The sequence below is a fragment of the Callithrix jacchus genome, chromosome 3 (assembly GCF_049354715.1).
Source record: "Callithrix jacchus isolate 240 chromosome 3, calJac240_pri, whole genome shotgun sequence".
Taxonomy (NCBI): domain Eukaryota; kingdom Metazoa; phylum Chordata; class Mammalia; order Primates; family Cebidae; genus Callithrix; species Callithrix jacchus.
In genome coordinates this window covers 141886169-141958257 of record NC_133504.1, presented here as the reverse complement: position 1 = coordinate 141958257, position 72089 = coordinate 141886169, and the positions used below count along the sequence as shown (strand labels likewise).

The 72089-nt window shown below is 40.9% G+C and overlaps 1 long non-coding RNA gene across 1 annotated transcript; it reads right to left on the bottom strand.

Annotated features, from left to right (window-relative positions):
* Positions 1-41343: 41343 nt before the first annotated feature.
* Positions 41344-50730, bottom strand: LOC144581881 (uncharacterized). The gene is made up of 3 exons (XR_013533298.1): positions 50397-50730; positions 47319-47374; positions 41344-41701 (listed from the first exon to the last, which is right to left on the bottom strand). It is a non-coding gene; the product is annotated as an uncharacterized LOC144581881 (long non-coding RNA).
* Between the last annotated feature and the right edge of the window lie 21359 nt (positions 50731-72089).

The window sequence follows — 72089 nt, the reverse complement described above, 5'->3', positions numbered from 1 at the left end:
GAAAACTGAAAATTACATATATGTGGCTTGCATTATGTTTCTATTGGATAGTGCTGCTAAGGAGCACAAGTCAATTTTTTTTAGAGAAAATGACACACTCCTGAGGATAGACCACCCTGTTACCGTATCACTTACAAAGTGACCCAGAATAACCCTACTGGTCCCAATCAAACCTTAGTTTCCAGTTTCCATTTTGACTGATAAAATTTAGAAGTGAAAGCTTGAAAATAGATTGGACAGACAGTAGGAATGCACTGTTTGCTAAGTTCATGAGTGCTGCTCCTTAACTCATATAGCCTGCTTGGTTCCAGCTGTTACTTAGAAGTAGAAAAGCTTTATTCATTCCCATATAGACCAGATTTCCCTATCTTCCATCCTCCCAGTACACTCTTCTCATTCTCCACTTCACCCTTTGCAACCCAACATCAGACTATCTTCTTGATGCTTTGAAAACTATTAAATTAGAAAAAAAAATAATAGTACCCATTATAGATAAAGATTTGGAGAAACTGGGACACTTGCATACTGTTGACAGTACCAAAAATTATAACTTCTTTGGAAAGCAATATCACATCATCTTTTAAGGCCCATAAAAATATCTTACACTTTGATTTTGTAAAGGGTAAGAACTTGTCTGAAGGAAACATTCAATAGAAGCAAGATAAATGGATAAAAACATTCAATGTAGCATTATCTATACTACAAAATTAGAAGCCATTTAAGTACCTAGTCATTAAGAAACAGTTAAGAAAATTACACTGCAACAATTCAATACAATTTTATATATTCATTCAAATTTATAATTGTGAAGAATATATAACAACATAGAAAAATGTTTACCAGATAATGTTAGATTTTCTAAAGTAGAACACATAAATTGTATGTAGATTATGATTGCACTGTAACAATTATGCACGCATTAGGAAAAGGGCTTAGAAGAAATGCACAGAAATGAAATATCTGTGTTAGGATTATTAAATAATAAATCAAAGCATTTTAGCCAGGAGACAATGGCCTCTCATGGGACCCAGAGAGGGGCCCCCACCATGTCCATGAAACAATGAAAACATACCATATTTTGTGTGGCTGTGCATATGTTAATTTTTTTGAGAAGTAGGAGCACAGCTTTCATCAGATTCTCTGAGGAGTTCAATGATCATCTCCCTCCGAAGTTAAGAAACAGTACTTAATGGTGGTGCTATTCTGTTATTGTTTCAATAATTAAAAGAAAGTGACTTTTCTCCTCTTTCGCATATACTCAAAGGTGAATTCACCAGTGGGCTTGAAGAAGAATGAGAGCCCTTAGGAAAGAATGAGTCTGGCCACGGTAGCTTGTGGGAGAAATAGTAATCCTTTAGGGGCCCCTACACCTTCCCATTTATATCTCTGCTCTCATATTCACTCAGCTCCTTCTGTCTCAAGGGCCAAATGCTGGTCAAAACACCCTTCCTTTTACCCTCTTCTCTCCTTCGCCTCCTTCTGTATTCCTTTCTAATGTTCCATATCAGACCAACTTTCCCCATCTTCCAGGCCTTTCTAGTCCTCTGACCTGAGACACACATCTGTGCTGAAGGACCTGCCATACTAATGGATTACCCTACCTGGACACTTGTCTTTCAGCAGGTGCACTGGGCAAACAATACCTGAACCCCATAGCAGGCTGTGCAGATAGGTGTTCAGAAACCAGGACGGGGCCAGAGCCAGAATCTGTGTGGGAGCAACCACTGCGCTGCACCCCTCAGACCATATCAGGGCTGCCCACTTCACTCTACATAGACAACCACTGGAAGAATTCTTTGCATTTGAGAAACATCCGTTGGTGAGTCCTGGCATTTTTCTCCCCTTGGGGTCAGTTAAAAAAACTCCAGTTAGGGTTGTTTTAAGAGACCTCCACAGAACAAAAATCTGGTCAAGGGTTTGGTTTCAGGCAAACTTAGGTGTTTCTCTCTTGTTCATCTACCTTACTAGTGTGTGGATCCATTCACCCTCAGCCCACCCCTCCTTCCTGAGGCCCCAGCTCATCCTCTACTGGCTTGGAAATTGAAAGTCTTTCTTCACGGGAAGATTTCTTTCTTCTGAGATTCTTGCTTCCAACACTATGCAGTCTCCAGGGCTTCCTTGAGCTGCAGGCTCGGCCTCATTCATTGGAGTAAGACTTCTTTAATGTCTGCTGTTTAGTCCTTTGCCTGTAAAAGATTAGCTGTACTATAATGGACACCTATAAATGAGCTGAATAAAAAGAGAAAGAAATGAATATTTTTTAAAAAGTAGCCCACCAGCTTCCCTTCTAAGACTTGCTGCCAACTTTGCCCCCTGTTCGCTTATTAATGCCTCTCTTCCTGCACGTTTTTCCCCCTGACGTTTTGGTGAAAGCCTTTTTTTGTCTACTCTAGTCTAACATTTATTCCTTTGACTTCTCTGTCAGACTTCTTTTTCCCTGGAAACCTTTAAGTTAACCAGATATGATGATCTTTTTTTTTCATGGAGAAAAGCCCCTGTCTTTCTCATCACAAATTCATTGCAGGGCTACCTTTCAGGCAGAACAGCCCTCCAGATATACCCCAGACTGTTGTCTCTTGCCTATCCCCAAGTATTTCCTAGGGGTGGCAAGGTGATGTTATACTTTACCTCGGGATTCATTTCCGTACATCATTATGGTAAGACTTCAAACACTCTTCTTCATATTGAGGAAATGTGTTCTCTTTCGGGGTCCATGAGGCGGCATAGTTTTAAGGGAAAAATTTCCCAGCACCGTCCTCCCTCCCATCTCTCTCCATCCAGGCTACTTAACGGTTTATGTTTGAATTTCACTGGTACAGGAACAAACTAAGAGTCAATCACCCCAGCAGAAGTTTAAAGGAACTCCTTTCATTGGCCAGAGGAACTTGGGGAGGTGGGAATTTCTCCCAGGATAAATTCCCCTGCTCCTTCACCCACGCTGGATTTCCAGCTCTCTGGAATCCCCTCCCACATGGTGGGAGCTCCCTTTCCCCTCTGGGATTTCCCCTCTGGAATCGCCTTCCACACTCTTCATGGAAATCTTCTCCTTTTCCTTCTCTTTTCTCTACCTAAATAAAAGCACCTTTCTGCAACACTTCTTGGGTCCGATATTTACTTTTACTAGCATACGGCACAGCTGCAGTGGTCCCATCGCTCATTCTTTAAGAGACTGGAGGCCAAGAACCCACAGAATTCTCTTGGGAGAGCTGTGCCTCACCAGCACCCAAGAAAAAAACGCAATTACAGAATCTGGCTTAAGAAATTGCAATCTAAGTTGATGCCTTTCATCAGACAGCAGTGGGCATTTGAGGGAGTTTGGCACCATCACTTTGAGTTTCCTGGATTCTGTAAAGATCAGTCATTCATATTTGTTAAGTAGAGAGAGTTTAGGATGCCTGAGAAACTGGGGTCAGGTCAAACTGAGCTGTGTGTCCCTTGAAGAAGAAACCAAATCTCAGTTTTCCCACCAGAAAAAAAAAAAACAAAACAAAACATAATAAGGATTCCTGTTTCAGTGATCTCTGCACATATACTGCACATGGCATAGAAACCAGTTACTGTTACCAAGTATCTCCTTTGTCTTCTGTGCTCTATAACAGAGTCTTGGCTACTTACCTGGATTCTTATCTTCCTGGAATTAAGATTGTTTCCTAGTCTCCCTGGTAGCTAGGTGTGACCATGGTGCTAAGTTCTGCTCAGAAATGCACTTGGAAGAGGTATATGTAATTTTCTGGAAGTTTCTTTAAAATAAAGGCTCGTACTTCTCTATTCTTTTATCTTTCACCCTGGATAGAATTGGGAGCTTTTGCAGCCATTTTGGACAAATGAGGATGAAATCCACAAATGACAACTTAACAAAGTAGAAGAGCTCAAGTCCCCAGCGTTGTAGAATACCATAACTGCCCTAGGCTGCCTCCAGCTGTTGGCAGGAAAGAAAGACCTCTTATCTTATTTAAGTATTATATTCTTTTTCTGTTGCCTGCTGCTAAATGTGACTTAAACAGGATCCACACACAATGAATACTTAATACGTGAGCGCTGTCACTTAAGCCATCAACTACACAGTTTGGAGAACCACTTCCCCCACCACCTTCCAACCCTCCCACAATATGGCAGAACTTTCAGATGCATCTTCTCTAATTCTAACATATGCTGAGTATCAACTATGTCCCAGGCAAAGCAACAAATGCCTTACATGGAATATCTCATTTAAACTTCACCGTAACTCTATGAGGTAGGTGCTATTTTTTAATCCTCATTTTACAGATGAATCTATCTGTTTGTTAGGGCTGCCCTAACAAAATTCTACAGGTTGAGTGGCTTAAACAACAGACTTTTATTTTCTCATTTTTCTGGCGGCTGAAAGTTCAAGATCAAGGTATTGACAGGTTTGATTTCTTCTGAGGCCTCTCTCTTCGGCTTGTAGATGGGCCGTCATGTGGTCATTCTTCTATCCCTACATATCCCTAGTGCCCCTTTTTGTGTCCAAATTCCCCTTTCTTGTGAGGACACCAGTCACACTGGATTAAGGCCCACCCTCGTGGTCTTGTTTTGTTTCCGTTTTTGAGATTGTCTCTATTTCTTTATGGTGAGGACCTCACAGCCTCATTTTCACAGAATCACCTCTTCAAAGTCCCTATATCCAAATACAGTCACCTTCTGAGGTACTGGGTCAGGACTTCCACGTATGAATTTTGAAGAAACACGATTCAGTCCAGAACAATGAAGAGACTGAATCAAAGAGAAATTAAATAATCCAATAACTTTGCCCAAACCATAGTTAGGAGGTGGTAGAGATGGATTTCCAACCCAGGAACTCTGGCCTCTGAGTCCACGGAATCAAAAGCTGCAGCAGACCACCTTCCATTCCTTGTTATCATCTGTACTATATTTTGCTTGACTATAAGGCTTGGTTCTTAGAACTCTTTGTACGTTTAATGGTCTAAGTTATGTTACTCTATAAGCACAGATTAGAGCTTCGGGGAATATTTTTATGTAATTACCCTGATCTTTTGTCTCAATTCCTATTTGTCACATGCTCTTTGTACTGGAGACCTTTGTCTTATGTCACCAGAAGGGTCCTGGTAGCTTTGTTTTTCCAGCTACAGGGAAAATGCACACACTAGAACACTCTGCCCTGTCTCTTCTGGCATCCTTCATACAATGTTACAGGAAGAGACCTCACCATGTCTGCAGATGTCAAACAGAAGCTACAGGATTCCTCTCCACTGTCTGACCTGCATCTTCATATGGGGTGATTCTGGGAGCTTGCAGTGTTCCCAAACACCAAGCCTCAAATCTTGTTTTCAACTCCAGTGTTATTGATGGGAGACAGAGAATGTCTCTGTGTCTCCAGCACCCTGGACCCTGGGTGCTGCCCGATGCTGGTGCTCACTTTCCTGCTCTCTTATTGTTCCCTACCAGCTCCTTGGCTTCTAGTGCTCCACTGCCTGTGTCCATCACAGGGATCATTGCCCTGGCACTTCCCGGAGTACAGGTCTCCTTGGAATCCCTGCCACTTCCATCACCACAGCTTTCTCTTCTACTTTCTGTTTGTCCTAAAAATGTAGAGCATAGCTCTTTCCTTGGGAGTTTAAAAACCAGACAGAGCTCTGCCTGCAGCTCGACCACAAATAAAGAATTAAACAAAAAAAGTGCTTTACATATATTAACTCACTCGACCTCTGCCTGAATTGCCTTCTTCTAGACTTCCGCTGCCAACCCCTTGCTGCAGACATCTTTTAAAGCCTAAAGTCAGATCATGCCCCTCTCCCACTTTAAACTCTCCGGTGGCTTCCCAGGCACAGGGGACTTTGTTCACCATGGATCACAAGGCAAAGAGACTTTCCTTTTCACCCTCACCTCCAGCCATTCTCTCCCTCTCTCTTGGCTCTCTGGCTACCCTGGTTTCTAGCTGGTGTTTTAAACTTTATTTGGTTTTGTTTATGATTGGACCAAGGTAGATTTTACCTTGGGGCTTTTACCATTGCCTCTGTCTAGAAGGCTCTGACGCTAGATCTTTGCATGGCTGTCTCCATCCCATCATTCCGGTGTTGACTCAATGGTATCTGAGTCCTACTTCAAATAGCCTCCTCCAGTTCCATGTCCCCCATCCTTCATTATGCCTCACTCATCACTTTCTTCTTAGTGTTTATATTGCTGTCTAAAGCTATTCATATATTTATTTGTTTGCTTATTTGTTTTCTGTCTCCCCTAAGCAGGATGTAATTTCCACGAGAGGAGAGACTTTGTCTACTTGTTCACCACTCTTACCTCAAATCTTAGAACAATGTTTGACACATAGTTAGGACTTGACGTGTATTTGCTGAATAAAGAAATGAAAGGATGGGTGCATGCATGCATGGTTTCTTCCAGATAGAGCCCAGGCATCGCCTCCTCCAGAAAGCTGTTTCTGACTTTCAAGCCCATGATGCACCATGCTCATATACCAATCACAGAGGTGACCAGCTCACACAAAATTTCTGTGTGTCCATCTGTCTTCCCACCAGCCTCTGAGCCCCTCACAGGGAAGAATCGCACCCTTACATATATTAAGTCAAATAATCTTCACAACAACACTAAGTTACTTCTCACTTCTACAGAGGAGGAAACTGTGATACAGAGAGAGTAAGAAATATGTCTGAGGCCACGCAGCAGGTATATGCCCAAGTAAGGACTTAAACCTGTGTAGTCTGTCTTCAGAACTCAGCTCTCAACCATTACAACTGGTCTCCATTGGTCACAAGTCAAGCTTTCTTTTTTCCAGGGAGGGTGCAGATGCAGACCCATGAACACATATACATATACCCCAAGGACTGGCCTTGTTGGATGAGTCTAACATGAACCCATGCACCCAATTTGTCAAAAGAGCTATATACAAGGTTTATTGCCCACATACCGTTACTTTGTATCCCACAATTTTAAAGCAAGTTATGCTCACAAGGTCCCAGAACCATGCTGGGCACTTTCATGAATATCATCTCATTTATCCATACAATAACATTCTGAAGTAGGTACTATTATCTCAATTTTACAGGTATGAAAACTGAAGCTCAGAGGAGTTAAACGAATTGCTCTAGGTCATACAACTAATAAGGAGTGAAGCCAGGATTTGGGCACCACCCTTCTATTTAGTGAAGTGTGCCTAGGTGATGGACTGGGGACCCAGCTTGCCACACCACACTGCCTTACGACTGAGTGCTGCAGGAATTCTAAACAGGAGTTGCCAAAAAAGAATAACAGGAAGGTCCAGAGTTGATTTAAAGAGAAACTGGCATTTATATTTGATTTAAAGTTTATATTATGGTATTAGTACAAGGATTCCAAAAATATGTGAATTCCAAAATAAACTTGAGCCTACCTCTGGAGTCTCACCTACCACTTCACCTCTCGCTTGCCAAAACACGTCCAATGAGGAAACTCAACCTGAAACATCTCTGTAAAGTATTTGGGCTGGAAGTCAATTCCATAAAATCTGCACTTACTAAAACCTTTTCTCTGAAAATGTACTAAGAATGGCTAGAACTTGCAGACAATGTAATCATTGTTATGGAGATTTGTAACCAAAATATTTCATTTTGTAGAGGTTTGGTTTTTGCCCAGTGATGACATTTTTTGGACAATTTTTAAGAGAGGCAGATGTTCATCTATTTGCTGATTTTCCCTAGCTTACCAAGCCAACAATGATTTAGACCCAAATTGCTTTTGATCTTCCCAAGTACCTCATTTTTATTATTAAGGGACTCACAGTACAAACGATCTGTCATTTGAGCAGGAACACCCATATGTCAGATGTGGTCAGTTTGATTAGTGTTGCTAATCCCCTGCTAGCAGTTAAAAGAGCTGACATGTAGAAGTCACAGTGTGGGACTTAAGGAATTCTGGAGGGCCTCTCTTTGAGAAAGCCCAATACACAAGAATTCTAACCCTCAAAGCAGGTGAACTGGGGGTGACTTCCTGCTGGGTTCCAATGGTGGTATAAAAAATACACAGAACTTGCATTTCTTATGGATTCTAACCCAGATTCTGCTTCCTATCGGCTGTGAGACCTTGGACAAGCTACTTAGCCACTTTAAACCTCAGTCATATTCTCTGGGCACATTTAATATTTATATTTTAAACTGTTATGGGGTAACAAATTTCAAAGTACCTAGTATGGTGTCTGGCACAAAATAGCTATTGAAAATATTTTTCAATCTTTTAATCTGAGGACTAAATCTTTCAGAGTTAATTCTGAATTTGCATTTTAAATAATTTTTTATCTAAAAGGGCAAAATCTTAATTTACATGCATTTCTCTAAGAACATATCTGTTCATCAAAGTGGAAAGGGAAATCCTGAAAGTCTATAACAGATGCCAGGAATATATGAAATCCTATCCTCAATTTCCAGGCAGTTTCCTGCTTAACGACTTGGTGTTAGTTGGCCGTGTTTGATACTCCTTGCTAAAGACTTCAGGGGCTGTGGGGTTTGCTCACTATGAGGTGGGCAAACAACCCCCTCACTCCGTATCACCAAGGAGAAAATGTAAATTGCCCATTGTCATTGCTTAGCTCAGTTCCATTTAGTTAAATGATCTGTGGGCAAGACAATGCTTGTTCTGTGGGCAACCCAACATGAAAGAGATAAGATTCTTCCCCTTGAGGGGCTCAGGGGCTGGTGGGAAGACAGATGGACACACAGAAAATTTTGTGTGAGCTGGTCACCTCTGTGATTGGTATATGAGCATAGTGCATTATGGGCTTGGAGAAGTCAGAAACAGCTTTCTGGAGGAGGCGATGCCTGGGCTCTATCTGGAAGAAACCATGCATGCATGCACCCATCCTTTCATTTCTTTATTCAGCAAATACACGTCAAGTCCTAACTATGTGTCAAACATTGTTCTAAGAATTGAGGTAAGAGCGGTGAACCAGTAGACAAAGTCTCTCCTCTCGTGGAAATTACATCCTGCTTAGGGGAGACAGAAAACAAATAAGCAAACAAATAAATATATGAATAGCTTTAGACAGCAATACAAACGCTAAGAAGAAAGTGATGAGTGAGGCATAATGGAGGATGGAGGACATGGAACTGGAGGAGGCTATTTGAAGTAGGACTCAGATACCATTGAGTCAACACCGGAATGATGAAATGGAGACAGCCATGCAAAGATCTAGCGTCAGAGCCTTCTAGACAGAGGCAATGGTAAAAGCCCCAAGGTAAAAACTACCTTGGTCCAATCATAAACAAAACCAAATAAAGTTTAAAACACCAGCTAGAAACCAGGGTAGCCAGAGAGCCAAGAGAGAGGGAGAGAATGGCTGGAGGTGAGGGTGAAAAGGAAAGTCTCTTTGCCTTGTGATCCATGGTGAACAAAGTCCCCTGTGCCTGGGAAGCCACGGGAGAGTTTAAAGTGGGAGAGGGGCATGATCTGACTTTAGGCTTTAAAAGATGTCTGCAGCAAGGGGTTGGCAGCAGAAGTCTAGAAGAAGGCAATTCAGGCAGAGGTAGAGTGTGTCCTTTCCAAGTGGGTACCTCCTTCAGTCAGGGTTTCCTTCCTGCCACCTCTCATGTCTCTTCGTCTCATCACATCATGGCCATGAGGGCATAGTCTGTGTACACAACCAGGTACCTAAGAGATGCCACTTTTGGGCAGTGCTCTGTGGCTAATCCCCCCTACTTCTAGTAATGCTGACCCAATTGCTAGTCACCTCATATAACACCAGTGAGGGCTCATATCCATTTGGTACTTAAACATTCTTTTTGCAGCATTTCATTATGATTATTTGATTTTACACTGGAAGATAAAAAAGTCAAGCAATTTTTTTTGGTTTTTTTTTTTTTGTGATGGAGTTTCGCTCGTTACCCAGGCTGGAGTGCAATGGCGCTATCTTGGCTCACCGCAACCTCTGCCTCCTGGGTTCAGGCAATTCTCCTGCCTCAGCCTCCTGAGTAGCTGGGATTACAGGCACGTGTCACCATGCCCAGCTAATTTTTTGTGTTTTTAGTAGAGACGGAGTTTCACCATGTTGACCAGGATGGTCTCGATCTCTTGGTCTCGTGATCCACCCGCCTTGGCCTCCCAAAGTGCTGGCATTACAGGGAGTGAGCCACTGCACCCAGCCCCAACGTCAGGCAATTTTTAAATCACCATGTGACAGATAAAGACATTGATGCACAGAGAGGTGAATCAGTATCCTCAAGGTCACACAGCTAGTTGGTGACAGGATTAGCATCCTAGTCACCTGATTCACAATCTATGTCTGTGACCATCTACAGTGGTTTGCAATGGAAATGCTGTTGATATTTGGTGGAGTGCCTGGTGATAGTGAGCCCTTCTTTATTGTTTTAGACTGTTCTAGACATTGTAGAACATTTTGAATCCTTGGCCCTTGCCAGTAGCATCCAAGCAAGAAGATTTGTGGCAATGAGTAAGGCCCCCATACATTTCCATACATCCCCTAGGGAACGCTGGTACTACTGTGGTGGGAAACAATGGAGTTCAATCCTCTCTTATTATAGATAAAAGATTGAGTCACCAGCAGCAGCAGAGATTTAGCAGGTACTTTCATATTTTTAACAAATAGTTTCTGATTGCCTAGTAGTAAATGTTCTATGTGTTATGCTGTGTGTTCATTGTTGAAGAAGGACATAGTGCCATCCTCAAGGAGTTTACAGCATGGAGAGGTTGAGGGTGAAGTGCAGGATGCTAATGAATGATTACAAGGCAACAGGTAGTCAGTGTCATGCTAGGTTCATACAGGTAGCATAAGGACATAAACAAGGGAAGCAGGCTCAATTTGGAGGCACAGGGAAGGAGGAATCTTCCAATACAACTTTCCAGAACTGGGTTGTGGTGGAATCTAATAAGTTTGCATGAATGAAGATGTTTAAATAGGATTTGGATCATCAGATGGCTGGGGAAATGTTCGAAAGCACCCATGGGAGGCCAGACTAGCTGATGATTAGTGTCCTTTTCAGCTCTGCAGCCTGGACTTTCTGTTGTATCCAAGAAGACCATAAACAGAATGTAATTGCATTACATAGAAATATAATGTTATGTGGCAATGGGGTCCTCCCATGTTAAACTGGGTGCCAGGGCCTGAATGTTTGTGTCCCTCCAAAGTCATATGTTGAAACCTAATCACCAATGTGATAGAATTAGCAGGTAGGGTCTTTGAGGGGCTTTTCCCTTACCAGTGGGATGAGTGCCCTCATGAAAGAAGCCCCAGAGAGAAGCCTTGTTCCTTCCACCATGTGAAAACACAGCTAGATGTTATCTGTGAACCAGAAAGAGGGTCCTCACTGGAAACCAAATCTGCCTGCACCTTGATCTTGGACTTTCCAGCCTCTAGAATGGTAGGAAATAAATTTCTATGGTTTACGAGCCGCCTGTTATGGTACTTGTTATGGCAGTCCCAGTAGACTAAGGCACTGGGTTATACAGAGAATAAAATACCAAAAATAATCCGCTTTCCCTCAAAGTGCTTTCTACAAAGTATTGACCAAAAAGACCCACTGAACCTGCCCTTTATTCCATCTGTCCATTCACACAGAGCATTCTGTTAGGAGGCGACTGAGCAAACCCCAGCTCTGCGTAATGAGGGTGGACTTTGGGGAGGACAAGGCAGGGCAGGAAGGGTCCTCTGTGGAGGAATTCCTAATTGGGCACTAAGAATTTTTTTCTTCCTAGGTAGCCAGAAGAGCTGAGGAGAGCCCCTTAGCTCCAATTTAGGCTGCTTTCTGCTGATCCAGGGTGGCTGGCAGTTCAAACGTCAGCTGGGGACAGTTCACTGACACCTCTGTGACAGGGGAGAGAGTCTCAAGGGACGAGGGTGCCCGAGAACCACAAACCTCGTTCTGCCTTCCAGGAGGTGAAGTGTCAGCTTTCAGCAAACGTTTCCTCTGCACAAGGACAGAAAATACCATCTAGAGAGCTGCTCTAACAGGGTTAAAAGTCATGTTTGTGTCACTTGTGTCAAAAGGACATGGCTTAGGAAAAGGACTCAACCACTAGACAGGAAGATGATTGTGGATTGCTGATGGCTTAGATTTAATCTTCAAAGGATAAAGCTATCAGCGTTAGCTTTTCTTGTTGCTTCTGTATTTCAGATTGGAAAATTTTTACTCCAACTAGACATATGTCAGCTATCTATGGGATAATTGAAAGAGAAAAATAATGGCTATTAGATTTTTTTTCCCAATTCTCTCTCCTCTGCCCATCATTCATGTTCTATTTACCACCTAAACGCTTCCTCTAATTTCACATGTTCACTCCAGTTTGACTTTAACAAATCCTTCCATGAGGGCTCAACTTTATCTTTCCATCAGCTTGGTTTCGATGAAGGGGAAGCATTGAGATAAACGAGCTATGCTCTTTAAGAATCTAGATGAATTCACTTTCCGTGTTCAGCACTTACTTTAGGATTCCAAAGACATTTCATTGTGGTTATCGAACTGTCCACTGACCTCTGGCTCAGAACCATCAAAACATTTAGGAAAAAATCTTGTTCTTGGGAGCTCCCAAATTTTCAGGAGTGTGTATTTTAAGCTCTATTCTCCTCCTTTCTCATCCTCACTTCCTGTTCTGGATGGCTTGGGGTTTCTGTTTTAATCTTACATAAGTTTCCTCCCTCTTTCTTTTTTTGTTTCCTTTTTTGTTTTCCCCAATTTCACTCAAACCCCACTCTCTTTTGACTCAAGAATTTCTCCCCAGCAGGATGCTCTCCTTAGGATATAGCTTAAGATTCCAAGGCGTTCCGCATATTGAAGTCAAAAGTTATTCTAGAACCTTTTTCCTAAATAATATTAAGCAATTACTTAACTAACCTTTGTTAGAAATACATGGTCCCTTATAGAATATGCAACATGCAACCTACAAGGTAAAAATTACCTTTGATCCTCCTACCCCAAAATAAACACTTGACATTTTGGTGTATTTACTTTCAAATATGTAGATGTATATATTCTAAGCAAAGCACTTTTTTTCCTTACTTAAAAAATCATAAAAAAGAACACTCCAATTTCTCAGAAATGACGAGGTATGATGAGTCACTCCGTAGAGATCTGGGCCAGAGGCAGCTGGCAGAATTCATTCCAGATCCTCAACAAACGGAGTTTGTGATTGTCTTTCAGTATTCATGGAGAGTTTCGCTTGATTTTTCTCACCCCCAACTGTGCATCAGAGTCACCCGGGATGTTGTTAAAAAGTACAGATGTCGCCGGGCACCGTGGCTCACATCTGTAATCCCAGCACTTTGGGAAGCCAAGGTGGGTGGATCACGAGGTCAAGAGATCGAGATCATCCTGGTCAACATGGTGAAACCCCGTCTCTACTAAAAATACAAAAAATTAGCTGGGCATGGTGGCACGTGCCTGTAATTCCAACTACTCAGGCGGCTTAGGCAGGAGAATTGCCTGAACCCAGGAGGCGGAGGTTGCGGTGAGCTGAGATCGCACCATTGCACTCCAGCTTGGGTAACAAGAGTGAAACTCCGTCTCAAAAAAAAAAAAAAAAAAAAAATACAGATGTCTGGTTCCCACCTGCAGAAGTTTTGTTTCAGTTAGTCTAGGGTGAAGCCATAGCACCAGCACTTTTGTCTTCCAATACCCCTATGTAATTCCAAAGTACAGTTGGAGTAGACAATGGATACCAAGTGTCTGCGGCGGGCTCTCGCGCCATGGTGAACCAAACCTGAAGATGCCGGATAAGTTGGAGACTTAGGATCTTATGAGTTACCTCTCTGCTTAATGTGGAAAGGTATTGTGGTGGTGAGGCAGGCATGAAAACTTAGCTTTCTAAAGGCCAATTGGCTGGAAGTCTCTGAATTGTCTTACATTGTCATCTCATTCCTCCTCACCCTTGTAGGGTCCAAGGGAAAGCATCTTCTTCACCTATGGAAGGTTTCTTGAACAATCAACTCACTAAAGGCAGTTTAAATGGAGAAACGGCATACCAATTTAGAATGAATGAATACAGAATGAAGATCCAAAGATAAAAGAGAAACTGTTCATTTTTATGCTTAGGTTCAACATAGTGTGGACAGCTATGTAGAAATATAATTGGATGCAAAGAATACGATCTTATGCTAGTAGACTGAGTGGGGAAGCCCAGCGAGGCCTGTCAGTCTAGCTTCCTCTTTGCTTCTGTGTGGCATTCCTTCCTTCTGGGTATGAAGGGGTAGGAAACACGGCCTTCCCTGGAATGGGGGTCCCGTGAGCTAGAGTCAAACATGATAGGTCTTGTCATTTCTGTATGGCCAGTTTTTACACAGAAAGGCAGAGGGAAAGTTAAAATAAGATTTTTTTATTTTATGGCTGGCTTTGGGGACAAGGAGTTCTGGTTTCTATAACCTGCCCGAGGGAAGAGAGAGCCTAGTTTCTATGGCTAGCCTTGGAGGAGAATGGGACTGAGAGGCAAGAGGGCTGAAGAAGGTCAGGGAAAAATTTTTGCTTCTGAGGCCTTCATTTTGGGGTATTGTTTTCTGAGCCCCGGCACCCTCTTTGTTTTCCAGCGTACGCTAAGTATGTGAGCTAAACTCCCCTCATGACTCCCCTGTCCCCTCTTAACAGGTCACAGGTCCTGCTTCTTCCTTTACTCGAGTTCCCCTCACTCCCATGGGCAATGACTGGAGAATTGCAGATTGTTGGCTAATGCTTGCAGTCTCTTTTAAGTCATAATCCTGAGAAACCACCGGCTATATAGTTATAAAGAAATGTATAAATAAGAGGATAGGGCTGGGTACGGTGGCTCACGCCTGTAATCCCAGCACTGTGGGAGGCTGAGGCGGGCAGATCACAATGTCAGGAGTTCAAGACCAGCCTGGCCAACAGGGTTAAACCTCATCTTTACTAAAAAATACAAAAATTATTAGCATGGTGGTATGTGCCTATAATGCCAGCTACTCGGGAGGCTGAGGCAGGATAATTGCTTGAACTCAGGAGGTTGCAGTGAGCTGAGATCGTGCCATCACATTTCAGCCTGGGAGACGGAGTAAGACTCTGTCTCAAAAATAATAATAATAATAGTAATAAATAAAATAAGGGGATAGAGGTAGCAAAATCTTGATTTATCAGAAGCTTCAATTTTCAGAAAAATATTAGCTCTCTTCAATTTTTAGAAGGGAGCAGTAATCATAGGAAAATAATTTGAGGGTCAAAGAGTTCATTGAAAACAAAACCAAGCAGTGAACAGATTCCTGGAGTTTCTTAACCTAGGATCCGTGGATAGATTATACGGAGTTTATGAACCCTGGAAATTGAAGGCAAAATGATGTTTGTGTGTGTGTGTACACATATGCCTCAACATATGCATGTGCGCATGTGTACATGTGTTTTTCTGTGAAAAGGCTTTCCAAAGGAAACCCTTTGACTGTTGACCCTTAGGACTGTTTCCAAAGGAGTCCTAATTCAATACAGTTTAAGAATCACTATTTGAAGGAGTATTTTGCTGTCTGGCTTCTGTACTCCAGCATTACTTCTTATCCTTCCATCTTCCTTGCCTCTCACGTCAATCTGGTTTGTGTCTTGTTTCCATCCGCTCTCCAAACCCACTTCCCAACGCCAGGCCCTTTCCACCTTTCACTTCAAAATTGCAGATGTCTCTAGACACAAACAAATGAAAACACATCCCATGCTCATGAATGGGTAGGATCAATATTGTGAAAATGACCATACTGCTAAAAGCAATCTACAAATTCAATGCAGTTCCCATCCAAATACCACCATCATTCTTCACAGAATTAGAAAAAACAATTCTAAAATTCATAAGAAAACAAAAAAGAGCCCACATAGCTAAAGCAAGACTAAGCAAAAAGAACAAATCTGAAGGCATCACACTACCTGATTTCAGACTGTACTATAAGGCCGTAGTGACCAAAACAGCATGGCAAGACAGGAACATAGACCAGTGGAACAGAATAGAGAATCCAGAAATAGACCCAAATGCACACATCCAACTGATCTTCAACAAAGCAAACAAAAACATAAAGTGGGAAAAGGACACCCTGTTCCACAAATGGTGCTGGGATACTTGGCAAGCCACATTCAGGACAATGAAACTGGATCCTCATCTCTCACTTTATACCAAAATCAACTCAAGATAGATCAAATAGTTAAATCCAAGACCTCAAACTATAAAAATTCTAGAATGTAACATCAGAAAAACCCTTCTACACGTTGGTTTAGGCAATGATCTCATGACTAAGAACCCAAAAGCAAATGCAACAAAAACAAAGACAATTAGGTGGGACTAAATTAAACTAAAAAGCTTTTGCACAGGAAAAAGAACAATTAGCAAAGTAAACAGACAACCCACAGAGTGGGAGAAAATCTTCATAATCTATACATCTGACAAAGGACTAATATCCAGAATCTACAAGGAACTCAAACACATTAGCAAGAAAAAAACAAATAATCCCATAAAAAGTGGGCTAAGGACATGAACAGACAATTCTCAAAAGAAGATACACAAATGGCCAACAAACATATAAAAAAATGCTCAACATCACTAATGATCAGGGATACACCAATCAAAACCACAGTGTGATACCACCTTACTCCCACAGAAATGGTCATAATCAAAAGGTAAAAAAATAATAGGTGTTGGTGTGGATATGATGAACAGGGAACACTATTACACTGCTGGTGGGAATGTAAACTAGTATAAGCACTATGCAAATGGTGTGGAGATTCCTTAAGGAACCAAAAGTAGAACCACCATATGATTCAGCAATCCCACTACTGAGTAGCTACCCAGAGAGAAAGAAGTCATTGTATAAAAAGATATCTGCACACACATTAATAGCAGCACAACTTGCAGTTGCAAAAACATGGAACCAGCCCAAATGCCCATCAGTCAATAAGTGAGTAAATTAACTGTGGTATATGTATTATGTACGATGGAATACTACTCAACCATAAAAAGGGATGAATTAATGGCATTTGCAACAACCTGGATAGATTGAAGACTATTATCCTCAGTGAAATAACTCAGGAATGGAAAACCAAGCATTGTATGTTCTCACTTATAAGTAAGAGGTATGAGGATGCAAAGGCATAAGAATGATATACTGGACTTTGGGGACTCAGCGAAAGGGAGGAAAGGGGTAAGAGATAAAAGGCTATAAATCGGGTTCAGTGTATGTATACTTCTCGGTTGGTGAGTGCACTGAAATCTCACAAATCACCACTGAAGAACTTACTCATGTAACCAAATATCACCTGTTTCCCCAAAACCTGTGATTGGACAAAAATGAAAGAAAGAAAGAGAGAGAGAGGAAGGGAGGAAGGAAGGAAGGAAGGAAGGAAGGAAGGAAGGAAGGAAGGAAGGAAGGAAGGAAGGAAGGAAGGAGATATACTTGTACTTGTCTTCTTATACAAGTAAAAATCACTTCTGCCCATGTTTCCATTTCCCTTGAGGACAATGCACACACATGATATATCTCTGTATCCTCTACAGGTGCTAGTATAACATTTTGGAATATAATTAGTGCTCTACAAATGTTTGTTTAATATTACCCTCTGTATTAGTTAACTTGGGCTACCATAACAAAATACCAAATAATGGGTGATTTATACAGCAGAAATTTATGTTCTCACAATTCTGGAGTCTGGAAGTCCAAGATTAAGGTGCCAGAAAATTTGGTTTCTTGTGAGGTCTCACTTTCTAGCTTGTAGAAGGCCTCGTTTTCAGGGTGTCCTCACATGACCTCTTTTCCACATGCACAGAGAGAGAACACACACTCTGGTTTCACTTCCTCTTCTTATAAGAGCACTGGACCTGGTATATTAGGGCCCCAACCCTATGACCTCCTTTAACCTGGATTACCTTTCTAAAAGCCCTATCTCTAAATACAGTTACATTGAGGGTTAGGTCTTCAATATATGAATTTTAGAGGCACACAGTTAAGTCCATAACATCCTCTTTGATCTTTGTATCTACCTAAAGTACAGATAGACAGTCTCTGATGTGTTTGATAAGGATCCAGAGTCTTGGTTGGTTTCTCAGTTGACAAATAAGAAGCTAGTTGTGTTTAATGTCCTTTATTCACCAAGAGAAGAGACACCGCCTGTCACTTTAGTGTGCTGTTTTCCAACCTCTAGTCATCTGCACATCACCGTCAGCATTTCTGCCATCTCATCATACCAAATGTACCACTATTGACTTAGAATCGCTCTTTACATGATTCATGTTTTTACTTAAGCATTTTAGAAAAAATTATACGTGAAATCATAGACTTGACTACATTTTCATAATATACATTAAAACAAATATATTACAATTAAAATTTTTATTCACAATGTTTGCTACTCTACTCTACTGAGCCCCACCAATGTAGCTGGATGGTCCGATTTCCACCTCTGTTGATGTCAGGCTCAGTCATGTGACTGACTTTGTCCAATGATGTTTGCTGCTCCTACAAGGAAGATTTAAGTGGCATTTTCTGGACTTGCCACTATACTTTCCCCTGCCTCAAGACTGTGCTTTGGCCTACTACTGAAAAGCAGAAAAATACGAAACAAAGCTGAAACCGACTGACAAACTACATGTTTGGAAGTGGGAGATAAATGTTTGTTATTGTAAGCCACTGAGATTTTCTTATAGGTCGTTTGTTACTGCAGCCTAACTTAACCTATGCTGACTAATCACATGCTCATCCTGTATTACCTAAAGTCATCTTACATAATAACACTTTGAGAAACATTGCTAAGTGTCTTCTGAGGACTTGAATTGGGGAACAACTATAGCGGATTGATAATTTTTCAAATGATTCGGTTTTTCTATCATTTTATTGAGAAATTATTTGACAGAATTTTTTAAATCTGTGACTGTTCCACATGCTTACAAATCATGGCCTATAGTTTTTCTGTCCCACTGGGTCCCTGCCCTTGTAGCATCCATAGTTCATGGTGGCAATTCTTTCACAGAAAGGGGCAAACCGTTGTGCTTTAAAAATAGCCTTTAGTCTCAAGAGGTGGTGATGGAGACTTGGCACTCAGATGACTGAAAGGCACTGTTTGTCTCAAATCCTCCAGTTTCTCCCATAGATACTTCAAAGACTTCAAATGAAGCTGGACTTTAGGAAGTGCCAGGCCTTTGAAGTTGGGGAAAGAGCATGTGGGAATGCTTTTCAGGGCAAGACAGGTGGATGATTTTTTAACATAAGAGGATTGTGGATTAAAAAAAAAACACACAGAGTGTAAAAGTATTGTTTATCTGTCTGCCCATTACCTAATCCACGTAATCTCCTAAACATACGTGTTTTCTGCTATGATCAGGGAATGGCAATGAAGTGATTGGTGAATATTCAGGTTTGTAAAGAGTTGCCATACCTGCTGTGTAAGAATAACAAAATTGGGCCACATGTGGTGGCTCACGCCTGTAATTACACTTTGGGTGCCTCCATTTGGAAGGCTAAGGTGGGCATATCATGAGGTCAGGAGTTTGAGACCAGCCTGGCCAACATGGTGAAACCCTGTTTCTACTAAAGATATGAAAACTTAGCTTGGCATGGTGGTATGTGCCTGTAATCCCAGCTACTCTGGAGGCTGAGGCAGGTGAATCGCTTGAACTGGGGAGGTGGAGGTTGCAGTGAGATAAGACTGTGCCACTGCACTCCAGCCTGGGCTATAGGGAAAGACTCCATCTCAAAAAAAAAAAAAAAATTAAAAAACCACATTGTCATTAAAATGATATATAATTAAAGGACATAATGAAACCATTATTTAATTTGAAATGCACTTCTTAAAGTCACTCTGGGCCTCTTTAGAGAACAAAAACCATCTTTTGACTTCTGTTACCCTCCATTCTTCTCCATTCTGCTCCCATAGGCAATTATTATCTCCTTTTTTGCCAAATAAGAGGTCTTCCTTAGTTCTCTTTCTCTTTGACTTCTAGGCTACATTTAACAATTAACCTCCACCTTGAATTCCACTCTAATCCAGTATTCTACGAAAGTTCACTTTCCCAATGCTTCTTTGAACTCCTAGAAAACATTTTTTGGTTCACTATCTGCACTCATTTTCTTCCTCTTATCTAAGTGAGGCTGCTTCTTCCAGATCCTTTGACCCCTGTTTTCCTCCTGTTACGCTTTTTGCTTTGCGAAACTTACCCATCACTACAGTATCACTTTGATGCTGACATCTCCATCCCTGGCAAATATTTTGCTGCCAAGAATTGTGATTTCTATGAACTCAGGAAGTCATATCTACTTGGCTGTTCTACCATCACTTCAAACTCAACATGGACAAAACCCCGCTGTCTTCTGATCTTCTGACCTGTACAATCTACCTTTTTACTGCTTACCACATTCTCATTCTCCTAGGAATCATCATTTATTCATCCTTTTTTAGGACCTCAATTCAATCTATCTTCAAGTGAGTTACTTTTTTCTTTAAATTATTCTTTGGATCTTTTTATTTTCTTCTAATTGCTGCTTTGAATATCCTTGACCAGAACTACACAGCACCCTACACCCTACACAGCACCCTACACCATGCCATGATGTCTGAAAGATGCTCAGTGAGGCAGATCCTTCTGGTTGCCTATCAAGTATCTAGTCTCCCCTCTTTCTTTATTAAAATAGCTCCAGTAATTTCAGGGAGGGAATCTATAGCAACACACCCTAGTAAAAACATCTTTCCTGTTATCCATGCATCTACAGGTGGATGACTTAGTTCTGCCGATGAGCAACTCTACTAGATGAGAATTCTGAGAGAGCTATGATTTTCCCGATAAAAGGGAAAACCCAGCGGATACATGCCTTTGCCCCTCTCCCTTCCTTCTCTGCCCCCACCATGGAATGTAGATGCAATATCTGTCGTTAAGGCGCCATAGTTTGAATCAGACCGGATCCTTTCTTGTGTGGAGACCATGGAGAACTTACCTATCCTCTTTAAGCCTCAGTTTCTTATCTGTAAAATGGGTACAGCAATATTACTAGGTTGCTGAAAAGATTAAAAGTATTAATATGTTAATGAAACATTGAGAACAGTATATGCATATGACCTTGCCATTACCAATGTGGATGTGATTCTGACTGTTTCCATTCTCTGAACTCCTGTTGCACTTAGAATAATTATGATACATATTTTCCCTGCCACATTTTGTCTCCTAGAGTAACTGCTTCCTTGGAGGCAAGGAGAATAGAATCTCCTTGAGGCCATTGACCATCTTATCTGCTTGTTTTATGGCCTTCAAATGGCCTTGTTCAGTTCTAAGTGTGTAGTGGCCCTCTTTAAAACAATAATTTATTGACGATTATCTGATAAATGCACGAAAATCAGGTCTCAGGACAAATTAAGTATTTGCAGAAGTTAAGCTACCAAGGGGAAATGCTGTAAGAATTATGATTTTGCACTGAAAATTCATCTAACCATTTTCAGAGAAAAACAGTGAGCCTGCTGTGGATGGTTGCACCCTTCACCAGGTCTCATACTGAGTCCAAATTCAGCCTCTCTTCCCAGCCCCCTCAAATGCTCATTCAACTCCAAAGCGCTGTGGAGCAGTGCAGATTTCCCTGGGAAAAAACTTCCTAAAGGTCCCCTATAACATGTCAGTCTTTCTCCTCTTGTCTCTTCCTGGCTGTTCTCCTTTTCAGCTTTCTCCCCTCACAAAGACTTTGGAAAACCCCCATATGAAGACCAGTTGTCTGCCTCTGTTTGCAGCACTTAGGTTCTCCCTCCTGAGCTTGCACATCCTCCCCCGCCACCAGCAAAACCCAAAGTCCTGGTGGTAAGCAGGGATTGCATGGCGCATCCTGGGGCGACAGCATACTTATTAGGGTCTCCCTCTGGGGAGGGTGATTTGTAGTCTTGTTGCAGCTTTAAGGGCTTCAATCCTTCCCAGCAGGGCAGCTCTCCACTTCCTTAGATCACCTCCAGCCCTGCTCTGCTCCTCTCTACTTCTCTCATTTGCACAGTGCCACCTTCTGTTTCTGTCTCCTCTCTTTGTCCTAATCATCAACCTCTATCCTTTTGATTTCCAGAAGGCCTGGAGCTAGTGACTGAGGCAGGGGTGCACCATGTCTTCAACCAAGAGCAGCACAGAAGACGCGGAGTCTCTCTCAGCTGGAGGGTCTGAGGATGCTGTTCTCCTCATCAAAGCTGGAGGCAGAAGGCACCTTCCTGTCCATGACCCTCACGACCTTGTCTTGGTCGTGGGAAGTTTACACTTGCTCTCCAAATAGACCAGGGCTCTATTACTAGGCACACCCAGTTATGAATGGAGAGAAACTTTAAATCAGAGTATTCTAACATCTTTATTACTCAAGATCATTAGGGACCACATATATGGAGATTAAAGTGTCCATCATGTCCCTAGAATCCCTTGGGTATAGGCTCCTGTGGCGTGGCCTTATCTTTCTTTTATCAAAACATACTCACGCAGAAGACATTTACCTGCCACATGCACCCTCAGGACTTGAAAATAGAGCACAATAAAAACGAGCTGACAGTGGGAGAAAGTGGTGTATTCATTTTCTCCGTCATTACCTTTGATTATGAAAAAGCCCTGAACAGGTGTCAGGTTTTCCTGCAGCTCCCTTAGGAAGCTCCGGGCTCCAGGTATTTCCCACGTGAGTTCATGGAATGGGGGAAGATGTAGGCACTGAAGGCTGCTGACATCCTACTATGGCTGAGCAGCAAATCTTCCAGGAAATAAACATTTTAATGTGGATTTCTAGGATTTGTTCCAATTTCTTCTTGAAAAGAAACCATCTCTGACAATTTACAGATCATTTGACTTCTCTGCATGATGTGCTTTCATTCCCTTTTCTCCCCTTTCCTCTTCTTGTGTCTGCCACCACCACTTGTGTCTGGTTGTGTTTATTAGTGTGTGTGTATGAGTGTGCATGCCTGGGCACATATGTAACCTTGAACTTGTACATTAATACGCTTATGATTCTCTGGAATCGTTTTTCTTTTCACTTACGGAGACTGACTACTTCCCCAACCTCCCTCCCGTCTTCTCCTCTTCCTACCAACTGCTCTTTTTTGCCTCTGTTGTAATTGGGTCATGGTTTTTGACTCTACCAAGAGGAAACAAGGGGCCGTCAGTGGGAAAGCAAGAGGTTTCCAGTGTTCACCAAAGACAGATGCTCAGGAAATAAGGGACTCATGTGGCTTACATATAGGGAACTTCACAGCTAAAATACCGTGTCCTTTGTGGGAGGCCCAGTTCACGTCTCGGCGTCTCCCAGTCTGCCTGCCTCCAAATGACCTCCGGAATACTTCAACTTCTTATCTAAGGTACGAGCCAGCTTCCTTGAACCGCCAACTGCTCAGTTGCACAACAAATCAGTTATATAAGAGAATCTTAAGAAAGAATAAAATCATGAGCACCCCATAACTGCCTCTCACCAATCTTCAGCCCTAGCCCTAAGGAAGAGGGCCCAGTGGGGGCAGTTGGTTGATTTGTAAACAGAAACTGCAGAGTGGACCGTCGGCTTTGTCAAATGACGTTCAAAAGCTGCCCGTTGTCTTTAATGTTTCCTTGGACTTCCCCCACCCCCACTCCACCTCATCACCCCAAATGCAGGACCTAATTATCCTGGATGAAAATAGAAGGCTCCTCATCATTTATTTATTTTTAGCACTTGCTCAACCTAATTGGTAGCCCTGCAACCCATACATAATACAGTGATCTGGAAGAAACTGACAGCTACTTAATGACAAATACTATGGCATGAGGACAGAGAACGTGAGGTTTCATCTGCAGTAGGGTCTCATCTGTGATACATTTGGTCTTTAAGGGTTATTACCAGAAAGCACTCAACCAAAGCTCAGGGAGGCCAGCATAGCCCTCTCTCTGCTTCTCCTGACCTTCCGTGGTGGGTTGGCTGGGTCTGAGCCTTTGCGGGAATGAGGCCTGGTATTTCTGAGGGCCATGTCATAGAAAGGCCGTGCCTGATCATTGAATAAAGAAGGTCATGAAGAGTCTGGGAAGACTGGGAGTTCTAGAGGCAGACAAGCCTGGGGAAAATCTCAGCTTGAACATTCGTCATCCATGTGACTTTGGATCAGTTTCAGACACTCAGTTTCTTCATGTCTCAAAACGGAGGGCATAAGATCTGCCCTCCAGTGTGCTTTGGAGGATTAATGTGGAAATACCAATTATGCTACATAATATGAGTTTAGATGTCCAATAAAAACTCCTTTCATTCTATGAATTTACACACAAGATTTCTTACATCTACAGTTATATTTCTCACACCTATTTACTCTAGGGAGCTATGACCAAAACACACCAAATTTGCACCTCCATTTTGTTTCTTATTGGGAATATAATATAATATAAACAAGATATCAAGCTATCATGCACGATACCACCAAGAAGATTCTGGAATTCTCTGACTGATTCCACTTGACCATGTTCTCAAGCACTGTGAAATCAGGAGGCCTACTTTTGAATACTAGACTAAATGTGTAACTTTGGGTAAATTATTTAATCTCTCTGAGCCCTAATTTTCCCTTTTTACTTTTAGGAATTTCGTGAATATTAAAAAGAACAACAAGTATTAAGTATCTAATTAAGTGCTTTAAATAGAGTAGGTACTCTTAAAATATTACTTTCTTCTCTCCATTGATTAATCCTTCATATTAATTTTCTACTGTTTTTAACTGAAATATTCAGTCATGTAACAAATGTTTATTGGGCACCTACTCTGTGGCAGAGTCTGTTTTAGATGTTAGGGACCTAATATTCTGGCTGAGAAAGGATAAGAAAGAAGATAAGCTGACAAACACAAATTTATATAGTTTTGTTTTAAAAACACATTTATATAGTTTTGTTTTAAAAAAGAGACCAGAGAAAGAGCTGAATTTGTAGATTGCACTAACCTGTTAGAGACTTCTTCACACAGGCTTGCCCATGTGAGTTTGCTATCCAGATCAGTCATAAATGCTACCTTGTGCTTACGTTATTAACCCTTCTATGTAAGTGTCATGTAGCAGTAGCCCCTTGATTTTATTTGGAAACAATCTGAATAACAGACCTGTAAATTATTTAATGAACCTTCTTCCATGAGGTTCATGTTACATGTTACGTTTTTCACTAAACTATATTTCATTTCATGGAGTAACATTTATATCAGTACATAGAGAGCTTTTTCATCTGTTTATATAGCTGCATATAACTCCAAAATATGTGTACACACACACACACACACACACACACACACACACACATGCACACCATTGTTTAGCCGTTCCATTATTGATGGGAATTTTCTGTTTAGGGGGAGGAAAATTAGAAAATTGATATTCTTGTTCCTCTATTGTTATGCTCATATGATAGTTTGTGTAGGCTATATTCTTTTTATATTTTTAATTTTCAAAATTTCAATCATGTGGACCCAAAGTAGTATCAACTGTCATGGTTTTCCTAGGTAATTTCCCTTTTTCAATTGCATTTATCTTTCTTAGTTGCCAATAGTTCATCAGTTACATTAGTTTTCTGAAAATTCTTGGACAAGGTTTTGTTGTATGTGCCTTACACGCTTTCCTATGCATTTCCTCTGGGTGGTCTGCAGAGCACTGAATGAGCGCAGAATGCAGGGTGAAGCAGATGGGGGATATGAGCTTCTGGGCTGCTTCTTGCTAAGCAATATCAAGGACATGCTTCTTCATTTCTCCAGGTCTTACTTCTTTGTCTACAATCTGAGGATAATTCCCTCCTACCTTTATTCACTCATGCATGCTATTCTTTTGGCCATTCCCCAGGGACATCAATCTCCAATTCCTGGAAGTATATACATAAGTGCTTTCGGAGTTGGTACAAAAGACTCTTCCTCCTCAGTGTCCTCCACAGTAACCTCTATTCCCTCACACAGCTGCCTTCTGAGGAGATTTAATTTTTAAAAAATAGACTTTATTTTTTAGAGCAGTTTTAGGTTCACAGCAAAATTGAGCAGAATGTACAGAGAGTTCTCATATACCACCAGTACACAGCCTCTGCCCCTAAAAATATCTTTGTATCAGAGTGGTGCCTTTGTTACAATCGATAAACTACACTGACACACCATTATCACCCAAAGCCCATAGTTCCATAGTTTATATCAGGGTTTGCCCTTGGCATTGCACGTTCTATGGATGGCATATGCCTACCATTATAGTACCATACAGAATATCGTTTTGGTGCCCTAAAAATCTTCTACGTTCCACTTATTTATTCCTTCCTCCTTTCTAATTCCTGGCAATCAGATTTTTAAAATATCTTCCTACTTTTGGCTTTTCCAGAATGTTCTGTAGTTGGGATAATATGGTTTGTAACCTTTTAAGATGGATATATTTCATTTAATAATATGCATTTAGGATTCCTCCGTATCTTTTCATGACTGGATAGCTCATTTCTTTTTAGCACTGAATAATATTCCATTGATGGATACACTACAGTTTATCTATATACCCACTGAAGGACATCTTGGTTGCTTTCAATTTTTTGGCAAATATAAAAAAAGCTGCAATAGCCAACTGCATGTGAGTTTTTGTGTAAATAAAAATTTCAGATTAATTTGGGTAAACATCAAGAAGCTCAATTACTGGATTGTTTGATAAAAAAAATATGTTTAGTTTTTCAGAGTGGCTGCACTGTTTTGCATTCCCATCAGCAATGAGTGAGAGTTTCTGTTGCTCCATATCTTTGATAGCATTTGTATTGCCAGTGTTTTGGATTTTTGGTAATTCTAATGGGTGTGTAGTGGTATCTCACTGCTTCAGTTTGTAATTTCCTGCCTACCTGTGCTGTGGCACATGACTCTTAATTTTCTTGCTTCATTTTATGGATTTTTGGTTTGGCTTAGTTAGTAGTGCCTTTATGGCAAAAAAATAATACTTGCCTCAGGGGATTATTATGAGAAATAAAGGAAAGAATCTGATCACTTCAAATACAGAGGTCAATTTATAGACTTCATTTCTATGTCTTGCTCAAGTTTGATAAGGCTAGAGCTAGAAGTCACATTGGTGGAAAGTTAGTGCCCAGGAATGGTGTTTACATTGCATAGGACAGTGGGTCTCAAACATTTTCATCTCAAGATCCTTTTATACTCTTAAATATTACTTAGGACCACAAAGAGCTGCTGTTTATGGGAAATAAATCACTTGATATTTACCGTATAAGAAAATAAAAATAAGAAAAATTCTCAGTATTAGTTTATTAATAACAATAACAAGCCCATTACATGGTACTATAAATAACATTGTATGAAAAATGCCTACATTTTAAAACAAAAAAACTAATGAGAAGAATGGCATTTTCTGGAAATCTTTCTTTTTTTTTTTTTAATTTTTTATTGGATTATAGGTTTTGGGGTACATGAGCAGAGCATGCAAGACAGTTGTGTAGGTACACACATGGCAGTGTGCTTTGCTTTTCTTCTCCCCTTCACCCACATTTGGCATTTCTCCCCAGGCTATCTCTCCCCACCTCCCCCTCCCACTGGCCCTCCCCTTTTCCCCCCAATAGACCCCACTGTTTAGTACTCCCCTTTCTGTGTCCATGTGTTCTCATTTTTCATCACCCACCTATGAGTGAGAATATGCGGTGTTTCATTTTCTGTTCTTCTGTCAGTTTGCTGAGGATGATGTTCTCCAGATTCATCCATGTCCCTACAAACGACACGAACTCATCATTTCTGATTGCTGCATAATATTCCATGGTGTATATGTGCCACATTTTTCCAATCCAGTCTATTATCAATGGGCATTTGGGTTGATTCCAGGTCTTTGCTATTGTAAACAGTGCTGCAATGAACATTCGTGTACATGTGTCCTTATAGTAGAACGATTTATAGTCTTTTGGATATATACCCAGTAATGGGATTGCTGGGTCAAATGGAATTTCTATTTCTAAGGCCTTGAGGAATCGCCACACTGTCTTCCACAATGGTTGAACTAATTTACACTCCCACCAACAGTGTAAAAGTGTTCCTTTTTCTCCACATCCTCTCCAGCATCTGTTGTCTCCAGATTTTTTAATGATCGCCATTCTAACTGGCGTGAGATGGTATCTCAATGTGGTTTTGATTTGCATCTCTCTGATGACCAGTGACGATGAGCATTTTTTCATATGATTGTTGACCTCATATATGTCTTCTTTCGTAAAGTATCTGTTCATATCCTTTGCCCACTTTTGAATGGGCTTGTTTGTTTTTTTCCTGTAAATCTGTTTGAGTTCTTTGTAAATTCTGGATATCAGCCCTTTGTCAGATGGGTAGACTGCAAAAATTTTTTCCCATTCTGTTGGTTGCCGATCCACTCTAGTGACTCTTTCTTTTGCCGTGCAGAAGCTGTGGAGTTTGATTAGGTCCCATTTGTCTCTTTTGGCTATTGTTGCCAATGCTTTTGGTGTTTTGTTCATGAAGTCCTTGCCTACTCCTATGTCCTGGATGGTTTTGCCTAGATTTCCTTCTAGGGTTTTTATGGTGCCAGGTCTTATGTTTAAGTCTTTAATCCATCTGGAGTTAATTTTAGTGTAAGGTGTCAGGAAGGGGTCCAGTTTCTGCTTTCTGCACATGGCTAGCCAGTTTTCCCAACACCATTTGTTAAACATGGAATCCTTGCCCCATTGCTTGTTTTTGTCGGGTTTACAAAGATTGTATAGTTGTATGTATGTTGTGTTGCCTCCAGTGCCTCTGTTTTGTTCCATTGGTCTATATCTCTGTTTTGGTACCAGTACCATGCTGTTTTGATTACTGTAGCCTTGTAGTATACTTTGAAATCCGGTAGTGTGATGCCCCCCGCTGTGTTCTTTTTGCTTAGAATTGACTTGGCTATGCGGGCTCTCTTTTGGTTCCATATGAAGTTCATGGTGGTTTTTTCCAGTTCTGTGAAGAAAGTCAATGGTAGCTTGATGGGGATAGTGTTGATTCTGTAAATTACTTTGGGCAGTATAGCCATTTTCACGATGTTAATTCTTCCTAACCATGAACATGGAATGTTTCTCCATCTGTTTGTGTCCTCTCTGATTTCGTTGAGCAGTGGTTTGTAGTTCTCCTGGAAGAGGTCCCTTACGTTCCTTGTGAGTTGTATTCCAAGGTATTTTATTCTTTTTGTAGCAATTGCGAATGGCAGTTCGCTCTTGATTTGGCTTTCTTTAAGTCTGTTATTGGTGTAGACGAATGCTTGTGATTTTTGCACATTGATTTTATATCCTGAGACTTTGCTGAAGTTGCTTATCAGTTTCAGGAGTTTTTGGGCTGAGGCAATGGGGTCTTCTAGGTATACTATCATGTCGTCTGCAAATAGAGACAATTTGGCTTCCACCTTTCCTATTTGAATACCCTTTATTTCTTTTTCTTGCCTGATTGCTCTGGCTAGAACTTCCAGTACTATATTGAATAGGAGTGGTGAGAGAGGGCATCCTTGTCTAGTGCCAGATTTCAAAGGGAATGCTTCCAGTTTTTGACCATTCAGTATGATATTGGCTGTTGATTTGTCATAAATAGCTTTTATTACTTTGAGATACGTTCCATCGATACCGAGTTTATTGAGGGTTTTTAGCATAAAGGGCTGTTGAATTTTGTCAAATGCCTTCTCTGCGTCAATTGAGATAATCATGTGGTTTTTGTTTTTGGTTCTGTTTATGTGGTGAATTACGTTGATAGACTTGCGTATGTTGAACCAGCCTTGCATCCCTGGGATGAATCCTACTTGATCATGATGAATAAGTTTTTTGATTTGCTGTTGCATTCGGCTTGCCAATATTTTATTGAAGATTTTTGCATCTATGTTCATCATGGATATTGGCCTGAAGTTTTCTTTTCTCGTTGGGTCTCTGCCGGGTTTTGGTATCAGGATGATGTTGGTCTCATAAAATGATTTGGGAAGTATTCCCTCTTTTTGGATTGTTTGAAATAGTTTTAGAAGGAATGGTACCAGCTCCTCCTTGTGTGTCTGGTAGAATTTGGCTGTGAACCCGTCTGGACCTGGGCTTTTTTTGTGTGGTAGGCTCTTAATTGCTGCCTCAACTTCAGACCTTGTTATTGGTCTATTCATAGTTTCAGCTTCCTCCTGGTTTAGGCTTGGGAGGACACAGGAGTCCAGGAATTTATCCATTTCTTCCAGGTTTACTAGTTTATGTGCATAGAGTTGTTTGTAATATTCTCTGATGATGGTTTGAATTTCTGTGGAATCTGTGGTGATTTCCCCTTTATCATTTTTTATTGCATCTATTTGGTTGTTCTCTCTTTTATTTTTAATCAATCTGGCTAGTGGTCTGTCTATTTTGTTGATCTTTTCAAAAAACCAGCTCTTGGATTTATTGATTTTTTGAAGGGTTTTTCGTGTCTCAATCTCCTTCAGTTCAGCTCTGATCTTAGTTATTTCTTGTCTTCTGCTGGGTTTTGAGTTTTTTTGATCTTGCCCCTCTAGCTCTTTCAATTTTGACGATAGGGTGTCAATTTTGGATCTCTCCATTCTCCTCATATGGGCACTTATTGCTATATACTTTCCTCTAGAGACTGCTTTAAATGTGTCCCAGATGTTCTGGCACGTTGTGTCTTCGTTCTCATTGGTTTCAAAGAACTTCTTTATTTCTGCCTTCATTTCGTTGTTTACCCAGTCAACATTCAAGAGCCAGTTGTTCAGTTTCCATGAAGCTGTGCGGTTCTGGGTCGATTTCTGAATTCTGAGTTCTAACTTGATTGCACTATGGTCTGAGAGGCTGTTTGTTATGATTTCAGTTGTTTTGCATTTGTTGAGCAGTGCTTTACTTCCAATTATGTGGTCAATTTTAGAGTAGGTGTGATGTGGTGCTGAGAAGAATGTATATTCTGTGGATTTGGGGTGGAGAGTTCTGTAAATGTCTATCAGGTTTGCTTGCTCCAGGTCTGAGTTCAAGCCCTGGATATCCTTGTTGATTTTCTGTCTGGTTGATCTGTCTAGTATTGACAGTGGAGTGTTAAAGTCTCCCACTATTATTGTGTGGGAGTCTAAGTCCTTTTGTAAGTCATTAAGAACTTGCCTTATGTATCTGGGTGCTCCTGCATTGGGTCCATATATGTTTAGGATCGTTAGCTCTTCTTGTTGTATTGATCCTTTTACCATTATGTAATGGCCTTCTTTGTCTCTTTTGATCTTTGTGGCTTTAAAGTCTATTTTATCAGAGACGAGAATTGCAACTCCTGCTTTTTTTTGCTCTCCATTACCTTGGTAAATCTTCCTCCATCCCTTTATTTTGAGCCTTTGTGTATCCTTGCATGTGAGATGGGTTTCCTGGATACAGCACACTGATGGGTTTTGGATTTTTATCCAATTTGCCAGTCTGTGTCTTTTGATTGGTGCATTTAGTCCATTTACATTTAGGGTTAATATTGTTATGTGTGAATTTGATACTGCCATTTTGATGCTAAGTGGCTGTTTTGCCTGTTAGTTGTTGTAGATTCTTCATTATGTTGAAGCTCTTTAGCATTCAGTGCGATTTTGGAATGGCTGGTCCTGATTGATCCTTTCTATGTGTAGTGCCTCTTTTAGGAGCTCTTGTAAAGCAGGCCTGGTGGTGACAAAATCTCTGAGTACTTGCTTGTTCGCAAAGGATTTTATTTTTCCTTCACTTCTGAAGCTCAGTTTGGCTGGATATGAAATTCTGGGTTGAAAGTTCTTTTCTTTAAGAATGTTGAATATTGGCCCCCACTCTCTTCTGGCTTGTAGTGTTTCTGCCGAGAGATCTGCTGTGAGTCTGATGGGCTTCTCTTTGTGGGTGACCCGACCTTTCTCTCTGGCTGCCCTTAGTATTCTCTCCTTTATTTCAACCCTGTTGAATCTGACGATTATGTGCCTTGGGGTTGCTCTTCTTGCGGAATATCTTTGTGGTGTTCTCTGTATTTCCTGCAATTGAGTGTTGGCCTGTCTTGCTAGGTGGGGGAAATTTTCCTGGATGATGTCCTGAAGAGTATTTTCCAGCTTGGATTCATTCTCTTCGTCCCCTTCTGGTACACCTATCAAACGTAGGTTAGGTCTTTTCACATAGTCCCACATTTCTTGGAGATTTTGTTCATTTCTTTTTGCGCTTTTTTCTCTGATCTTGGTTTCTCGTTTTATTTCATTGAGTTGGTCTTCGACTTCAGATATTCTTTTCTCTGCTTGGTCAATTCGGCTATTGAAACTTGTGTTTGCTTCGCAAAGTTCTCGTATTGTGTTTTTCAGCGCCTTTAATTCATTCGTATTCCTCTCTAAGTTATCCGTTCTTGTTATCATTTCCTCGAATCTTTTTTCAAATCTTTTTTCAAGGTTCTTAGTTTCTTTGCATTGATTTAATACATGATCTTTTTGCTCACAAAAGTTTCTCATTATCCATCTTCTGAAGTCTAATTCTGTCATGTCGTCACAGTCATTCTCCGTCCAGCTTTGTTCCCTTGCTGGTGAGGAGTCTTGGTCCTTTCTAGGAGGCGAGGTGTTCTGGTTTCGGGTGTTTTCCTCCTTTTTGCGCTGGTTTCTTCCCATCTTTGTGGATTTGTCCGCTGGTCGTTTGCGTAGTTGCTGACTTTTCGATTGGGTCTCTGAGTGGACACCCGGAATGTTGATGATGAAGTATTTCTGTTGCTTGGTTTTCCTTCTACCAGTCTAGCCCCTTTGCTGTACGACTGCTGAGGTCCGCTCCAGAACCTGCTTGTCTGTGGTGCACCTCTAGCAGCTGTGGCACAGCGAGGGATGCTACCAGTTTCTTTTTCTGCTATCTTTGTCCCAGGATGGTGCCTGCCTAATGTCAGTCTTTTGGATATAGGGGGGTCAGGGAGCTGCTTAAGGAGACAGTTTGTACTTTATATGGGCTTAATTGCTGAGCTGTGCGCTCTGTTGTTCATTCAGGGCTGTTAGGCTGCTATGTTTGATTCTGCTGCAACAGAGCTCATTAAAAAACCCTTTTTTTTTTTTTTTTTCTCAAATGCTCTGTGTTAAGGGGTTTGGGCTTTATTTTTGGATGTTCGATGAGGTGTCCTGCCTAGCTAGAAGGCAGACTAGCCACTGTTTGGCTGCCGAGGCTCCACCCTGCTGTTGTGTGATTCGCCCTGTTCCTGCAGGCTCTGCTGTGGTCTCCGCCACGCCCTGCGGCGGAGTCTCTTCATTGTAGCGTGTTGCCTCAGCAACGGCAGGCTGCATCAGCAGTGGGCGTGTATCTCATTTGGGGCGGGTTGCCTCGGCAACGGCTGGCTGCGTCAGCAGTTGTCGTGTATCTCAGTTGGGGCGGGTTGCCTCGGTAGTGATGGACGCCCCTCCCCCACAGAGCATCTCGGACCGTCTGCTCGGGATAGTTTGAAATCGCGGTTTTGTTCGTCCCACTGGGTATCCCAAACGATCTGTCCCTGCAATCCCCTGGGCTGGGCTACTGTCCAAGTCTCGTTCAGTCTCAAGTCCAGCCCTCTCAAGTCTCAGGTTGGCAGCTCAACAGGGCACCCGGACAAGCGCGCCCTGTGGGGATTGCTGGGTAGGGCCGGCCGCCGCCGCCCTGGCTGCCGGCTTCGCCAGGCACACCTACTGCCTGGCGTCCTGTGTCTTTTTATACTTGGGAGTTTCTCCGTTCTGTGGGCAACAAAAATCAGTCTGTAAATGCAGCTCTGACTCACCGTTTGCAGATTCAATGCGAGCTCCAATCCTGGGTTGTTCTCACAGCACCATCTTCAACAATACTCTCTGGAAATCTTTTTAATGTCCAGCTTAAGACTGTCAGATTCTCAGATCTGCTTATGCATTCAATCAGTTGTTGTATGTTGTTTTGGTTCAAACGCATAAAGAAAATTTGGCTTTACATAGATAAGTAACTGGAAAAAAAGATATGTAGCTCCATGAACACCTGGGAAGTATCTATGAGACAACGAAGAGTTGTTGCACCATGCTTTGAGAATCATTGACGTAAGTGTGTGGTATCTGGTCTGCATGTTGACATATTCTCAGTTGGACCAATGAATTCCCATAAACATGACTTTGCCGCAAAGATCTTGATAAAACTAAGAACTGAACCCTAATGTGAGAAATGATTTACTGAGATTCCTTGAGTCTTTGAAGCCCACAGAGTATTACCCAGAAGACATGCTTACCACTCTATATTTTGCCCCTACTAAATAACAGTGCTGGATAAGAGCATAGGCTCTGAAGACAGAAGAATCGGGCTCTATTCCAAGCCCTGCTGTGTGCAAGATGTGTGTATTGAGAAATGGCTTAATCTGTCTACACCTGAATTTCTTCATCTGTAAGATACTAAATTTCATAGGATTCTCATGACGTGCTAATGCATTTGAAGTTTTTCATATAGAGTTGACATTAAATGCTTCACAAATGTTAGTTATTAGATCAACAGTACTTGATTTCTCATTATGATCAACATTAGCTGAGCCTTAATATAAACCAACAGCAAAACCAAGAGATGTGAAGGACCTCTTCAAGGAGAACTACAAACCATTGCTCAAGAAAATAAGAGAGGACACAAACAAATGGAAAAACATTCCATGCACTCATGGATATGAAGAATCAATATTGTGAAAATGGTCATACTGCCCAAAGGAATTTATAGATTCAATGCTATTCCCATCAAGGTACCATTGACTGTCTTCACAGAATTAGAAAAAAAAACACTTTAAATTTCATATGGAACCAGAAAAGAGCCTGTATAGCTAAGACTATCCTAAGCAAAAAGAACAAAGCTGAAAGTATCATGCTACCTGACTTCAAACTATACTACAAGGCTACAGTAACCAAAACAGCATGGTACTGGTACCAAAACAGATATATAGACCAATGCAACAGAACAGAGGCCTCAGAAATAATGCCATACATCTACAACTATCTTATCTTTGACAAACCTGACAAAAACAAGCAATGGAGAAAGGACTCCCTTTTTAGTAAATGGTGTTGGGGAAATTTGCTAGCCATATGCAGAAAACTGAAACTGGACCCCTTCTTTAAACCTTATACAAAAATTAACTCAAGATGGATTAAAGACTTAAACGAAAGACCTAAAACCATGAAAACTCTAGAAGAAAACCTAGGACATAGGCATAGGCAAAAACTTCATGACTAAAACATCAAAAGCAATGACAACGGAAGCCAAAACTGACAATGGAGATCTAATTAGATGAAAGAGCTTCTGCACAGCAAAAGAAACTATCATCAGCATGAGCAGGCAACCTTCAGAATGGGAGAAAATTTTTGCAATCTATCCATCTGACAAAGAGCTAACATCCAGAATCTGCAAGGAGCTTAAACAAGTTTACAAGAAAAAAAAAACAAATAACCCCATCAAAAAGTGGGCAAAGGATATGAACGGACACTTCTCAAAAGAAGACATTTATGCAGCCAACAAGCATATGATAAAAAGCTCATTATCACTGGTCATTAGAGAAATGTAAATCAAAACCACAATGAGATACCATCTCATGCCAGTTAGAATGACGATCATTAAAAAGTTAGAAAACAACAGATACTGTAGAGAATATGGAGAAATAAGAATGCTTTTACACTGTTGGTGGAGTGTAAATTAGTTTAACCATTGTGGAAGACAGTGTGGAAATTCCTCAAGGATCTAGAACCAGAAATATCATTTGACCCAGCAATCCTATTACTGGCTATATACCAAAAGGATTATAGATCATTGTATTATAAAGACACATGAACATGTAGTTTATTGCAGCACTGTTCACAATAGCAAAACCTTGGAACCAACCCAAATGCCCATCATTGTTAGACTGGTTAAAGAAAATGTGGCACTTATACACCATGGAATACTATGCAGCCATAAAAAGGATGAGTTCATCTCCTTTTCAGGGACATGGATGAATCTGTAAACCATCATTCTCAGCAAACTAACATAGGAATGGAAATCCAACGTCACATGTTCTCACTCATAAATGGGAGTTGAACAATGAGAACATATGGACACGGGGAGGGGAACATTACACACAGGGGCCTATTAGGGGATGGGGGGCTAGGGGAGGGATAGCATTAGGAGAAATACCTAACATAGATGGTGGGTTAATGGGTGCAGCAAACCACCATGGTGTGTGTATACCTATGTAACAAACCTGCACGTTCTGCACTTGTATCCCAGAACTTAAGATAAATTTAAAAAAGACACCAAGGAGACATACACAGATAATAACTGGCAACAAGTAGTTGCTTAAGGTGGAATTTTTAAAAGAAGCCTAGACAACTTGTTTTTATTATATCATAAGGTTTTGTTTTTGTTTTTGAGACGTCTCACTCTGTTGCCATGCTAGAGTGCAGTGGTGTGATCTTGGCTCATTCCAACCTCCACCTACTGGGTTCAAGCAATTCTCCTGCCTCACCCTCCCAAGTAGCTGATACTACAGGCATGCACCTCCACCCCCAGATAATTTTTGTATTTTTAGTAGAGACGGGGTTTCACCATGTTGGCCAGGATGGTCTCAATCTCGTGACCTCGTGATCTGCCTGCCTCAGCCTCCCAATGTGCTGGGATTGCAGGCATGAGCCACTGCGCCTGGCCTATGGCATCGGTTTTTTTAAGGGACACTACCAATGGCTATATCTACAAATGCAAAGAAGAGATGCAAATTTGGGTAATTTTCCAGGTATATTAGCCAATGTCCACAATTTTGTCCAGAAACACCTACATAATTAAAGAATTATGTATCAGGAGACTTGCACCATTCAACTAATTCCCTCAGTTCCTCGTATCATTTTATGAGCGTAAATTTAACAAGTTTACAAAGAATTGGTCTCCACAATCCAGATGGGAGCTGGTTAAGAAGCCTCTGTAAGGTGTTTGCTTCTTATCTGCTGCTGAAGTGTGAAGTCTGCAGTACAGGAAGTCAGGAAGAGAAGCTCATCACTGTCAGGCCAGAACCTACAAACATGAGCTGCCTCTCTGTAAGAACAAACTAAATCCATGTCCATTCTTGTAGCTTCTAATCTTGGAGATGCAGGTATCTTGCTGAAGCTTGCTCCTTGCCACAGGGCTACACAAATACACCTGTTCCAGGAGTCAATGACACTGAAGAAAGATCTAGGAGAAAAGGGGAATGATTGAGGCCCAGCTCTGCTTTACTCCAAGGTGAGTTTGCAGATTAGAAACAAAGTGTATGAGCTACAAAATGGCTTTTGCTTTCTTCCTTCCTTCCTTCCAGAATTGCATGTGTATTTCCCACGTGGTTCATGCTAACTAGAAACCTATAAGAAAGGGAAGTCTGAGATGGGTAGTTCGGCCTAGCCAAACTGACACATTACAAAGCTGTCACAATAAGTATGAATTTAGGCCTAGCATATGGTCAGTTTTCATCAATATTCCATGTCTGCTTAAAAAGAATGTTTGTTTTTCTATTGGTGGTTGCAATGTTCAATGTATACACTCTATCAAGCTTGTTGAATGTGCTATTTAGATTTTCTTTGTTTTAATCACATTTTGATTAGCTTGATCTATCAGTTACAAAGAGAGGCAGATTAAAAACTCAAATTGTTAGTAAGGATTTGACTTGTTTATTTCCTTAAAGTTCTGTTGGGTATTTGCCTTATATATTTGGAAGCTATGATATTAAGTAAACTAAGATGCTTTTAATTGTATTGTTTCTCTCTGTCTCTGGTAATAATTTTTGGCTTGCGGCCTATTCACTCAACAGAGATAAACCCAGAACACAAAAGAATAGAGCCATAAAACTTGCTTTTGTTTTGGACTTTACCTTCTTGACTTTAATGATGGTGGCAAGGGAAGGAACAAAAAACCTCTCATCTGAAAATTCCTGTAAGCCAAACAACTCTCTTTTGAAAACTAGTGTCAACCTTTCATCACATGATATACATCCCAAAGTCACTCTACCTGTATAATATAGACACTTCACATAGACAGCTAGTTATTTTAATATAATTCTAGGTTGATAGGCTGCCCAGAAAAGTGGCAAAAATCAAAGGCAATCCCAGTCAGTAAGAATTCCAATAAAGAGTGAACATGATCCACAGAACATGATCTCTCAATCAAAAATTACAACACACACACAAATTAAATAAAATGAGTGATAATAGAAAAAATGGACAGTAAAATAAGATCTATAAAACTGTTGGTAATAAAATGATCATAGAGTTGTTACTTTATATAAGATTATTTAATAGTAGGCTTCAGGAAATTAAAGAGATTTGCAAATATGAGCAGTTACAAAAGACCATAAGAATGAGCAAGCAGCTCTGAAAAAAAAAATCAAAGAACAATCCTAGAAATTAAAGTTATAATAATTGAATTTTTCAAAGTTATCACAGCTGGCAGTTACTTAAAAGTTAAACATAGAATTGCTATATGACCCAGCAATTACACTGCTAGGCATATACTCCAAAGAACTTGAAAGTAGGCCCTTAGACAAAGACTTGTGCATAAAATTTCATAGCAGCACTACTTAGAATACCCAAAAGCTAGAAACAACCCAAATGTCAATCAACAGATGAATGGATAACAAAATGTGGTATATGAAGACAGTGGAGTATTATTCAGCCATAAAAAGTGAAATTCTGATACATACTGCAACATAGATGAACCTTGAAAACATGATCAGTACAAGAAGCTACATACAAAGGGTCACATATTGTGTAATTCTACTTATAGAGATAGAAAGCAGACTGGTGGTTGTCAGGACCTAGGGGAAAAGGGTAAACAGCTAGTGAGTGCCTAACAAATACAGGGTTTCTTTTGGTTTGATGAAACTTTTTTTGATGAACAAGACAGAAGGGATCATTGCAGTTATGTGAATGTCCTAAAAGCAACTGAATCATACATTTTAAAACACTTGATTTTATCTTATGTGAATTTAATTTCACTTCTATAAAAATACTCATCGGGTGTGTTCAACTGGAGATTTGACCCAGTGGAGTAGTGAATTAGTGATATGGAAAGTAGATGCCATTAAATTACTCAGGATGTCACAGATAGACACAGAGATATGCAGGATGTGTTAAAATACACAGAAGGGAGAGTGATATGGTCTAGAATTTCAAAAAGAGATTAAAAATTAAAATGGAAAGAAGCATATTTGAAGGGAAAATAACAGAATTTTTCAGGACTGTTTGTTCAAAGATTCCAACCCTCAGAACCAGGAAACCCAAAAACCTTCAAGATAAAAGGAAACTCACACCTAGACGTATTCTAGTAAAACTGTAGAAAGACTAAGGCAAAGAGGAGATCCTAAAAGAAGCCAGAAAAAAAATTGACTTCCAAAGCGGTGACAATTAGACAGATGGCTAACTTCCCGACAGTAGCAATAAAATACAAAAGACAGGAATAAAATATTCAATGTGCTGAGAGAAAAAAATGCTATTAGGGTACTTTCAAAGAAAGCAAAATATCTTTCAATAATGAAGGGAAAATACATTTTTTCAAGACATGCCAACAAAAAACCTAGAGTTTTACCACCAACAGATCCTCTCTGAAGACAATTCTAGCTGGACATCTGGTTTTGAGTCTGACATGTATGAAGCTTAGAAGTTGCCACTCTATCTTAAAAACAAGCGAAAAGCTGAACAAACTGAAAATCAACCACCCTTCTTAGATCCAGCAGAGAAGTAAGGTCATAGGGCAAACTGCAGTCCCCTAAATTGGAAGGACAGAGAGATGTATCGAGAGAATAACAACTTACCCAGCAGCAGAAACCTCCGTGGGAACCAGTGCCAGTGCAGGAAAACCTGAATGGTAACTGATAAATTGCCAGAGGTTCAGTGTGGACAAGTCTAAGAGTTACAAGATCCAGGAGGACCTAGTCACAGGGGACCCTAGTCTTAGGGTCTCCCACACTTTTATGAGTTTTACCTCCAGGAGCTTTTGGCAAGGGGAAGGAAAATGGAACCATTTAAAAATGCACCAGAGGCCAGGCAGGGTGGCTCACACCTGTAATCCCAGTACTTTGGGAGGTCTAGGTGGGTGGATCAGGAGGTCAAGAGATTGAGACCATCCTGGACAACATGGTGAAACCCTGTCTCTACTAAAAATGCAAAAATTAGCCAGGTGTGGCAGTGTGTGCCTGTAGTCCCAGCTACTCGGGAGGCTGAGGCAGAAAATCACTTGAACCCAGGAGATGGAGGTTGCAGTGAGCTGATCTGGTCCCACTGCAGTCCAGCCTGGAGACAGAGTGAGACTACTTCTCAAAAAAAAAAACAAACAAAAATGAGAAAGAAGCACTGGTGACATTCACAGCCCAGTGGCTTAGGCTCACCAAAAGACTGAAACCTAATCATAGGATGATATAAGGTTTTCCTTCCCTCCCACACCTCACGACCACGTTACTAAAAGCCTGCTTATAAAATTCCTTGAAATCAGTATATTATGTCCTTTTTTTCAACAAAAATTACAAGGCATATTCAAAGGGAAGAAACAGTTTAAAGAAACTGAAGAAGCATTTGAATCAGAGTCAGATATGGCAGGAATGTTGGAATTATTAGACCAGGAATTTTTAAACAAACTATAGTTAATATGTTAAGGTTTTTAATCAAAAAGTAGGCAACATGCAAGAACAGATAGATAATGTCAGCAGAAAGATAGAAATTCTAGGAGAATCAAGAAAATTCTGAAAGATACACTTTCAGAAAAAAACAATTTTAGGGGAGAAATGCCAAATGTGGGTGAAGGGGAGAAGGAAAGAAAAGCACACTGCCATGTGTGTTCCTACGCAACTGTATTGCATGCTCTGCTCATTTACCCCAAAACCTAAAATCCAATAAAAAAATAAAAAAATAAAAAAATTTTAGATATTAATATTGGATAAATCTAAAAATAATTTGAATAAAACAATAAATATCTAATTTGTATGACTAAATAAAATATATAACTGAAATATTTAATATGATAGCATTTAAGTTGTGGGGAAGATGATAAGGGTTAAAGTGTCATAAAGTTTTTTTATTGTCTGAGAGGAGAGTAAAAGTGTTAATTATATTAAAATACTAGAGCAGTCACTAAAAGAAGACTGCTTAATGTCCCGTATATCTATCCTTCTTTCTTATATAATGATGAAGCCTTAATTTTTAGCTAACCACATTTGTTAGTCTGTTCTCATGCTGCCAAGAAAGACATACCCAAGACTGGGTAATTTGTAAAGGAAAGAGGTTTAATTGACTCACAGTTCTACATGGCTGGGGAGGCCTTACAATCATGATGGAAGGCGAATGAGGAGCAAAGTCACATCTTCCATGGCGTCAGGCAAGAGAGCGTGTGTGCAAGAATCCCCCTTGATAAAACTATCAGATCTCATAAGACTTATTCACTATCACTAGAACAGCATGAGAAAGACCTGCTCCCATGATTCAGTGACCCTCCACAAGGTCCCTCCCATGACACATGGAAATTATGAAAACTAGAACTCAAGATGAGATTTGGGTGGGAACAAAGCCAAACTATATCACCATATGACAGATTTTCACTCTGAGGCTATAGTGATTGAGATGTAGTGGATTGCATTTTTTATTTCCAAATATATGCTGCCCCTTCTTGTGGGAGGATTATACCTCCCATCCTACTGACACCTCAGGTTTGGCTATGTAATTTGTGGTGCCCTTCCTTTAGGAGAATTATGTTTTCCCACTCTGATGATGTCAGGCTTGGCCAAGTGACTCATTTAGCCAACAAACTGTCAGGTGAAGTCGGTTTTCAGTACTATCATGAAGGTTTTCAGAGCAGAGGTTGTCAGGGCCATGATGAAGTTCTGCCATGGCTCTTCCTTCTGTCACATTCTTAGCAACACTTCAGAAAAAGACTAGTTCTTCAGCCTGGGCCCAAGAACAAAGTGGCAAAGCTGAGAGGAACGTGTAATACAAATGAGAAATAAACCTGGGTTATGTAATGCCACTTCAATTTTGGAGTTGTTCATTATTGCAGCATAACTTTGCCTGATATGGAAATTATCATTTACAGATACAATGCTTCTGTCATAACAACAACTACAACAAACAAACAAGGCAAGCAAACAAACAAGCAACTTCACATTTAAAATATATGGTATTGGCTTTCAGACTGTGAAGCGGATGGCTAGGCAACGTACTGGAGCCTGGAAAGATGGCAGTTCATACTATGCAGCGGTAAACTGTTGCGTAAAATGATTGCCTTTGCGAACTTGAAAGGCAAATAAGGTACCTAATGAACTTATTATAATTTAAGTGAAGAGTGTGGGAAAACAGAATGAGATTCTAAATTTGTATTTTACCACAACATAATTCAGCCTAAAAGGATTCAATAGACTATATGTGACTCAAGTGACTAAATATATCAGTAATCACATAAAGTTCATAGATGCTACCTTGAAAAGACAAGATTTTTCAGATTCGAGATTTTAAAAACTCCAGCTATATGCTATTCCTAAGAGACACATCTAAAGCATAAAGGCATTGAAGAAATGGACAATGTAAGGAAGGAAAACGAATAGGTCCACAAGAACAAAGAAAAACTGATAGAAGTTTCTAATTGCACATTCTTCAACTACATAGACATAGCTGGAGCATTCTTAAACTAAGACAGATTTCAATTAAGAACAAAATAGCGCAATTCCAATTCAAAAACAGCCTCAGATGTGTTTGTCATGGGCAAATGAATTATGTCTCCCCAAAATTCATGCTGAAATCCTAACCTTTAGTAACTTTAAATCAGACTACATTTGGAGACAGGATCATTAAATAGGTAATTAAGTTAAAATAGGTTATCAGGGTGGGCCTTCATCTAATATAACTAGTGTCCTTTAAGAAGAGGAGACTAGGACACAGACACGTAGAGAGAGAAAACTATGTGGAAACACAGGGAGACCGTGGCCTGTACAAACCAAAGAGACCCCAGGAGAAACAAACCCCACTGACATCTCGATCTCCAACTTCTAGCAAATTTTGTCTGTCAAGCCACCCCCTCTGTGGCACTTTGTTATGACAGCTCTTACAAGGAAATACAGCCTTAAGTAAGAGTAATTAATTGCAAGAGAAACTGTAACTTATTCTTCTCGATCTTTTTAGGCCATTTGCTTTGGAGAATTCTAAACATCACAAAAGTGACCATGTGCTATGGAAAGATGTCTTCTGGCAACTCTGTCCTTACAAAGACACTTTTAATAATCAGTCTTGGCACAGAGGTAACCAGCGTTGTGCCCTGGGGCAGGTCTCACCATTGTCCTCCTCTGTGGGCAGCCACAGAGAACCAAAGATGCAATGCTGTCCAAGGGAGTGCCATCTGGGAAGAAGTTTCTAAGAAAACAGGGGGCTCTGGCTCCTGGATTCGCCATTCTTATCCAGCTTAATTGCAAACATTTATAAGAAAAGAAAGTCCTCTTTCTTTCACATTACGTTGGGCTAAAGCCAAATGTGATTCTACATGCTGATGGTGTTGAGTAATAGCAATATCATAATAATCATTTTAGAAAACAATTCTCTCCCATCAGCTCTTGCTGAACATATTTAGATGCCAGAGATAGCATTAGGGGTGAGAAACATTTGTCCTTTAAAGACTTCAATTTCAAGACTTTGATTGTTCACAGGCTTTATCATTTGTTTTTCATATGTGCTAATCAAATTATTCCAATGTTTTTATTTCTTCCTACAAAAGCCTTCATTTAGAAAACACTTCATATCATCCCCATGCTAATTATTTAATAAGAAAAGGCTTCTTTCAGTTTTCACTTTCTCATCTCTCTTCTTTCAACACTGAGGTCAGGTTTCTCATCTGAAACTTCAATGTGTTCTAACTTTATGTTTCTATAAATTCATACATTGAGGGCATTTCGTTTTGGTCCAGTGTTTTTCCCCCTGGGAAGAGAAGGTTGTATTTATATGCCTCTAATAAATGCAAGACTTTGTTCTGCTGATCTTTTCTTTTTCCTCACCCCCTCAGGGGGGTGGCTAGAAATCTGCGCAATCCTTGTTTTAAAAAAATAAAGAATGAAAGACAATATGATATAGTCGGTTTCTGTTGATTACTTAAGGAGTCTGGTGACTGTGAAAACCCTGATCAAAGGCAATGGACAGTAAAAGCCAAGATTGTGGGGTTAGAAGCTGTAGGACAGCAGGATTTAGCCAATAGCAACAGAGCATTGCCTGTAATTTTTAACATCTTCTTATACCTTTCTTTTTTTCTTATTTCTGTTTTTCTCCCGGATTTTTTATCTTTCTGTCTCTCTTTATTTTCTGTTTTATTTCCTTTTTTCTTTCCTGCAAAAAAGGAACTTACTAGGCTGAATCATAGATTTAAAATGGTGGCATATCTGCCAAAAGCAATTGCAACAAAAATGAAAATTGACAAATGAGATCTAATTAAACTAAAGAGCTTCTGCACAGCAAAATAAATTATCAACAGGGTAAACAGACGACCTACAGAATGGGAACAAATATTTGCAAACTATGCATCTAACGAAGGTCTAACATCCAGAATCTATAAAGGACTTAAACAAATTTACAAGCAAAAATCAAACAACCCCATTAAAAAGTGAGCAAAATACATGAACAGATGCTTTTCAAAAGAAGACATATATGTGACCAGTAAGCAAATGAAAAATGCTGAAAATCATGAATCATTAGAGAAATGCAGGTCAAAACCACGATGAGACACCATCTCCCACCAGTCAGAATGGCTATTAATAAAAAGTCAAGAAACAACAGATGCTGGCGAGGTTGTGGAGAGAAAGGAACACTCATATACTGTTGGTGTTGGTGGGAGTGTGAATTAGTTCAGCCATTATGAAAAGCAGTGTGGCAATTGCTCAAAGAACTTAAAACAGAATTACCATTTGACCCAGAAATCCCATTATTGGCTATATATCTATATATCCAAAGGAATATAGTTCTGTCATAAAGACACATGTGCACATATGTTCACTGTAGCACAATTAACAATAGCAAACACATGGAATCAACCTAAATGCCCATCAGCATAGATGGGATAAAGAAACGTGGTGCTTATACACCATGGAATACTACATACTGAGATCACATGTTTTGCAGCAACATAGATAGAACTGGAGATCATGATCCTAAACAAACACAGGAACAGAAAACCAAATATCATGTGTTCTCACTTATAAGTGGGAGCTAAACAATAAGAACACATGGATCCTAGGAGGAGAACACACACTGGAGTCTACTTGAAGGTAGAGAGTGGGAAGAGGGAGAAAATCAGAAAAATACCTATTGGGTATTATGACTGCTTTCCAAGAGATGAAATTATCTGTACCTCAAACCCCGTGACATGCTGTTTATTTATATAGCAAGCCTATGTATGTATCCCTGAACCTAAAATAAAAGTTTTAAAAATGGTCAAATACTAACAATTTTACATCTATAAATCTAAGACAACAAACAAAATTCAAGATTTAAAATGTTTATTGATACATGCCAAAAAAATAAAAGCACTATATATTTATATAGCTTAAAAATAGTAGTTTTTTTCCTTATTAGCGAAGGCACATGGTTTAGGACTGACAGCCAAGGCTATGTATGGATTTAGCCAGACCCGAAGCGGAAGCCACTTCTGCAAACTGCTCTTTGCAAGGCCTTGGCCAAGCGACTTGATCTTTCTGAGCCTGTTTCCTCATCTCTAAAGATATCTTGCAGGATTGTTCTGAGGATCAAATTGAGGTAAATATAACAAAAAATGCCATCTTATAAAGTGACCCATTACTGTGGCATGAAATACATGTGTGTCTGCTTTATGGTATGTTTAGATGTTTTGATGATTAACAAAATACAAATTAATTCAAAAGCATTACTGAATACTTATAGTTTTTAGCCAATATATACAGCAAAATTCCAAAAGAATTAAACATGTTGAAAAAATTCATTACTCAATGACTAGTAAACGTATAGTAAACACCAATTCAGAACCACTCTTATAGTTCATGTGTCTTGAGAAAGCTCTGAATAATTTTTGTTTCACATTGAGCTTAGCCCTCAAGAAATCAGTGAAGAGGGCTAGCAGAGATCTCTGTGTTCCTCAGGCCATGGTCTAACACATTCTCTATAAATGGTAGAAAAAGAAACCTTCTTGCACCCTCTGCAGGACGTGATAGAAGCAGATAAAGTAAAATGATAAAACTTCAGTTGTTGTTCCTAAACTTATGTGGATGATGAAGAGCTTGTCTCGAATTTAGTGAGAAGGTCATTTCATTTCACTAGAAAAGTTAATTCCATAGCATCTATATATGAGGCCCCAAATAACAACCCACCACTATTGAAATGTAAGGGATTCTCCAATAGTTAATGCCTTTTGTGCCATATCACACACTTAGGGCTTTGGGCTAGTGTGTGTGTGTGTGTGTGTGTGTGCTTGTGTGCATGCATGCATGCAAAGAACACAGTGTCAGGAGTCATAAATCAAGATATACCAAAGGGTTTTTCACACAGCTTCAGAAAATCTCTGGAAACCAAATTTTCCAGCAGGATGAGTGTCTCCCTCACTTCCATTGTGCAGTCTAGAAATCCTGTCATGAATATATTCCAGGGCACTGAGTAGGGCTTACTGCTTAAATATTGACCTGACTCTGGAATAATGGCCACCCAGGTCCCCAGACTATCACTCCACACATTGCCATCTTGTGGGGATGGGGCAAGAATCTTCCAGTCCTGGAGAAATGAAGGACTGCATCCTGGTGGCCATTTCAGACATGGACAGATGGGCCACAGCCTGGGGTGAATGGACAAGAGGAGTGTAGATTTGCCTGATTCTCGTAAGAATTATTGTCATCGTTCTTCTACAGCTCACGCTTGACTACGTATGATGATATAAACTGCCAAGTAACATGCCTTTAAACATGGTGAATTATTGTTGAATCACCTTTCATTTTTCTCAGTCAGCGGGTACTGACTGTGTGCTGTAGGTGTCTGCATGATTTTGGTGTTTGCAAAAGAGACTTCTATTCTCTAGGAAGTTGGGAACTCTTGCCCTAGGTCAGCTCACTGAGCTCTGCCTGGATCTCTGCCAGGCTCTGGTCTGAACTGACCTGACATGTGAGCCTAATATTTGTCCCTGGGGCGTTTTCTGGAATGTGTTCTACCCTTGCTGGAGCAGAGTTCTCCAGAGCAGTGGTAGTGTCTTCTCAGGACCCAGAGGGTCTTCTACAGGACATTTTGGCTGACCACCAGCTTTGTGGCACCATTTTTTTCTAGTTGGATCTGATTCTTTAAGGGAAGGAAATTATTTGCTTTTTAAAACTATGACCCCATTTTAAAAAAAAGAAAGAACATGTCATATTCTAGCCCACAAGCAAGCAAAAACTGGGGACAAAAAAAATGACCAAACCTGGGTCATCCTGGTCATCCTTGGTCCAGCCAGGCCCTGAGGAAACTATAGGTAACAGAGGGTGCTTCCCTGGCCTCCACAGGGCCTCCAACACCTTTCAGAAGATTGTTCCCTCAACATCCACCAACTTTATTCATGCTACCTACCCTATCTCTTGAGGCCTCTAGGTGCCATCATTCCGGATGCATCTTCTGACCTACAGCTGTAAGGGGGACATAGACAGACACACGTGGTCTTTCACAGCCCAGGCCAGACCAAGAAATATTTGGCTACGAGTGCTCTCTTATTTGTGGTTATTTTTTGCTTTTAATTTTGCAGCCTGGGCACCAAATCTCCTACAAAAGGGTACTGCCTCGCAAGCTGACAGCTCTCAGAGAGGGGAAAAATGTCAAAATCCAGCAAATTGCCCCAGCTCATTGCTGGAAGCAATACACGTTGTTTAATTAAAAGGTTGACAAAAGCTTGGTTTCTTGGAGCAAACCTGACACAGACAGAAAAGCTGGTGGGCCTGGCCTGACACCTTGTCATCTACATCTCTGGGGCCCTCCGGAGCTCTCTTCCTGTTTTGTTTGTGGCCTAAGTACTTAATTGTCTTCATTCTTGGGGCTGCTGCCATAGTGACCTCTTTAGATTGTGGGTGTCCATTGTGTGACCTGCATTTTGTGCTCATTGTGTGACCTCCATTTTGCCCCAGGAGAGGGTGTCAGGCTGAATCCGTGAATTCAGATACTGAGTCTGCTGAAGTCAGATTGTCTGACCACAATCCACCTGGCATCCATCAAAGACAAATGAACAAGCTGCGCTTATCACCGAGCTGCCTGGTGTAGCCAGACTGGAAATTAGAAATATAATGGCCTCCTACACAGTGTCACGTGGCTCAGGCAAGGCCCCGGTAGTCCTTGGTCTTAACTGCATATATGTGTCATTGAATGTCATCCATCATGGGGTTAGCTTGGGTGAAAACTTTGTTTGATTTTGTCCTTTTACATTTAGGATATATGCATTGTTTATATTTTAGGCTGAAAGCAAACAGCCCAAAATACAAACAAGGGCTGTTTATATTTTGACTGGTAACTCTAGGCACTTTTTTCCCCCTTTGGTTTTATGTTACCCTAAGTTTCTATAATGAGGACTGAATAATGCCTATAATGTAGGAAAACATGAACAGTTCCTTTTATTTTTAAAATTTTGAAAATAAAAAATCTTAACTTAGGTGTAGATGAGGGAAGCCGGAAGACCAGGGGAGCTTAGTTGAAGGAGTAGGTAAATTCTGACTGTCAGATGAGAGCACTCCTGGGAGAAAGTCAGAGCCAAGTTGCCACTCCAGCAAACTGCCACCAGCCGTCTTTGCACCTCAGCTCTGTGTCCTGTCGGAGGCCTGCCTCTTACAGCTGCCAAGCTCAGCCCTCCTGCTGCAACAGTGCTAATCTTCTTGCAGGATTTCAAACCAAAGAGTGATGTTACTGAAGTGCTTTCTCCTACCTGCTCCCACCACACCAGTGCCAACTTTGCCTAAGGGAACAACAATCACAGGACTTCCAGAGTGAAGGCTGTGGGGCTTGTCAGTTATTTTTAGATCTACCCTTTGGCTCTTCCTACTTTTTCCAAGCAGTCTCAGAGGTGAGTATGCAGGAGTTGAGGTGGTTTCTTGGTGAGGTTTTGTTTTTTACAATGCCTTGATCAATTTTTTGAAACAGAGGGCAGAACTGTGTCAAAATCTGTGTCTCTTTTTGACCAAAACCACCAGGTGCTTCCCTTCCATCAGTCCTAGGGGTCTCCTCTACACAGAGGCTGCAGAGGTGACTGAACAGCATGGTTGTTTTGGGAACTGTGTACACACAGTTCTAGTTAAAACATCAATCCCTTCTGTAGGGAGATAAACCAGCCATTCTGATTGTTTGCGGCAAGTGAATTTGGATGATGATAATATTTGAACATTCCCTTTGAATCTGATTGACTTGGCACTTGATTTGAGGCTAGGGATGGAAAAGCTCACCCCAAATACTCTGATCCCTTGATGAAAGTAAAGATCAACAGGAACTCCATTCAAAGCACATTTTTGACCAAAGGGTTAATTTTTAGAAAATTTAGAAGTTATTTCAGAAAACTTATTCTATAGAATTTGAGAAAGTTAATTTTGAACTCTGAGAAAGTAGAGCCTTCATTTATTGTCTGCTTGCTTCTAAAATGGTTCTGCCAAAAGTTTTGCATACAAATACACTGTGAAGAGATAATAGTGATATAAGTAATGCAGCCAAGAATCACTGGGGGAAATGCAAATCTGCTGGCTTTTCAGCTCTGAGGTAGCAAATGCTGAAGTCATCTCATATTCACCCGAGGCCCTCAGATCTGCACATCGATATATGAAATTGGAGGCTAATATGCAGATATTGATTTCTCTAAGGGGGAGTGTCAATATTTACAGTCCCAAGAGGTGGCAACTGACTGAGGCAAAGCCAAAGTAGTGATGGCAACTGCCAAGGTCATGGCCGAACCATAACCCTGCTCTTCACCAGCCAGGTCAGCGCCTCTGCCCGCAAATGGGTCCAGATGATTTATATGGAAGGTGAAATTTTCATCTGGTCCTCTAGACATGACTTCTTCACTTCATATCCAGGTAATGTGAAACTCCAGATGACTGACTAGATGTCTTCTATCACATAAAATCAGTCAAATTATTAAAATCATCTTGGGCAAGAGGAGCTTTTTCAAATTAATTGTTCAGGACAAAGTGTTCCCGAAATTGTGATGCTACTATAGCAATGTATGCCCCTTAGAAATAGTGCATAAGTGACGCTTAACCCTGGCTGCACATTAGAATCCACTTCCAGAGAATCAGAGTTAACTAATCTATGCCGGGGGTGCAGGCATCTGAAGTTTTTAGGAGTCCCCTCGTGAGTCTAATGAGCAGCCAGTATTGAGGACCACTGGTCTGCAGGTTCTCCAACTACCTTTCCCATTTTATCCCTGCAAACTAGTCTTACGTTTGCAGTTACCTGCTTTATATGTCTGTATTTTTGCTCAAGCTGTGTCTCTTGTGAGAAATTCTCCACCCATATCTGGGTACTTATTCTTCCTTCAATCCACAAGTCATTGCCTCCTGTCCTTGTATATGAAACATTCTCTGATTAGGTCCCAACTCTTGAGTCATGTTAGAATTTTCCCACTTCTCCATGCCCCCAGCAAGCCTTGCATCACACCAGGGCAGTTTCAAGTGGACAGACCTGTTTCCCCTGGAAGAGGGTGGGCTATTTGAGGGGAGAGACCATGCCTTGCTTCCCTGGGTGTCTAAAGCATGCCCACTCAGCTTAGTGCAAGTCACAATAGCCACTCTATCAATATTGGTTGCAAAGATGGATGAAAATGTAGTGAACCTACAGTTTTGGAATCGGGGCCTTTTAGAAATTGGGGAAGACTAGAATCATTTGTATATTTGAGAGTCGTTAGAACTTTTTTTTAAAGTAAAAAAAAAAATCCCAATTTTAAATTTTGGATTCTTGGTGCACATAAGACCAGGACAACTGTCTTGGTGAATGTTGCCCAGATCCCTCTCTTTATGATGTCCTCTTTATGATGTCTCTTTATGATGTCCTTATGATGATCCCAGTTCCACTGGGATAACTCAGATTGGTTCAGCCCAAAGTACCCCCAGATACCTCAGTAACACATAAAATATAACTTTGTCCCCTAATGGGAAAGAATAGGAGATTTCTATGCCAACCAGAAGATGGATGGATATCAAGACGGACAGTGGAAAAGTTATGAGGTGGACTATTTATATTGGTGGGGGCATTCTTCCTTCTATTTCAAGATTCCTCCCACTTCAGATTTCTCTTTTTTTATTTTTTATGTAACTAATTATTGAGTGCAAAATTTTTACCTCATGAATCTGTATCAACATATTATCCAGAAAGTGATGAAACAGAGCAGCAGGATCAAAACGATGTCAGCATCAATACTTTCAGGATGAGCATCTGTGGCCTGAAGAACATTCCAGAGACAACAGTGGAGCCTTCTTTGAAGAACTTCCGCATTACCGACATTCTTGATGGTAAAGAAGATAACTGCAAAAAATCACAGATTTTAACAAAGCATTTTAGAAAAGTTATACTCTAGGTGAAGAAGTTTTAGGAATGCCTTCATGTGTTTTGCTTATGATTTCCTTTTCAGGTATGCACAAAAACTAAAGTAAAAAGTCAAAGCCATGGTCCTTATTTAATTTACTATGTTTCTTCTTAGCTCAGGGTACATAAAATAATGGTATCTGTATTAGTTTGCCAGGGATGCCATAAGAAAGTATCACATATTGGGTGCCTTAAACACAATTTTATTTTCTCCCGGTTCTAGAGGCTGGAAGTCTGAGCTGAAGGTATTGATAGAGTTGATTTCTTCTGAGGTCTGTCCTTGCATAGTTTGTAGATGGCCATCTTCTTTCTTTGTCCTCACGTGGTCTTCCCTTTGTGCGTGTCTGTGTACTAATCTTCTTTTTTGAGACCCTGTCTCAAAAAAAAGATACTGCAGTGTCTCACTGCAACCTCTGCTTCCTAGGCTCAAACTATCCTCCCACCTCAGCCTCCCAAATAGCTGTGACTCCAGGCATGTGCTACCATGCTCAACTAATTTTTGTATTTTTTGTAGAAACAAAGTTTCACCATGTTGCCCAGGCTGGTCCCGAACTCCTGAGCTCAAGCCATCCACCTGCCTCAGTCTCCCAGTGTTGGGATTACTGCATCCTACCTTAATCTCCTTTTCTTAGAAGGACACTTATCATATTGGACTAAAGCCCACCCTCTGACCTCATTTTCACTTCAAGACCCCTTTTAGGGACCCTTTCTCCAAATATAGTCTTGTTTTAAGGTACTAGAAATTAGGACGTCACATATGAATTTTAAGGGAACATAATTCTGCCCATAACACTGGCCCTACAATTGATGTCGTCTTCGTTTCAGTGAAATTTAAAGCATACACTTCAGAAAATTGTAATTATATTAAATGAGTGTCTGCAGCTGGAAAGTACTCCCTGAGCCTTCGCTGTTTATCATTACCTATTTCACAGGGTGTTTGAAGGGACCAAATAAGATAACACTTCCACAGTGCTTAGCACATAACTAAGCATATAGTGAGTGCTCAATGAATATTGGCTGCTGAGATTATTATTAATTTGGAGGTATTTTCATATGAGTAAGAAGTTACTGAGGAAAAAAAAATCACAGTATTCTTTAAAAATAGGTAGTGATTTCTTTTTTAAGTCTTAGAATTTGATGATGAGTTTGAAAACCCTAGTGTACAATCAAAAAAGCACTAAGTTGGCAGCCATGATTCAGGCATAATGCTTACAAGATTACTTTAATGTACAAAAGTGTTTTGTAATTACCTAATTGTCTGGCACCACTTCAAGTCCTATTTTTTAACCCCTTTCAGCCAGGCCAGAAACATCACCAGTGAGTGTGACACGGTGATGCAAAATGCATTAAGCTTTTACAGCAGAGCCTCGAGACCCCCAATAGCATCAAGAGATTAATAATTGGAGTAAGAAAGATAAATGTCTTTTATGAATAATTCAGTCTATCATTAGAAATTAGAAACTTGAGAGCCTTGCTACATGAGAGAGTAAACAGAACCTTGCCTTAATGGGTTACAATTTTAAAATGAGGAAGACATTGCCAATTGTCACTTAGGTAAGCTTCAAGAACACTTCTCAATAAAAAGAAACTCCCTCAAAACGAGGTCACCCACTGGGGTCAAGTTCAAGATAAAGAGATGAATACTTTCCTGCTCTCGTTTACCAACTGGTTCCTTGTCATCTTGAATAAAATACTTAACCTCTTTATAAGTAAATCTATGAAGTTTTGAAGCCACACACATATGTTTTATCTCTAAACCAGGCATCCTCCACCAAGCCATACTCTCAGATTGCTTCTTTCATCTGACATTTTCATGGAGTCCACCGTTATTAAAATTCCCCAACCAACCCTGGAGCTGTCATTTGTTGACCGTAGTCAACAAATCTATTCTGTGCCAACAAAAGAACACTAGTCATGGTGGTCCTAGGAAGAGTTTGTACATTTTGCACCTGGCTTTAGGTATGTAAAACTCCCATCTTTGCCATCAAACTCAAAGGAGTAACTCAAATGATGGACATTTCCATTTAAGTCTGAGGGAAGCATTTTGTTAAGAAAATGCTATACAAGTCTGTAAATTTCCACCTATTAAAAAGGGTATGGATCAGTGGCAGAGACAAAGCTGTGCGCTCACCAAACCCATTTCATGCTCTTCCTGGTTACATAGCAAAGCTACTCTTGCCAGTTTCCCTGCGCAGTCGCTGGGGCCTTGTGATGAGTTCTGGCCAACTTAATGCATAACACTCTCAGGCCTAGACCTAAAGCTCCCAGAGTCATCCTGTCCTGCCTCAGCTCCCATCTTCCACCTGGATAAGGATGCAGGCTTGGAGACAAGAATGCTCAGGGCAGCCTCCAGAGGCAAGCACTGAAAATGGGGGAGCCACCATTCGGAAGGAGCCTGGATCCTGAATGTCTGCAGAGTGCACGCTCCCGACTTTCACTGACCACGTCACTTTGTAACATATGGGAGAAAGTCACTTTAACTGTGGTTAAGCCACTGAGATGTAGTGGTTATTTTTTTTACGGCAGCTAGCTGTCTTTACCTTGAATACTATAGGTATTGATTTTTTTGATAGGACTAATACAAGGATTAATTCATTTGTTTGTTTTTCAATTCATTCAACAAGTATCTTTTCAGATCTGTTATTCAAGAGTCATGCTCTAGATGTCAGTTCATGAAGTAGACAGACAACTGTGACTAAGAGCTTGGACTTTGGAATAAAAATAGGGGTTCAGGTCCTGGCTCTGTCACTTATCAGTTTTGTGACTTTGAACATGTGACTTAATTTCTCTGTGCTTTCGTTTTCTCATCTGTAAAATAGGCGTAGTAACACTATCTACCTCATGCGGTTGTTGTCCTGAGAATTAAATGAACTAATCAATGCATGCACACTACTTTGTTCCTTATCCTAGGTATATCTCAATGAAAATTGATATTATTGCAGTCATCTCCAATTTTCTAAATTAAACATAAAACGAGCTATTATTGTCAAATTTATAAGTACCTCCTACTTGTGTAGTTGTGAAACTCAAATCCAGTGATAACTATTGAAGGGACTGATGGAATGCTCCCAGCACTTGCTCTTCTTCGGATAAATAGGCACACCTCTGGCAGTGCATGCTGGGAAATCTCATTTAGTTGAGGAAAAGTATAAAATTACTGGTGAGTTTATTTGAAGATTTGGAAGAAGAAAGAAAATGAAAATCAGAGGAGGTTTTCCTTCCTTCAGATTATCCGACGCGAACGTTTCCTTGGTTCTCTGAAGGCTTTTCCAGTGGGGTGGGCCCATTAAATAAATATGTGTTTCTTTTTGCTTTTTCAAAATCCAGTAATGCAGAGTCTTATGTTTATTTAATATTTTTCTATTTGTTTTCATAGCAAAAATAATGTCTGCTGGGCAGGCAGTTCCTTGAGAAGATCCAGTATACCCTGTCCTGACACAGAGTCAAGAGTTTTCAGGAAGAAAATACAAAATGCTATTTCAGAGAAAGAATGAGATGGGCTGGTATTCAGAGAGTCCATTAACCTGGAGTAAGAGCAAAATACACACACAAAAAAACAAAATAAAACTCACAAAATACACACACAAAAAAACAAAATAAAAGCCTGGAGTCTTTCAATGGATAAATTGCCATTGAAAGACTCCAGGCCCAGAAAAGATATTTTTCAAAATGTTTATAATATATATATATTTCTCTTGGCTCATTGTTCTGATTTCATTTATAAGTAGCTAATGAACACAAACTTTTATGGGGTGAATGAACAAACTAGAGAAAATGGGAGATTGGGTTAAAACAAAAAGCCTGGTGACTTGCTTTGGGAGAGAAGTAAAACCCAAATCAGATTACAAATAAGCCCTCCTTGGCTATGAACAATGATGATGAATTGTACCAAAAAAGAGAGTTAGAGCAAGGATCTCAAGGCATTAAAAGTGGGAAGGCAGCAATTTCCTACAAAGCAAACCAGGCAGGTAGCTTAATCTATTTTCCTTACAAACTGAAAAGCTCGCATTGTCCCAGGCAACAAAAAAGGTCAGCGTGAACTTTAAAATTTCCATTTTATTTGTTCAGCACTTTGCATAGGATAGAGCCATTTTTGGGCAAGAAAAGCAATTTTATGACTAGAACCTCAAAAAGTCAGAGGAAGACAGAAGCAGTTTCTTCTTGGCACTGTCCAAGATGTGACCAGATAGGTCAGCAGCTTTCTGTGCCCTGGTCTTTTAGTACGATGTGCAGAAAAGGGCTTGGGCCAGGTGTGGTGGTGCCTGTGGTCCCAGCTACTCAGGAGGCTGAGGCAGAATTGCTTGAATCCAGGAGGTGGAGGCTTCAGTGAGCCGAGATCCCACCACTGCACTCCAGCCTGGACGACAGAGCGAGACTCTGTGTCAAAAAAAAAAAAGAAAGAAAATAGAACAAAAGAGTTTGGGAACCAGCTGCCCCCTGTGGGATTAGATCCTGCAATTTGTGAAAAGTTTTTTCCCTATCCTTGGTTAAGGCAAACTAATCATGTTTACTTTTCAGTGAATGGTCTTTCACTTTAAACAGTGTTTTCTACTATTGAAGAAAGAAAATCTATCATTTGAAGTCAGAAAATGAGCCTAATGAACTGAGTTAAAGGGTTACCTTTTGAAAACAGTTTTTATTCAGATTGGGTCCAGCATTTCCCCAGCAGCCCAGGACCCCTGAGGAGAAAGGAATGGCTGTTTTCATTTCATCCTCTCATGTCCACATTCCACCATAGTTGTGAATCTCTGGAACTGTCTTTGGAGAATTCAGGACTGACCAAGACCTTAGAAAAGCTATAGAGCAACAGGAAACTCTGGAACAAATGCTTCCCAAGGGGAACTTTCCAAGCCTGGAAATAGCTCCTTCTCAACCTGACTACCTAGCCACCACTGTGGCTGTTCACAGAACTTCAACTCCAAGTTAGAAACTTGGTACCAGATCAGTTCTGTGTGTCACATACATCATCTCAATTTAATCTTCACAATAACCCTAATAATAAATAACAAATATATGAGGCAGAATGATTATTATCACATTCTACAGGTGAGGAACCTGAGGCCCAGGGAAGTTGGGTAACTTACCCCAGGTTGTAGAGATAGTAAGTGGCAAAGCTTGGATTCGAATGCAGGGAGAGTGGCCACAAATTGTATGAACCTAGCCACTAATTATATTACGGCTACTAAAATCTGAAATCTTTGAGAGAAGAAAGAGGGTTTCTCTGACTTTGGGAATGCAGGCAAATTGGTGGGGAGATTTTTTTAAGCAGAGTAGCACTCCTTGCACCCTTCATTTCACACTTTGCAAGGGTTCATTCATTCCTGTAAGACTCTCCTTGGTGACATCCACAGGATGGCTGAGCTTCAAGTAGTTTCCACTGAGGCTTACAGTACACTTGCCTAGGACATCATTATTCCGGCAGATCAAGTACCATGGTTGGAAGCTGCTCTCAGTCCCTCTAACCAAATAAGCTATTCACATTTTCCAAGATCCCTGATTATGTGCCTGAATAGAAAATTTGGTTTCTGATTAATAAGCATCCTTGCCTTTATGCTTCCACAAAAAGCATTTGTGCTAATAATGTAATGCTTAATAATGAGGTGTCTGTCACAGGAAGGGAAATGGCGATGGGGAAACAATGATGTTGGGCCAAGTTTAAATGTCACGCTTTTAGAAAAAAACCCTCACCCCCAAAAGTCATACTGGAGTCACTTATGTTTGTTAAAGGTGTTGCAAAGCAGAGATCATTTTTTCCTTTCCTGTTTCATTGGTGATTTCAGGGTGTGTCCAAGCATCAGGCTGGCAGAGCTTGGCAGCGTGACATTGCTGCCATGTTCAGGACAAATCTATTTCTCCCTCTGTTACCATTAGAACCTTCAGCTCTACATTTAGGACCTGACACGTGCCAAACTGCCCAATTACTCCTTGCCTGTCATTAAAGTGTGCAGCTAAACACTGGGTTTGAGAATACATCATCGCAACTGTCTAAACACAAGCCCAAGTGTATTCAAGAGCCCCAGAGAGGATCAGCGTACAGGACTCAAACGATTCAAATAGACCAGCATTCAAAATGTCAGATTCAGTCATACACAAAAAAAGGTTGTGCCCGTGGAGAATGCTGGATTGACATCCGTAAGGCATAAAGGCGTGAGTCTTATGTTTTCTTAGCTTCTGGGAGGGCCCACCTTCCTCTGCCTTGCCTGTGTGGCTCATTGCCTGTGAGGGGACAGTGGGAAAGGCTCTGTTTTGGAAGAAGCCTGGCCAGATGGATGACATCAGTCAAGTACCCTGGCAATCCTGTAAACCAACTTGATTTCTGTCAAATCAGTGGGGACTGATGGAGATAGGAGGAGAGTGCTGGAGGGGGGTATCTGGTTAGTATAAAAAAGAAAAACAGCCATTTTGCCTAATTTTGCTGGAGAATCTGAAACACAGAACCACTGTGAAGAGTGACCTAGCCTATCTGGTCAGCATAGGTTAAGTTCTGACATGGTAATAAGCAACTCTAGATTTGTGGTGGCTGAATCCGACAAAGGTAGATTTTCTGATATACTCATTGTTCATCAGTTCAATGGGGAAGCTCCACTCATCATGGCCCTCAGAGATCCAGGCTGATGGAACAGCCACCATCTCCAATACCATGCATTCCTTTGCCAGAGGGAAAGAAAGCCCTGGAGGGTCTCAAAGTGGCAACTAAAAGATCTGACCTGGAAGTGACATCATCTCATCTGCTCAAGATTCTTTGGCCAGAACTAGTCACATGGCCCTAGCAACCACAAGAGGGCCAGGGCATGTACTGCCATCTGCATTAATGACTACCTAGGCAGTAATCATCTCCAAGTAGCAAAGGTGGAGTCCTGACTCTTAACTTTGCACAGTCCATGACTTTAACACAGAAGCAGGGGCCCATAGGCCTTTGGCCCAACCTGGCTGTAGAGTTGATCCAGGGGCTTCTGAGGATGGTGAGAGGCCCTTGAGAATGGGTTGCTTTCCACAGCCCAGAACTCTAGCTTTGGTCAGATACTCCATTCTTACTCCTGAGAGGTCAGAATCCTTAGCTTAGTCCTACAATGATTGATCCCTTGCTTATCTTTGTGGAGTCCTTCAGACACTGGGGAGGATGATCAGAGCAAGGAGTCTGAGAGCCAAGTGAAGAGAAATTACTCCAGCATTTATTCACAGAGCCCAGTCCCTCTCATGAGGCTCCTGGATGCAGCTGTGGGATTCACATATTGAATCTTTGGACCCTTCCTGGTCCAGGTGCTCCTGCCTTCTTGGTAGGAGAAAAACAGATCCCTGGAGCAGGGACCATAGGGAACTATTTTCTGACATTGATTCTAATCCAGAATTTCTGCAAGAGGTCTGTGATAGCTGCAGTATTTGCAAACTGCTAAAGAATACAGCTTCCCAGATGTGTATCGCTATTTTTAGAATATACGCAGCAATTGTGATCCATAAAACATACGTTCTATTTAAAAGAGGTAAAGAATTCTTTTTATCATTGCACATCTTCTCAATCTATAGCTCCTCAAAAAATTTTTAGCCTAATTTGGGAGGGGAGTGAGGAGTAGTGGTGGTCTGCCAGTTTTGTTCTGTTTTGTTTTTTGATGTTACAAAGACATAAAGAAGACCTTGTACTGTTGGAAACCTCTGCTCCCTGAATTAAAACTGATATTACATAGCACCATTACAGTATTCTGTATTTGCCTATATATTTACTTTTATCAGTGAGTTTTATGCTTCCACATGCTTTCATATTGCTGCTTAGCATTCTTTTGTTTAACTTGAAGAACTCCGCTTAGCATTTTTTAATGAGGTTGGTCTAGTAACAATGAAGTCCCTCAGCTTTTGCTTGTCTCAGAAAATCTTTATCACTGCTTTATATTTGAAGGACACTTTGGCTAGGCATGGTGTCTGAATAGGGTGCTTTGTGAGGGTCTTTTTTCTAGGCTTCTCAGACCTTCTTGGTGAAATTTCTAGACAACTAATAGCAATATGTAAACATTTCAGTGGTTGCTTTTGAAGCTGAAATTTGTCTTCTGGGAGAATGATCCCATTGAGGGTGGGGTAAGGCAGGAGGTTAAGCAGCATCTTGAGAATACCAGACTAAAGCTTCATATAAATAGAACCGCTGCCTGCTGGCAGCTCAGTACAGGTGACATTTGGTCAAGGGTCATCAACAGAAGCACTAAATCAACAATTAGAGAGCTGGAATAGAGGGGATCACACACACAAACTCTCCAGCACCCACTGCAATAACTGAATGGCTGGCATCATCTATTTCAGGTGGGTCAGAGTAATCTGCCCGAAGTTGTAAGTGGAGTGAAGGGCAGATGAGGGTCAGGATTATAGCAATATTCCAGCCCATGATTTTCTGTCATGTTAGCACAGAGGATAAGCCCAACTGTCTGGCCACTTTGATTTGTGGGAAGTTTATCACATGAGCTGTGTTGGACAAACCAAGCCTCTGGCACCCATCACCATACACTGGGCCAAGGAAAGTTTTATACCCCAAAGGCCACTATTTGTGACCTGGGTCCAAGGGAGGCCCCCTGCTCTGAGCCTTGCTTTGAACTCTTCCCCATAAGGGTTCACCAGCATGACTGCATAGCCAGTAAGGCCAAGGACATGACTTCCTGTCTTACTCTGGATCCCCTTGCATCTTTGTAATAAGTTCACATCAGTTAGTATGTGACTCTTCCTTTTGACTCTCTCCTTAGGGATCTATCACCATTATTCATTTGCATGGTGGCAGTTCTTTTTTCTTAATGGTATACGATGAGCAAAAACAGAATAGAAATTCCACCTTTGGCTGTGCACAGTGGCTCACACCTGTAAACCCAGCACTTTGGGAGGTTAAGACGAGAGGATCACTTTAGGCTGGGAGTTCAAGACCAGCTTGGGCAGTGTGACAAAACTCTGTCTCTTCTGAAAATACAAAAATTAGCCTGGCATGGTGGTGCGTACCTGTAAACCCAGCTACTCAAGAGGCTAAGACATGTGAATCTCTTGAACCTGGGAGGCAGAGGTTGCAGTAAGCTGAGATTGTGCCACCACACTCCAGCCTGGGTGACAGAGCAAGACTCTTGTCTCAAAAAAAGAAAAGAAAAGAAGGGAAGGGAAGGGGAGGGGAGGGGAGGGGAGGGGAGGGGAGGGGAGGGGAGGGGAGGGGAGGGGAGGGGAGGGGAGGGGAGGGAAGGGAAGGGAAGGGAAGGGAAGGGAAGGGAAGGGAAGGGAAGGGAAGGGAAGGGAAGGGAAGGGAAGGTCCCTCCTTTGCGTCTCAGCCCTTCTTATTTATGTGGTTTCCCCAAGACCCCAAGGTGGTTGTCCTAAGTTCCCCTCACAAGGCTGGGAAAGAGAAAAAGGGAGATGGGGCTGATCTGCAGCTAATGGGCATGGGAAACAGGAAGCCAAAGGCGTCATTTGGTGAAAAGAGAGACTTGGAGGAAAGGTACAATCCAAAGCACCACATCCAAGGGGCTGGCAACACCTGATCCCAAGAGAAGCACCTGCAATCTGCCAGATGATGGGAGTGAGGAGGCTGAGAGCCAAGTGCAGAGAAATTACTCCAGCATTGATTCACAGAGCCCAGCCCCTCTTATGAGGCTCCCAGATGCAGCTGTGGGTAGAGAAGGAACTGGTGAAGGAGAAAATGTTTGGACTTTACTTTCTGTGTTTAGTGTAAACCCAAGGGCCCCTTAGAGTCAAAAAATTACTGGAGAGTAAAAGAGCACTGGCAGCCGTGGGGATTGCAGTCAGTCTTTGCTCAGCAGGCTGTCTTCCAGTAAGATTAGGATCACAGAGCCCATCAGGCAAAACCCATCTCTGAGTGTCCAGGGTGAATGGTGTGCACACACAGAAATAATCTATTGTCGTGGCCCTGGGGGACAATCCTGCGGCCAGACCTGAGGTGAGGTCAGAGCCTGCAGGCTGCCTGAGAAAGCTAACAGGACACCATGAGCTAATGAAGTGAATCCAGGTGAAAAGAAAGGGCTTAGGAGGGGCAGAAGAACAGCAGAGCATCTCCTTGCTAATGAACTCCCTGAGACATGCAGTGGAGGAAAGTTTTGCGGGGAGCAAGAATCCACATTCTTAATAGCTCCCAAAGTGATTCCACTGCAGGTGGTGCCACGAGCCACATTTTGGTAAATAGGAGGTTTCAGAGGACTGACGCACGACATCCTGTTGACATAGGAAGCATAGTTGTCCATTTTCAAATGTTTTTATCAATCTCCAGGAGACAGCAGTTTGCTGAGTTGGCAAATGGGCAGCACTTGGGCAGAAAATGGGCTGAGCTTGTGGGGCCAGGGGCCAACCTGCCTTCATCTTCCAGGCCTCTACATTCTCTTCTCAGGCACAGTGGCAAGACCAAAGGGAAGAGTAAAAAGGATCTTTGGGGACAGGGAGATAGCTAAGAGTCCTGTGCCAAGGGTATTGGGTACCCACTTCCTGTGAGAATAGGGCCCTGCACACAGACTCAATACAGGTAGCCATGGAAACTTTTGTGTCTAGGGCGTGTGCATGCCAGCTTGCTCACTCTCTTATGGAGATTTGCCCTTGGCCTTGCTGAATGTAAATCTGTGAAATGAAGATCAAAAGTATCTTCCTATAAGGACCTGATCCTCTGCCTCAGGGTCTCTCCTTCATGTTGTCAGGAAGCCTGACTCCTGAGTCTATGACCTCAATTTTTCTGAAACTGGAGTCTGAGTAATTTTTCGAAACCCTAGACATTCTTTTTGGGGTTTTTGTCTCAATGATAATCTTAAAACAGAAGTTTTATCAGTTATAAAGACAAAAGTTTTTTTTGTTTGTTTGTTTTTTTGAGACGGAGTTTCGCTCACCTTACCCAGGCTGGAGTGCAATGGCGCGATCTCGGCTCACCGCAACCTCCGCCTCCTGGGTTCAGGCAATTCTCCTGCCTCAGCCTCCTGAGTAGCTGGGATTACAGGCACGTGTCACCGTGCCCAGCTAATTTTTTGTATTTTTATTAGAGACGGGGTTTCACCATGTTGACCAGGATGGTCTCGATCTCTTTGACCTCGTGATCCACCCGCCTCGGCCTCCCAAGACAAATGTTTTCTTTTGGAGCAACAGTTCTCCTTTGGAAGTCCTCTTCCATCAAATAAAATTTGATTTTTTTAAAGTCAGTGTCTCTCTAGCTGTGGTCTTCAAGATAATAGGGGATCTTTCTGTACATTCTCAGTGATCTTTGTGAATGGTCTTTTTTTTTCCCTCTCTTAAAAGTGGAAAACAATGTTTTCCTTGCAATATAACAATAGTTTAAAATACGAGCCCCAGAATACAAGCCCCAGAAGAAATAGAAATTCACTCTAGTGAAATTCTATTTGGCTTTGTAATGACTTTGGGTGGCAAATCTCCAAAGATGAACTATGTCTTGTGCCAATTCATTTGAACTGAATTCAATCCAACAAGTATTTATTGAGCTGTGGTCTTGATGCTGTGGCAGGCACAAGGGAGTAGAGAGTGCTTGGGATCCTGGTCCTCTTAGGGGAGAATTATTGTACAAGGATCTACGGGAGCATTCTCCCTGGAGGAGGCAGGGAAAGCTTCTCAGAAGGATGAGTTCACCAGGATGACTGGCAGAGAGAGAGAGAGAGAGAGAGAGATGAGCAACAGCAGCATGAGCAAAGGCATGGCAGGGCCAGTAGTCTACCATGACTGTAACGTAAGATTGGAGGGTAGATGGCCTGGGAAGGTAGAGAAATAGTCAAGAACCATGTGTGCTGTGCCAATGAGCCCAATGGGGCCACTGTTAGGGGCTATAATGCCTTTCTGAAATCTTTCCTTCTCTGTATGTCTTCATCACCCTGTTTTCATTGAACATCCTGAACTCTCTCAAAGGCCATGTTTTATTGGTCTCACACTCCTAGGTAAAAATTATTGTCATCTTAGCAATCAGACCAGAATTCCAATTAGGAAAAGACATGTCTTTGTGTGAAAAATTATGTTGATGAGAACTCAAGGTGGACCTCAAATACCTAAGAATTCAAGGTTTTAAACATCATAAGAAGGGAAATAATTTTTCATAATTGGAGAGAAAGAATTTGGGGTTTTCGTGGGGGTGTCAGCGCAAAAGGGAATTCTAAGAAGGGAGGGGAAAGGAATATGGGGTATGATGGAAGCATGTCTCTCAACTCAACAGTCTGAGAAGTCTGTAAAATTTGTAAATGCTATGTGCAAGTGATGTTTTTGTCATAGGATATTGAGGACAGGTTTGAATTTTAGGGCAGACTTGAACTGGAGTATAGAATGGAAGCCGCAAAGCAGAATGTGTTGTAGAACCTGAGGTGGCCCTGGAAACATAAGCCCCTGGGAAGTGCAGCCACTTTGGAAGGGGCTTTGGATCCCCTGGATCATGGATTTAGATTAGATATTGAGAGTTTGATGGTGAATTTTATGTGTCAATTTGGCTAGGCTATGCTGCCCAGTTGTTAAGTCAAACATTAATCTGGATGTTTCCATGAAAATTATTTTTAGATGTGATTAACATTTATAATCAGTAGGCTTTGAGTAAAGCAGATTACCCTTCATAATTGAGTAGGCATCATCCAATCAGCTAAAAGCCTTCAGAGCAAGCAAGCACACGTGCCCACGTGCGCGCACACACACACACACACACACACACAGAGAGAGAGAGAGAGAGAGAGAGAGAGAGAGAGAGAGAGAGAGAGAACTGAGATTGCAGAAGAAAAAGCAATTCTGCCTCATGACTGCAAAATAGAAACCCTTCCTGAGCTTCCTAACTGCTACCCTGCCCTGCAGATTTTGGACTAAGACTGCAATGTCAACTCTTACCAGAATTTCCGGACTACCAGCTCACCCTATAGATTGACTTGCCAGTCCCCAAAATTATGTCAGCCAATTAAAAATAAAAATATCTATATCTAGCTAGCTAGCTACATAATAGATCAATGATAGATAGATGATAGATAGATAGATAGATAGATAGATAGATAGATAGATAGATAGATAGAGATAGTTAGATAGACAGTGATATCCTATTGGTTCTGTTTCTCTGGAGAACCCTGAGTGACATAGTTCTACAGTAGATATTTCCAGGTTCTGGACAGGAGCCCAAAAGAAAGGGTTTCAATCTCACAATCTGAGAAAAGGCCCAAAGGAAAGGGATTCAAGCATGGCTCTTCCTTGGCTCGTTAGGATGTAAGTGCTCTGTGTCAGACACGGCTAGATCCCAACCCAACAGCTATTCTCTTTTATTTCTTCCTTACTACAAGTACTCTGATTGGCTGGCACATGTCTTCGCTGATTTGCCCTTCTCTCTCTCCCATTCTTCCTGTCTGGAATATAGATCCAAAGCCTCATGATACAGCAGTCATTTTGCAATCTTGAAGATAAAAGCCACAAAGAATGGTAGAGCAGGAGGTGGAAGGACTCTGCGTAGTTGAAGACATTATGATTAGGTGTATCAGCCCTAGACTTAAGTACCTCTGCTTTTCTTAATAGGACAAAAATAAACCTCTTCCTTGCTTATGCCACTCTTGTCAAGTTCCTTGCTACTTGCAGCTGAGTGAGCTCTTGACTAATGTTACCTAATCTCAGTCACTATCAGATTAAGCAATGGCATTACTTTCAGAGGGTCACTAAGAAAAAATTGCCTGGGAGAAGAGTAAAGAGCCCAGAGATCTGACTGACTTTCTCTGAAGCCCTTTACCAAGTAGCAGATTAGTGGAGCTCAAGTGATCATATTTACTAGTCATCACCTTGATTAGAACACTGGAGAGGTAAGTGTTCGTGGATTCAAACTAAAGAGTTGGGTGGAGGCATGTCAAGGACATGTCATCATTAGGAGGCAGGAAGTGAGAGGGTGTCTTTTGGTTTTATAAAGTAGAAGCATAGTTTTGAAAAGTAGGAAACCAACTACAAATAAAATATCTGAACCTATAGTCCAGAAGGTGTCTGGTTTAAACAAAAAAGAAATTACTAGTTAGGGGCCTGAACAGCACCCTATCTATAAATAAAGACTGCCATCCATTCTGTTTTCTCCTACACTTGCCCTTCATGTTTTTCTCCTTATTCACTGAATCATTCATTCATTCAACAAACATTCATTAAGCATATAGGCACTGGGCACACAAAGATGAATAAGACAAAGTTCATGCCTTCAAAAAGAAAAATTGGTTGGAAAAACAGAATTGTGAGCAGATAAATACCAAATTTGGTTAAGTGCTATAAAAAGATAAGAATAATAAGTCATAATAAGAATAAAACAGTCAGACTGTGCCCAGAGGATTTAGGAATGACCCCATAGCATAGAAGACATTTAGAGCTGGAATCTGAAGTTTAAGTAGGAATTTCCTGTTAGAGACAGGGGAAGACCACTTCCATTTCCTAGATCCCTATCTTTGCAGACATGGATATTGAAGGGTATTTGACCCATCTGCTGTTACATTCTCTGAGGTGAGCAGGGGTGAATGAGGAAGGAAGAGAATTCTGAGCAGAGGGAGCAGCTTACACGGAAGCCCCGTGGAAGCTGGAATTTGACAGGAAAGAAGAAATGGAACTCAGATGGTGAGGTGGAGAGCAATATAAGATGAAACTGGGGAAGTTTTTAGGGAACCAGAATGATACTGGGATAGATCATGTGAAGGAATTGTTGGGTGTTTCATTTTTGGTTTTCGTATTTTTTCATAAGGCAATAAAAAGTCACTGTACTCTTTTGTGTATATGATCATCTTAACTGTTAATAATCTGAAGCTCTTAGACTAACAAACTGTGGTATCTTCCAGTAACTTGTGATTCTGAGTTTTTCTTGTCACCTTTATAAATCTAAGTTGTAGGCTCATTGGTGGGAGCAGTCATAGGTATCAGAATATCTTCCCATCTTTCATAGCCTTATAGTTCTTCTTCTCAATAAAGGCAGGCACACTGGCAAACTTTAATAACTCTCAGGTGTAATTAGGAACAGCCACTCCCCTTTCAACTTGCATAGGAAGCCCTTTCCACTGAGGAGGGCACCCTGTCAGTCTCTGGGTGGCATCTGATGAAGCCATGGGTTACACAAAGCACCAAGAAAAGATGCAGATAATAGCAGGAGGTAATGATATCTACACAAAATGCAACCTCCAAAGAGTAGGACCTGGAGCCCAGCAGATAGCACTGCATTGACTGCTGCATTTTATTTATACCCTCCTGAATATGTCATTTTCCACAGTTAGGATGTCAGGCTGTGACCTGAATTTCCAAGTGTGTTGCCTGTACTATCAGCCATTAGCTTGCAGCCAGGCAGGAATTTAAGTATGTAAAGTGGGGCTTGCATATTCGGTGTTTTAGGTAAGGAGGATGCCTTGGATCTTGGCCCAGATGAAAAGGAGTTGCCTTTCTTTTACATTAATATGGTCTTACTTAAAAGAACATATTTACACAAAAACACACATACACACACATGCTACACACAAAGAAAATTCCCCAAGGGCTTTCTAGGGAGGACCTTTTAAGAAGGAACACTCTCAGAAGCATATTTTATTTGCAAAGGTAAGGAGCTAAATTGTAGGGTTAACAGCAAGAATGAAAAGGCTGAGAAATGCTATGCCAGAGACATGATGATTCCTCTGGAATCTCAGATTTTTCTCTAGGGAAAGAAGCAATCAAGGTCAAATGGGAAAGCATGGGAAAAAATTAAATATGGCTCTGCTTTAAATTGCTAGCAACACTTTCAGGAGTGCTAGGCCGCACTATTGGTAGGCGGTGGGGGAACTAGGGTTCTTTTCCAGAAATCTGCTTAGGGTATGGGAGTGGATTTTGAAAACAAACAAAATCCGTTTTATCCTCAAACTTAAAAGGGCTAGGAGTCCTGTATCCCCAACTGCTGAACATATTCTAGCTACTTATCTGGACTTTGTTTTGCCCTGTGGCAAACAGGCCTTTTGATGACCAAGGCTGGCGGTGGCAACCCGAAGTGAGCAAACAGATCACCGCGTAATCAACTTAAACACAGCAAGTGGCCAGGTCTTTTCTGAAGAACTCTATCTTGTCGTCTGACAGAAATGAGGAGTATTTTTTTGAACAATCTCTTCTTCTCCTGCTCCGTTCTCAAAAGACTCCTCTTTTCTTCCCTATTCCAAGCATCCTTGTGCTGTCTCTCATTCTTCTTACTTTCATCAAAACATTTTCTAAAAGGCTTTTAACCGATGATAGTATTTTGAATGAAGAATCTATTCTATCAAAGCAGCAGTGGGAACATGGCTTGTTTGCAGGTGTAAGTTCTAGAATTTCAGTTACGCGTTGCACTGAGCATCTACTATATACATCTAGGACCTTTTGCTTTTGTTGTTTGGTTCCCATAATGGAAGAATGATTTGTCTGTTCAGCATGCTTTCCTTTGGAGATTTACCCCTCCCAATTCCATAACAATTTTGCTCAGCTTGTATGGTTTAGGTGAAATTTTCCTTCCCTTCCTCCTCCCCCAGGAAAGGGCTTTTGACCCCATCTTGGCCAATCATAGTATTCTAAAATCATTTGCCATGTCATGGGTTTAAGAGCGAGCATGTGGCAGTTGCTGACATTTGGATATTCTCGTTTCTCTTTGACTGCAGCTCTCTGCGCCCTGTTGCAATAAAATATTCAGTTAATACAGTAATTAGCTCTCTCTTTTGTTCACAAACAAAATTGTAGTTGAAAATGGATATGCATAAACAAATAGATTGTTGCTTATAAATGGAAAACTTGGCTCAGGTAAGGGCTCCTGGGAGCTCCACAAGGACTTAAAAGACAAAACCGACAAGAGCCATTTTAATACAAAATAAACCCTTTCACCTTCACATCTAAATACACAACGATTTGACTTAGTGAAACTTGCAAATACACTATTTCTGTGTTTGTTTCTTTTCCTCAAAAAAAATGTTTGCTGCTGATGACAAAACAATCCTAAACATCCCATTTCTTTGGAACATAGAATCAAGCCTCTTACACACAGTTTGGGTTATGGAAGCTGTTTGTGGGTCCATTTATTAGCAAATCCATGATGACACTGGCATTTTTCATTTTCTCTCCACTTTCAACTTAAAATTGTAATACTATACCTATGTTCAATACGCCTTTCACATTTATTGCCTTTAAACTTACTGGACGTGATGAGGTTAATAACCTTTGGAAAAATACCTCAGAAATTAAGCAGAAATCAGCAAAGTGGTCATAAGTGAAAATGGCATGGTTGCTTTTGCCTTTTTTTGTGGCAAACAGAATAGGCACTTTTGTTATGAACTTAAAGTGAAGCTTTGTTCCTATTCATGTAATTAACAACATTTCATAAGTAGAGGCGCTTCTGTACTGATTAAGCCAGTGTTATGTTAGCCCTTCCGTAAAACTTAAGATCGGAAGATTTTAAAATTAGTTAACAGTTTTGGAATAGTATTGCTGTCCTCGTTAGCTTTCCAACTCCTGGAAAGGCACTTACTGTAATAAAAAATAGGAAGGACACTTCTGTTGATATCCCCAGGTGCAGAATACTAAAGAAGGGACAGAGGTTGCGCTGGGTAGATGCTAATGCCACCCCAGTTCCAAGAGTCTTTGGCTCCATTTTTTTTCTGCACCCATTGTGAGCAACCTTGATCACACAGCTTGCCTTTAGGGAGACCAGAAAACGTGCTGGTCTGGTCCTCTTTGCAGCTAGTATACATAACACACTTGTTAAGAGCACAGGCTTAGTAATCAGAGAGACCTAGGTCCACATTCTGCCTGTTTTTTACTAGCTGTGTGGTCACATTTCTGAGCCTTTTTTTTTCAAATCTATAAAATGAGAACACTAATGAATGCCTTCCTCATTGAGCTGTTATGATTAAGTGGCATAATGCATGGAAAGTTACTAGAACATATCTTCGAACATGATAAATTTACCCCTATTACTACAATTATGCATAAATCATTGGGAATTATGGTTTAAATATTTTCTTTTGAAAAGAAATTTTTTGAAGAAAAACTCAAGGAAGCAGAAAAGCAAAGAATAGCATAAAGAAGCCCCATGTACCCATTACCCAGCTAAGTCGAGTCATCAACTAATAACGATGACTCTTGCTTTATGTCCCCACCCCCACCCCCACCCACCACTTATCCCCCCTGCAAATCCCAAACGTAAATAATTTCATCTGGGGCTTATAGGTTTCTTTGTTAAAGAGTATCTGCCCTAAAAGACCAATCTACTCCAGCTGTTTTGGCAAGAAAGACTCTGGATTGTCATGGTGAATCTTCCTGGGTTTACCTTTTCCAAAATGAATCCCAAAGAATATTTTTCCACAGTGTGTTAATAGGCTTTTATGCCAAAAGTATACAGTTCTCTGGTCAAGTAAATTCTCAAATCATTAAATTAAGAGATGTCATTCTTCTTTATGCTACATGCTTTTTGGAACATTTAACAGGCTCTTATACCACCAGCCTCTAAGAAGACAGTAGAGGGTGCAGAATTTCTTACACATATTAAACTCTGCAACTACCTTCTCTAGCGGCATCTTGGGGACCAAATGCTCAATGGAACATACTTTGGCCAGCACAAAATCAGACAAATGCAATTTTGTGGGATTTTTGCCACTATTTGGGTAGCCAGATGGCCTTCTCCAGGCCACACATCTGCACTTTCTTTGAGCTTCTTCAGTTTCCATTTTCTTAGTGTAACAAGAAAGAAGCCAGATTCTTGAGTTCTGGGGCCACTGTCCCTATTAATAAAGGAGACATGGTATAGATTCTTTCACCATCTTGACACACAGGGAAGGACCATTAAAATGGTTTGGGAAGTGAGAGAAGAGTGAATAGAATTGAATTGAGTGTGAGATATGATATCCCAAGTGCTTCCCAAGTCCTGAATTTCTAAACAATAGCAGTCTACACAAGCAGAGCCTTGTGAACCTGAGGCTTTGCATTTTACACTGTCACTGACTGGTAGTATTAGACTGGGATTTGTGCTTAATCCCTTCTTAAAGAAGGGGAGAAATGGAGAACTTGGAAGATCTTGTAGAAATGTTGAGTCAAAGTTCCCGTCTGAAGTGTGCCATCAAGAACGTGGGTTGCCTCTTTGGTTATGAGGTAACTGTGCTGTCCTGTGTGCCTCTGTGAACCTTACTTTTCAAATGATCCTGAGAGAGCGTCACCTGGAGGAAGGGAGGAAGCTGTGAGGAGATGCGGTAGGTATTTACTGAAGTCCACTCACATCCAGTTCTCCTCTCTTTCTGGGAGCTTTAAAGTTGTGCTTCTCAATTCCCTTACAGTGAAATGGAGCCATTTGCCTAGTTCTCCCAGCCATTTGTCTAGGAGCAGAAGTAAAATTAGTCACTTCTAGGCTGAGTTAGTGAGAGGCCCAGACATGATTCTCCAGATTTTCATTTCCTTGTCCCAATGTCTGGGGAGTTGCCTGCGTATTTTGGGTGGTACAGCTATAAAATGGAGTAGCATCTGCCAAGCTGGGGAACCTGAATGATTCTGTGGAGCAGAGCCCCTCACTGACCCATGATGGACATATAGAGTGAGCAAAAATAAACCTTTGTTGTGTAAGGCTACTAGGTTTTGGGGGTTCATTTTTCACCGAGGCCTAACTAATGCTTCCTGATTGATATAGGAAGCTTAGCTGTGTATATCATTGCCCCACTTATCTTCTCCACACTCAAACAGGCTAGCACCTGGCATGGGTGTCTAATAGCAAATCTTAATGAAACAGAATTATGGATGCTTTACACTAGAGTCTGGTCTCTGATGATAAGTTAAAAATATAAAAAAATGTATCAAAGGATGATATGATGTGAATGTGTCCCCCAAAAGCGCATGCGTGGGAAACTTAGTCCTCCTCAATGCAGCAGTGTTGAAAGGTAGGGCTTAGGGGAGGTGATTGAGTTACCCAGAAGACTGAATTAATTCATTCATGGATTAATGGGTTATTGAGGGAGTGGGATAAGTGTTATCACAGCGGGTCTTTTATAAAAGTCAGCTCGGCTATCTCTGTTGTGAGCTCCCTTTGCCATGTGATGTTGTATGCCACCCTAGAACTCTACATAGAGTCCCCACAAGCAAGAAGGCTTTCCCCAGATATAGCTCCTCAGCGTTGGACTTTACAGCTTCCAGAACTGTCAGCAATACATTTCTTTCCTTTATAAATTACCTAGTCAAAGATATTCTGGTATGGCAACAGAAAACAGACTGAGGCAGGGAGATATCTATTTCTGAGCCTCCTCTCTTAATAGTCACTAAGTAGTCAACTCAACTGAGTTCCTTGATATTCTTCTTTATTTATCATAAAGATGAATCAGAGAGAGGGTTTCTGAAGCCTCTAATACCTGCCAAGTAACACATACTAATAACCAACTAATTTACTAAGTGGCATTTTTCCAGCACTTTAGATACATATTTATCTCACTTAATCTTCATAACAGAAGTTAGTACTAATATCATCCCTATTTTACAGATCTTTGCCTTATAGAGAAAACATAAGGAATTTGAGCAATTTGACCTAAGTCACAAAAAATAAGAAGCAATAGAACTGGAATCAGATTCAAGACAGCCACACTCTAACCACTATATTTTATGGCTCTTACAATTACCTTTTAAAAGTAATGTCTCCAGCTGTTTTTCGACTTCAGTCTCTTCCTGCCTTCCTCTACTTCCCCATTAACCAGCCATTTCTGTAACCATCAGTGATTGAATAAAGAGCAGAAGCATGAATCCCCAACTTTATCTACTTTGTAAATTGACATACATTATTTTATGTATGCTGAGGTTTTTTATGTGGTAGGTGGGGGATCCTGGTGCAAGGCTGGATAAACTAAGAGGGCTCAT